Genomic DNA, 69,243 nt, shown 5'->3' on the forward strand with positions numbered 1-69,243 from the left:
AAATGTCAACTGCACAATTTAATTACCAAGATTGTTAATCAATAAAATGCCTTCATATCTTTTAATTAAAATTTTATTTGTGCTTGATGTTGGGAGAATCTGTTTGAATCTTTTTTTTCTTCATTAATGGAAACAGTTGTGGTTAGAAAATAGTTCTGGCAGCTGTTAATGGCCAACCTCCTTGGGGCACTTCACATTTTGTAATTCCATTTTGTCACCTACAGAGGGTGTTAAGAATCCTTGTTAAAAGCAGTGGAAATAGTTAGGAAACATCTCACAGTAACCATTATTGTAGAGCAAATTACCAGGTAGGCAATATAGAAGCTGTCAGGAAAGGTTAGTAAGAAAGAGTGCAGGGAAATGGACCATTCAGCAATTCATCATGGCCTAAGTCACTGGCTCCAAATTGAAAACTGTAAAAAAATGTCATTCATTTTCTAAGAATTAGAAGATGTTAGTTTTGCTTACCACAGTGGCTGTAAGGAAGGAAAAAACACTCAATACATTTTTTGGCCAATCATGGAGACAAAGAGAGCATTTAAAAACCGTCTACTTTTTAAATCACATTATTAATGCCTGAGATGCTGTGCACTCCATTAAAAAAAAAAATTCAAACACTAAAAAATAAGAATAGATTTAGTGTTGCACTGGTCCAGAAATCTTTCTGTACCGTCACATGAGAGTCACTGTGTACCATCTGTTCTTTGCTGCTTATCACATCAGACACACATCCCTTTGTAATGTAAAAGAACATTTTAATGAGAAAGTGGGGCGACTATAAAACAAAATTATATTTTTTTAATATTTCCTTCCATGAGAGAGTGTGATGAGTAGGCCTAAAGAATTTCCTTTGTTCATCGGCAGCTGCACAGTGTTTTGAATTTCATTTATATCACATAGCAAATTAAATTATTGGAAATCCATTTTTGTAGCATAAACTCAGTGAAGCAGGAAAGGGGTTAAAGCTGTTATTTCTTACTGTCTTGGTGCCATAAAAATAATAAGAATTGGTATGAAAATAAACTACTGCAATCAGGGCTGGCTCAATATTGTATGGCTTTTGTATTATGCTCCTTAATAAGTTATGGCTCATGTGTATTTATAAATTGCAAGTAAAGCATACATTTATGGAAAACCTGCCATAAACAACAGCCTCTCTGCCTTATTCTTATACTGCCAGCTTGCTCTGACAGAAAAAAGAAATCAGTCTGGCCTTTTTCAATTATAAAAGCAGCACAAGTTCGATTCAAACTGTATTTTATAAAAGTGTGAATGTTAGTCTATGGAATTCAGGCAGCTATGCTATTTTAGTTGTGTTGGCTGGACTAGAAATCTGTTAGACCAGGTCAAGAGGCTGTACTGTGAACATACTCTCCTGAACTTTGATCACCCCCAGGGCTTCACAGTAGTAGTAGTTGGATGTTATTGTAACAAAAATAATCACATTGTGGGATCTGAACAGAGAAAGATTGGTCTTGAAGAGCTGATTTCAGAAAGTGTGTTATAAAACATGAAGCAACTTTGCTGACCCACACTGTTAAGTCACATAGTCAAGCTTGTCAGTTGCATACTGTAGTTCAGGCCCTTATCTTACTTTTCCATTGTTTCATATTCTGATGGATAAACGTATGACCTCCATAATCCCAAGCATTTGGTGAGACATATATTAATGTATATTAATGTTCATACTAAATACAACCTTTCATTATAGTAAACATGGTCTACAGTATCTACACCATATTTCAGAGATATTATTATTGTCTTTGTTAATTTGGGCACAACCAACTTTGAAATTAAATACATGTCATACTTGATCCTACAAATAAGGAAACACAATTGCTTTGGTAATCCCTGTATTTAAGAAACATTGAAATCTTAATAGAAAGAGAACTGATTTGTAAGATTCCGTATAACCACAATCCAAGTGCGCATTCCTGTATATGGAGCTTTAAAGTATATTCATACTGTATACAGTATATACAGTTTTTATCTGTCTCATTTATATCTAAGCCCTGGAGACAGAGAGAGATCACTTATTTAAAACATATCTGTGGTGCTTTTCTGAATGGCTCAACTGGCACAGGTGCTTGCCCATGTGCAGGTTGAGTCCTGTGATGATGGGTTTGATTGGATTAGTCCCAGAGTAGGAAGGAATTAGTCAGCCAGGGCTCAGCCACACAGAAATCCATGCAGCTTCCTGGGCATGCAGTGCTCTCAGATAGGATGTGCCTCTGCTCTGTTTAGCGCTCCAGTGTAGGGCTGTGCTGTGATGTGTTAAAGGACGAGTGGCTTGAAGGGACATGGGTCAGAGGAGGCTGCCTACACTACCTCACTCTCTCCCATGTGCGCTCATGGTGTTTGTAACTGAGGGCTGTGACTTGAAATCACACAACTGTCTGTTCCAAATGTGCCGGGTATAACAAACTGAATTGGAGATTATATTTCCTGTTTTCCTTTTCCATACAGGCACACTGCCACGACAATTTTCTCTCCAAGAAGGCCCCTTTTTTTCTGTATTTTCAATTGAGGAGGGCCCTAAATACAATAATGAAGACTCTGTTTACCCTTATTTCCATCTCCTCTGGCTGATGGGCTGTGGAAAATCACAGGACATGGTGATAGACTGATAGATGATTTTTCTCCCTTGATGAAAAGATTTATGTCCCAAAAGGATAAAATAAAAAGGAACTTCAATCCTGATTCTAGTATGATTGTTTTTGGGAATGTGTTTATTTTGATACATTTTTGTTTTCTTATGATATTAAAAAACAGATTTTTTTAATATGAAGTATTACATAGTATTACACAGTACACACCTGAATGATGTTCTCCATGGGTCTAATAGAATCCAATACTGGTCAATACTGTGCTGATGACATAGCGGATAGCTATACACATGCTTTCTGGTACTGGTCCAACATTCCCTCAGTTGTTGAACACATTTTTAGATATGTTAGCTGTCTTCTGGGGCTTTAATATCCCAGTCTCTTCACTTAATTGGTGATCACTCACCAATAAACCCATCTATTAAATGTTTTCTATCATATCTTTGCTCAATAACAATAGGTAGAGTAATCTTATTCAATTACAAGCATAGGCCAGCTGTCTGTAGTAATCAATGGCTTAGACTAATAGCCAGATACTCTTGAAAGAGTGATTGTATCTTAACCGGATTGAATGAATGAATGTAATTGCACCTAGCATCTCTTTATCAATTGAGAGATTATAATGATTCCTCATTTCAGGCAACACCTAATCCTGTCCTCAGATATCAGTTACAACAACTTCAAATGGAGGTGAGGTTTCAGTTGATGTTCACATTAAGACAAATGTCTTTGGCGTAAGATACCTACACATTCAGAGACCTTGGAAACAAAACTGAATCCAGGACCACATCAGTGGCCATGCTAGACTCTATCAGCTTCTGCAAACCACTCCGTTTCACAGGATACCCGTTCAGGTAAAGAGGACTTCATCTGGCCAATAAGGGAACCAGAAGCTCAGGATAAGGATCTACAGAAAAAATTCAAAGAGCATTTGAAAATAAAACAGAAAGGTGGAGGAGTGAATCTAAAGAAAGTCTGGAAAGAGGATACACAGGAAATAGAGAAAAACAAAACCAAGTGATCCAGCTCTTATTCCTAAATGCCAGTTATATTAGGAACAAAATGCAAGAGGTACAAGCTACTGCTCTAGCATACAATTATGATTAAAAAATATCATTAAGTAATAATAATAGTTCCTTGCATTTACAGTATATAGTGCCATTCATCTCAAGGGATTCACATATAGGATAGGATCGACTTCACTGAAGTGCAGCGCCCGCTTAGCACAAATCAGAGTAGTCCCTAGAGGAAGAAAATCAGAGCCTCGAAGCACTGGCACAAATGGTTTAGTCAATCCATTAAAAACATAAGGGGGGAAAAAGCACTATATAAACAGATTAAAAAGAGCAGCACACAGTTAGAGAAATGGAGCACAATACTAAATTGCAAAATAAAAATAAATAGCAAACATGGGGAAATAATACAGCAAAGAGTGAAGCACTAGTGTCACGCAGGTATTTACCAAGGAAGAAACTGACAACCTGCCCCCAACCGATTAAAGTCATAGGAAAGGCATAACTGTTACAAGTGTTAGAAACACATAAAATGTATAAATATGCATGCCCTGATAGTCTTCAACCAGTTGTACTTGTAAGGAAACAAGACGCTATATATAAATGATTTAAAAAGCTATTCCAATACTCACAAAGGACAGGGATAATGCCCATTGACAGAAAATTGCTAAAGTAGCACCCATCCGCCAGAAGGGAAACATCCATCCATTTTCTAACAGCTTTATCCAACACAGAGTTGCTTGGGAGCCGGAGCCGATCCCCACAAGCAACCGGCACAAGGCAGGGTGCAGCCTGGACTGGATGCCAGTCAAGCGCAGGGCAGAAAGTGAGGCATAAACAGTCCAAAAATTCACAGACCTCAAGTCTAGCTTCGATTACGCGTAAGACTGCTAAAACAATAACTGGACCTCAATTTAAGGTTTCTCTGAATGATCGTAGGTATCATTTTTAAATTTGTACTTTGAACAAGACACCACAATCGATTAAACTGTTATTCAATTGAAATGGGACATCATTTAATACTTCTGTAAGGTGTTGCCTTACTTCTTTCAGGGAGAGGCTGGGTGAAACAAGATCACTTAGCAACAAACAATCAAAATAAGACCAGGCCTCTTACCATTGGCAACCTTTCTTATGTTTCTGTTTATTTGTATCCGCGTGTCCATTATGAGTAAGCTTATCTTTTTATGAAATCTCCCAGGTAAGTTTTCGCTTATACAGTAAGTACCATATGTGTATTTGTACTGTATTTGTTCATATATTTATGCAAACTTTAACTTCTTAGCCTCTGCTATTGTGGCTATTTGTATAAGTAAAAATTGTGGTGAAGGAGGATGTTACTCACTTCATTGTGTATATTTGAAATCAAACAGCTTACTGAGTCTGATGTATTTAGTGCGGATTGTACAGGAAACTATTTTTTTATATCAATAAAGACCAAAACAATTCTGAGTCCTTTTGTACATATATACATATATTAGTTCTATTTGTTGGGAGCTGATATATGGAGATAAAAAAAATGTTCTAAAATGGTGATTTGTGCTTTTTCCCCTTAGGCTAATAATTTTTCCTTCATGCCTTTTAGATCATTTCATTTCGGCTGCAAAGCCATCTGAGCTTTTTCCCGTTCACTGCTTAACTGCTCTTTGAAAGTTCCAAGCGTTGTTCTGGGCTACAATTCTGAGAATCAAAGCGAATCAACAAAAGCTAAAAATACGAATCTATCACAACTCACAGCATGGAAAGCCCTTCGCTCCTGAAACGGGCTGAAGTGGCTTCCCCCCATCGATACTCTTTGGCTTAATCCATGATGAGCCACAGCCTCTTTTCCTCGGGACCAGCAAAGCTGTGTAAACAAGCTGCCCAGCCTTTTTGTTGAAGTTGATGCCCTGGCTTCATTCAGAGATCCTCTGATTAATCAGCTCCTAACTACTAAACAATTTGATCAATTCCAGAGTTGGGAAAGAGAGCAGGCCATTCAACCCATTTTGCCTGTTTAGTAGTGGTCCTCATAGAGACTTAATGGTGGATTTTTGCTCTATGCATGCTTGTTTGTGATGAGCTTCCTTGAATGGATTCCCATAGATTAACTCATCACAAACAAGCGTGCATAGAGCAATAATCCACCATTAAGTCTCTATGAGGACCAGAATTTTGTCCATCTCAGGGCAAATACAGAAACACACGCCAGGACAGTAATGCTAACTGCTGTGCCACCATGCTGCCCTGGGTGAACAGACATCTCTTTAAATACCAGTTGAACAAAGGCGGTGTGCTCAAAGAGGAACGTAAGCAACACAGATATGCTCAAGAGATGGAGGACTTGGCAAATTCCAAATTCATGAAGACTTGAGCACACTAACCTACAGGAAGCACTGTGAATACCAGACAGGACAGCTTAGTCCACATGGACAGAAACACGAACCAGAGGATGCAAGAGGAAACTGCAGTTAAAATCAAGAACATGAGGCACTTCTTTGCTCAAAGGGTTGTGGAGGTGTGGAACAAGCTGCCCAGACTTTTTGTTGAACTTGATGCCCTGGCTTCGTTCAGAGAGGCAATGGCCTGCGCTCTTTCCCAACTCAGGCATTGATAGGAAAGTACGTTCCACCACAAGACAGTGACATGGACATTCAAGACAAGCAGACAGTTTTGAGCTCAGCAAGCAACAAAAAGAAAACTTTCTTGCATTGACATCCTGTAGCACTTTCCATCCCAAACATTCCATCCCAAACCTCCTGGGAAAAACTAAGGTTGCTGCTGGAAGAGGTGTTAGTGGGACCAGCAGGGGGCGCTCACCCTGCGGTCTGTGAGGGTCCTAATGCCCAAGTATAGTGACGGGGACACTATACTGTAAACAGGCGCCGTCCTTCGGATGAGACGTAAAACCGAGGTCCTGACTCTCCGTGGTCATTAAAAATCCCAGGGCCTTTCTCGAAAAGAGTAGGGGTGTCACCCCGGCGTCCTGGCCACATTTCCCATTGGCCCTTACCAATCATGGCCTCCTAATAATTCCCATCTATGAATTGGCTTCATTACTCTGCTCTCCTTTCCACTGATAGCTGATGTGTGGTGAGCGTTCTGGCGCACTATGGCTGCCGTCACATCATCCAGGTGGATGCTGCATATTGGTGGTGGTGGAGGGGAGTCCCCATTACCTGTAAAGCGCTTTGAGTGGAGTGTCCAGAAAAGCGCTATATAAGTGTAAGCAATTATTATTATTATTATTATTATTATTATTTTCCATACAGTATACAGTAGGAAAACCCCTACTTCATCCACCACTCCAGTGCAGTACCTGCCCGGGAGATGCATTGGCAGCCAATCCCACTATGCAGCAGAGAAGCAAGAAATCATCTTTCCAGATGAAACAAAGGGGATTTTATAAGATCCGAATCGTGTAAGCCCAGACTGGGGTTGCACTAGAAGATAAAACAACATATCTGATCCTTTCATGTCCTGACTCATGTTCACATTGTGGAGATGATAATAGCAACCTTTTCCACTTCATGAGCAAAGATTTCCTTCCTGTCCTAACAAGATTTAAAAGGATTCAATTAAACACCTCACAAGATATACAGTACTGTAACTTACAGGTGTTGAGAAAGGATGGGAGTTTGCTTTATTTCTTTGTGGATGCATATTTATTGTTTTTTTTTTAATTTCCCATTTTTGTAATTTAATTGAAGCTCGTAGGTTAGCTGGTAAAACTGTGCATAAGGGAATATCACATCAAGATTGTGAATTTCAACAGCCATTAGCAAGACTACATTCAATTAGAATGCAAGGAATCCTCACATTGCATATCATATGACTCTCTGGGTATATGTGAAACATGTCTGTTCGGCAACTTTTACATTATCTAAATATGTTTGTTAAATCTATCGGACATGCACTTTAACACAATGCTAATTATTTTTATATTTTTAATTAAAAATATAAACTTTGATAAATGGCTTGCCCAATTCAAAATATATATATATAAATTCTTGTAACAGCCTAGGTATTTTCAAGCTGATATCATTAGACACTATAGGAGAAAGCCTGTCTTTGTGCGGTGGCTATGTTACTCTCTAGCCATCAATTAGATTCAGTTTCAGGGTGCTGCTCTCATATTTCCGTGTCTAATAAATTATGTTACACATCAAAAACCGTGTGGGTACCTATTTAAAAAAACAGGATTGTGTCTGAATGCATCATAAATATGAAATATGAAAGGTAACAAAATGAGACAGTCAATAAAACGTAAGATTTGTTACAGCGCTAAATGCTATGTGGGAAAAGGTGATACTGACAATCAGAATTATGATGAAAGAAATGTACTTTGATTGGTGGTTAATTTTTTTCTCTGATGATACGCGGCTATGATAATCCTGTGGAATAGCAGACATTTTATATTCGGGAAGCTATTAATAACAAACATTTGTGCCGAATTTAACGTTTATTTTTCATATATACTTTTACTATTTTATATTTAGCATTTGCATCTGAACATAACATTTTATTCAAAACAATGAAGGGCCTATTTAGATGTTTCAGCTTACAGCAGCAATAATGTTTTTTATAATGACAATTTCAGGTTATGTTTGTAAAGGACATTTTACAAACTCAATAATTTAATTCCTTTGCATTAAACAGCTTCTTAATAGAATGGTAGTGTTTTTCTGTTGAGCTAAAACCTGTAATGTCAGTAGGGTAACTTTAACACTAGAAATGTTCTTTTAAATTGAGGAGGCACATAATGTACCACATTTCTGTTGTCATTTTTTTGTGTTGAAATATGGATTTTTAATTGATTTTTATTTTTTTCATGGAAGCATTTGAATTACCTATGCTCAGTACACAATCTCTCTACAATTGACCAAAAGCCCTCTTCAGTTTGATGTATCCAGAAACTCTGAAGCCTCAGATTGTGAAGCTGAACTAAGGCCTTTAAAAAGAAATGAAAAAGCCACCAGGAAACGATGAGCTCATTTCTTCACAGATACCTAACCCTAACCCTTCAGGCAGGGCACATACAGTACTACAGAGCCCTGCTGGTGGCCAGTGCCCTATCTTAAAGCAGGTGATGCCCCCTGCTGTGAACAAAAAGGACTCATAAACTGAAACTTAAATGTGAGGTGACCCTAGGTCACAACTTCTGTGACGCCTGATGATATGACAGATTGATGTGCATGTATTGAACTGGCCGCTCTTGGCCTCCCCACTTACAATTATGTCTGCCTTAATGTACACTGAACACCCCAGATAGGAGGGACCACAGACAGAGTAAACACATTTGCAGGAAGCAGGCTAGTGGCAGTCTAATAAACCGACCATGATTGATTTCAGAGAACCTACGCCAGATTGGTTTATTGTGTAGGAGGAGTGATACCAGATTTTGTGCGTTTCTCCTGTAATTGCACTGGCCTTTGCTTTTACAGCAAATGTGTACAGTGGGTGGGATGTTTGGTGTGCTGTTGTCCCGTTCTTTAGTCAGGCTCCAAAATGTCTCTCTCTTTGATCATGTGTGCGTTTCCTTCATTTGGGAAACCCTTACTGAAGTAAAGCAAAATGCATTGCTTATTATCCACCCAGAAAACAACAGCACAAAAACTAGAGGGGAACTGCGCGACAAGCTTTTGTTTCAGAACAATGCTTAATTATGTTCTTTTGCACACATAAACGAAGCATCATTACCAAAGGTTTTCTTTTACACATGACTTGGTTTACCAGTGTAGTATGGAACACCTTAAAGCAAATAATTTGACTTTTGTGAGTGTCTGGCAAAAAGTAAATTGGTCATAGCCCTGATTGAAAAATTTATAGCAAAGCTTCAGATAGATGGATATGCTGTAGCAGTTGTGTTCTCATATCATTTCGATGAAAATTTATGCTTAGGAAGGGGCCCAATAAAAAAGCAACTAATTGAGCATTCCGGAACTTGCTGAGAATGGTGTCTGCTATTGACATACTGCAGTTGCAGGACCTACAACAGACTAACTTTAGTAGCTCTCTGAACTAAGATGTAGGTCAGCAATTAAAGACAGGAAAGGCTTTTCCTATGGGTACTGAGAAGGCTGTATTCATGTTACCTGATCTCTTATTAAGAGTGGGTGCAGGTATAAAACTAACAGAGTACACAACACATGCCTGGGAAAAGTACATCTTTATTCTAAAGTTTTGGTTTAATGATTAACTGTGTTTTCTTAGAACAATCATCTGAAAACAGTACTACAAACAGTTGTGATATATTTAAGATTACTATGAACAAAAGTAGTGACTAAAAATTACTAAAATAATTACTTTAATTTTTTATTCTATGATACCTTTCTTTTGTGAAGCAGAATGTTTTGTGATAAATTACTTTTGTAGTATTATTAATCTGGTGACCTGCATTAATACAAGAAAAAATATTCTAGCATTTCCCTTTAGAAACCGATATAGGAAAAAAAAAGCAGCAGCCTTTAATTCTGGAATTTGTCGGAGTCTGGAAACTCGTTTGGCTATTCTAGAATGTTCCGTCCGCCTCGCCACAATACAATGTATCTTTTTGGATCTATCAATCAGAATGTATTTTGTGTTCCGTGTCATTTCTGTTACACGCTAATGTATTCAGATAGCAGATACTTCTCGCAAAAAAGGTCGAGCACATTCCATTAACAAATGCCGACTCCCTGCTTTTTAAATCAGCTTCACACGCAGGCTATTAAAGAGCCATAAGCGGTTTGATTGTAAATCTGCATGACCTTGAAGACGCCAAAGGAAGCACACATCTGTAAACCAATCATCACACTCCTGTTTCTGTCATCCACACGTATTCACACATGCCTCCTCAGACTGCATTCCCTGACGCTGAGCAGAAGAGAACCGGGGGGGTTGGCCACAGTGTTTAATCTTCACAAGATGAAAAACAGCGTTCTTTTATCACATAATCCATTTCGTCCTAATCATACTGAATTTAGGGCCGCTGAAGGCAGTAAAAACAACAAGCAAATTGGTGCTATTAGACGCAGGTTGGTCTGCTGATCAAGACTTTCCTTGTTAGGGCAACATCGTCATTTCACGACCAGCCTAATGAATGCATCTTATTGATTGCGCTAGTAATTTAGCTGCTGTTACCGCCATTATTATAACTATGCATTGCTGTTTTTCGGATAAAAACAATTTAATAGCTTATTTAGAGGCGACTTGGAGGTCTGCAGCTGCTGTCATAGTTACACATGAGCGTACATTTAAAGCTTAAAGATAGATGTGTGGAAAAAAGCTTCAAACAGGTAAGCACCCAACTGCCATGCTTAGTGTACTGAGAGCAGTGATGGCCATACTGTGATTTTATTCAATTCTGCTATTCACTGGTGTTGTAGGCCAGTCTTCAGTTAAAAGTGCACACTTCAATTCAAGGGATTTTTACTTAAAATTAAAATGAATGCCCTGTTATGATCTCACTTAGTACACTGTGCACAACTCTGATTGGTGTATTACAAAAAGGGGGTTACTGGCCAGTAATCTTTTCAAACAGGAGCAACAGGTTTAATTCCTGGCCATAACGGAATGTCATACACAACAAGGTTAAAGCTGTCTGAAATGAATCTCTTCTGTCCTGGATAAAGAAGACTTATAGGGGACTACAGTCAGGTATTTAAAGTTTTGCAAGTACTGACAGTTTCATACCAGCACAAGCAGAGAAACTGGGACCCAGCACACTAGTGGGAGCTGATCATCATTAGAACAAAGGGCTATATTAATATATTTAAAACGTATATCTTTCTAAAAAACATATCAACCTATTTTCTGTGATCAATTTAAAATAAAGCATTTAGTAACAAGCAATTAAAATGGTAAAACTTACCATGGCTGTTTGAATATAGTTCTTGTGGACTACCTGCATGTCCAGACCCAAAAGGAATGGATTTTTCCTTTGGTAATCGTGCTCAGATAAAACCCTACATTTCCTGTGACTTTATTCACCACAACTGCATAATTAACAATTTTTCATCCAACCCCCTGGGCTATGAAAGGCCACATAAAAATGACTAACCACTTTCATTACTTTTTCTATGAAGAGATTATTATTAATAAGATATGATTATTTTCTATGGAAAGAATGAATAGAGTCAGTAACGTATGCCTTAATAATTGTATAGTAGTTAATTAATGCATTCACCCACATAGCAATTCCCATAAATGTTCAACTTTGTCTGAGAAATTAAAAGCACAAGCTGCCTATTGACCAGAAATTGTTGCTTATTTTTTCGTTAATTGAAAAAAATGGTCATTTCATGCAATATAAACTCAGAAAACTGCATATGTAATTGGTTAAATTATCTTAGGTTTACTGGACTCTGAATTTGCAGAAAACCTACCAAAATGGATGCATATTTAAATTTTAACTTGTCCAATTGTATTGCTGTGATTTGGTATGCCTTTCTAAAGGTAAAATACATCACAAAAGCCAGGGAGACCACACTTATACATTAAGCAGTCACCCAATTACTCTTGCAGATGAAAGAGTGCAATACCTTCTTATGCCTTTACCGTTGAAATTTACATTCTACTCTTGCCCTGTCAAAAAATGTGAATGCTACATCTAGTCCTAGACAACAACAACATCAATAATAATGTTTGTCTGTTGTTAATTCTTCTTCAAAAAGCACCATGTACTATATGCTTTTTTTAATATCTTTTTTTAAGCAGCTGCTTACTGAATTGACGTTATTATGTGTTTTTAAATAGTCAAGAAAATAAAGAAAATGTTCAGTATAATCACCCATAGCTTCTGTGTGTCGGTTATCCTGGATACTCATTTCTCTTGTGGCATTTAAAAAATTGTAATGTATCTGTGACGGGTGAGAAAGAAAAACAATACTGTGTGGCTCAGCTTTTCTTACTTCTTTCTAAATCCCTGGTTGCCCTCTGTGTGAATATCAGTATTATTAGGGATTTGTGGAGGAAAAAAAATCAATGTTTTGCATACTAATCGCCTTTACTGTATACCTTATTGGGATCAAAACACAGCAGAGCTGTACTGCGTGAAGACTTTCAACTGTTTCACAAGGCTGACTCAAGGTATGTTTTTATTGTGCACGACTGCAGATAGGAATGGTTTTTGCTTTTGAATAATGATTTAGGGAGCATGTTTATTTTTATGGTAAATAAGAAAGGGAACTATTTACATACTGTGGTCAGAGCAGTAGTTTTATAGTACATTGTTAGACACAATTCGTGCACAGTGTACATTTCTTTCAATATCACAGAACACTGAAATTCACGGCATGGTTTTATATATGCCATATAGCCTAAAAGATTAGCATGGGCTGATCAGGGGCAGTGCAGAATTCTTCTGCTGTCAGCTCAGATTCTACAGGCTTGTCAAGTGCTTCACTGAGGAGCAGTAAAACCTTTTCCCTTTCCTTAACAACGGCGAAAACAACAAGAACACTCTGAGTGAAGGTGCCCACATTTCTTGCAGCGTTTGACAGGCTATGTTAAAGGCACAAATTGTAATTCATAAAGGTTAAGAAGGTCAGCGCCTTTCATTACAAGTCTGAATGCACCCAGCTAAAATTTGGATGGCATACAAATGCAATGCCTTTGACTGTGACGTCCCGGATTTCAAACAGAGGGAAGGTGTGTAGGACTGGAGTGGTCTGACAGTCTTACAGAGGCTGTACATTTTTGAACATTTCTTGAAAAAGCCATAAACGTTACTCTTATGCTTGTTTCACGTTAGTTCATGTAGATTTGATGCCTGTGAAAGGGAAATATAACAGCACAGCCAAGAGTCAGATTATGTGTTAGATTACGCTGTGGGACAGCCGATTCTCTATCTGTGACCTAAACTGCCAGTCATCTAAACCTTGTTGAAATAGCATAGTATAAATCACCGTGAGCTTTAGATGAACCTTGTGCATCAGGTCAATACACACTACCAAGTTCTCTCAGTGTAATTACAAGTGTGATTTAAAAGAGAAAAACTCTATTTCTGCCAGTTTCCTTTACTCATGTCTTTATTACTGAAGGCAACACTGAAATGAGCATATCGGTTTCCATTTTCCTTAGGTTCCTTTAGGTACAAGATTACCTCTTTTGTGTTAGCCAAGAATTTACCGTTATTATGACACCAATCCATCTAAATAATGACAATTATTGCAATCTGGTGTTTTTTAAAGTTTCAAAATGTAGTAAACAAGCCTTTTTTCTAAGGTATTAAGAATGTGTCCAACTGGCTGCAGGCTTTTCACTAGTTCTAAGAGCTCCCTCTGCTGGTCAGAGATTCCAGGAAAATAACTTTGTTCTAGGGAAACGTTCGGAATTTTTCTCCTATAAATTGCATTTCTTGTATTAAAATGTTTAATACGCAACAGTGATTGGTCATTTATAAGAAATAACCATATATAAATTAAAAACTTTAACAGATCGGAGTTTATTAGAAGATTATTTTTATTACTTTTCTATACAGAAAAATTGAGTTGACAAAAATCGCAATGTTTAAAACACTTGTTAGTTGTAATAATCAGAGTATAAGAAATAACATTCCAACACCATTGTGATTCACATTTTACTCAAACAAAAACACACAAGCCCTAAATATTTTGAAGTATAGTAGTGATCTCTATTTTCTGTCTGTAAGATACCCGATTGAGTTCTTATAACAAATCAAAGATAACAGCCTTGAACTTTTCCAAATGACAAAAGAAGAGCCGTGTGATAAATTGTAGACAGAAACAAGAATACCATGAAGTTTGATTAAGAGAATTAATATTTGAAAAATGGCTAATCTAATTCAAAAACACTTATTACATAAATTATTGATAAATAGTTCTAATTAGAATCAAGCGTTCACAATTCATCACGGAGACTAAAACAGGACTGACAATTGCAATACCCAGGTGAAAAGCACAAAACACACATACCTGCAGTTCTGTTATTAATCATCTCGTACTCTGCGTTCAGAGGTATTCAGAAAGGAGACCAAAGAATTTAATCCAGTGGCTAAACAACCTAAATTCTAACAGGAGAACAGAAATCTGCAGAAACATTTTAATGAAAATTGTCAATTTCTTTCTTAATCATCTATTTTTTTTATCATTTTCTTAATCATTTCATAATTCATTATTTTATTCTCTAGATAACTACATTTATCCAATCAAAATCTTTCATAAATCGTAAACCTGTCAGTTGTTGTATGCCCTGATGAAACATTGGTTATGACTTTGCTGTATTATGTTCTTATGGCCATACTGTCATTGAGACTTGAATGCAGTAAGGCTTCCAGAATTAATATCAATATCAGTCTAGACTGTTACAATATGATATTTTAGAACTACTTACCAATAATTCACCTAAATTAATTTGGTGTATGACGCCGATGTATTTCTGATTGCTCTACTTAACGTACTGAAAGGAAAAAAAAATAGCTACCAAAATAAACTGCTCTGTTAGAATTATCAAGTGGAAAACCTATCTGTGATTATTCGCACCCTATTGCACAACAGCTCCATTATGGGAAAAGAAACGTATTTTCCAAAAGGGTTTTTCACGACGTTCGATTCTGTCACTTCATTGCTTATGGAACTTTGAGGAAGAGGTGTGTATCAGTGGCTTCGCAAAAGGCTGTGTGAGGCTAGCAGAGCTATGACTAAAAACCTTTACAAACCTGTACAAGACAGCACCTGAAGAACCAGTAGGGGATTCTTCAATTACAGGAACGGGCACAAAGGGATGCATTGCTCAATGTGCTCATTACCTTTGCTTCCTGCCCCCACTACTGGCAAGCCATACATCAAGAATAAAAATTCTCAGTGTGAACTGCTACACGGCGTGCCCGAGGTGCACATAAGCAGGTTCCTAGGACATTTCCTTTGGGATCTAAATTAAAATTCTCTCTTCAACAGGTGTAGCCCCAGCTGTATACACACAATACTGGCGACTAGCATTGTGAGGGTAGTGTAATATTGGAACTCTTGTTTTGACACCGTTATGCAACCACATTTTACACTCAATTACATGCAGACTTTTCCAAGTATTTGTTTTCTTGACATCTCTTATGTTAACTGTACACATGGATTGTCGTTTTTAAATGTTTCATTTTTCTATACTACTAGGCCAACACAGCTATATAGTTGTATAATCAGCTTGGATTAACAAGCAACCTTATAATAATAATAATAATAATAATAATAATAATAAAAAACTTTATTTTATTTAGCACCTTTAAAGGTGGCTTCTCAAAGTGCTTTACAGAATGACAACAACAATAAATAAGAAGAATACACAAGATAAAACACAATTACAATATACAGAGGAGACCGTGGATGGTGGTACTACTGTAGGAAAAGCAGAGGGATGAAGAATGGAACCAGTTAAGTAAAGGCTCTTCTAAAGAAGAAGGTTTTGAGTCTGGATTTGAAGGAGTTTAGAGAAGGTGACTCTCTGATATCCTTGGGGAGATAGTTCCAGAGCTTGGGGGCATAACAGGAGAAGGCCCTGTCACCCGTACAATGTCGACGGGCTTGGGGGACAGTAAGGAGGGCAGAATTAGAAGAGCGAAGGTTGCGAGGTGGGGAGTAGGGCGATAATAGTTCAGACAGGTACTGAGGTGCCAAGCCATGCAGAACCTTATAGGTGAGTATGAGGATTTTAAAGACCACATGGAATTCAACAGGAAGCCAGTGCAAGGACTCCAGGATAGGGAGTAATATGATCACTTGCACTAGACCTGGTCAGGATTCTGGCAGCGGACATTTGGACATACTGCAGTTTGTTCAAAGTAGATTTAGATACCCCAGCGAGTAGAGCATTACAGTAGTTAATTCTAGAAAACAAATGTGTTGATCAGCTTTTCAGCCACAGTAAGTGATTGCACAGGGTGTAGTCTAGCGATATTTCTGAGGTGAAGAAAAGATGTTTTGACAATATGCTGCACATGTGGGTCGAATGTTAAGCCAGAATTGAATATCACCCCAAGGTTTTTTAATTTAGACTGAAGCTCAAGTACAGAACCATCTACAGATAGGGTTACAGGATTGGCTTTACGAAGTTGATGGGGGGTGCCAGTAAGCATGACTTCAGTCTTGTCACAGTTAAGATAAAGGAAATTTTGAGTCATCCAAGTTTTTATGTCAGAGATGCAATTAGATAGAATAGAAACCTTCTTTTCTGCGTCATGATTAATTTAATCAGTGGAAACATAGCATAGTGTGATATATCCATCAAATTTCTAACTGGTTCTTCTGATTCAGGCTTGTGGAATGCAATTCATAGAAAGTTTTGTTTCAAAATATTCTACCATTATGCTCTCTTTACAGAACACACTGGGAGGCATGGTGGTACAGTGGTTAGCATTGCTGTCCCATAGCGCTGAGGCCCTCATTCAGTCCCTGGGGTGCTATATGTGTGGAGTTTGTATGTTCTTCCCAGGTTCGCATGGGTTTCCTTCCACAGTATCAAAACATACTGGTAAGTTAAATGAACTTCGGAAAAATTGGCCCTGGTGTGTGAGTTTGTGCCTGTATCGTATGTCCACCAATGTGATGGACTGGTGTCCCATCCAGGGTATAGCCTGCCTTGCCCTAATGACCCTGAACTGGAAGAAGGGGTTAGAAAACGGATGGGTGGATGTATAACACTATACTATGTTTGCACTAATTAAATTCATCTAGAACCAGAAATGAAGGTTATTTGTCAATCCACGTTGATTACGCAACTGTATAGGTGTCTTGTTTTAGTATGCATGCACTTTCTAGGTATTTGTGGCATCCCTCATCATTTGTATTTTATAAGATTCCCACCTTTGTAGTTTTAATCAATGATCTTAATTAAATAGAATTTATTGTTCAATGGACTTAAAATTTAACATCTTTCATGTCAGTTTTTCAGATTATATGTACAGCACTGTATATGGGGGATCTTTAATGACCACTAAGTGTCAGGACCTCAATTTAACATCTCATCTGAAAGACAGCACCCACTACAGTATAGTGTCCCCACCACTATACTAGGACATTAGGACCCACAAAGACCGCAGGGTGGGCACCCCCCAATGGTAACACTAACACCTCTTCCAGCAGCAACGATTGCTTCACAGGAGGTCTCTCATCCAGGTACTGACCAGGCTCAACCCTACTTAGCTTCAGTCGGTAGCCAGTTGAGAGCTGAAGGGTGATATAGCTGTTGGCCAATTAGTAATAATATTAGAGCAAATTAAACTGTTTTTGCATTGAGAGGACAGGGAATGTGAGCAAAGGCCAAGTATATTGATTTCAGTTTTCAACAGTAGTGGAGTCTTTCTATTTCTGAATTTCACTGTTTTTATTTAAGGACTGTATAGGTATGTTACATATATATATACACACCTTAAATTTAAAAAGAAATGTTTAAACATTGATTTATACAGACTCAACTCGTTCCGTGCAGTTTTCCATCCCCAAACAAAATTGCACGTCTTCGATTAATTACTTTTGCTTTTGGATTTACCTCTGTAGTCACTGCAGACGTTTATTTTCACAAACGCAACGTAACCCTTTGGCTGGTTCCAATCAAGTGCAACAGTAACTTGTCAGTTCTTCTGTTTTTCAATAAAGTTGCAGCGAAGTGACCTTGACAGCCGCCATCCGGGAGTTTGCAGGGAAAGAAGCAGACGCATGCGCAGTGGTTTCTAATCGGTTCGACCTCTGTAGCCGGTAAGTGAAGGGGAAGCAAGAAAAAGGCGAAGGAATAGAACATTTACAATCCCATCTCATCCTGTCCTGGGGATCTTCGTAATTAAGTAGTGGTTCTGGGTTTCATGAGTTTTCATTATCTGTGCATGCGTGATCTTTGTTTCGGTGTTGCTGTTGCAGACTTCAGGAGCAGAATTTCCATTGACCTTAACTCTCCCTTGTTCTTCACAGAGACAGACCCGGGTTTATGATCAATTCCGAACTCAGCAACCAATAAATCCAGACAGAATGTACGCTTGTGCTAAATTCGTTTCCACGCCTGCTCTGGTGAGTTTCTGTACCACATCTGATTTTCAAAAACCACATTTTCTGGTCTTTTATTCTTATTTCATTGCGGGCCTAGTCTTGAACTTGAGTTTTTCCCTTTTTTTTTCTAAACGTTTTCTGTTCACGCAGGCCCCTTCAGTTTTTAGAATGAAATGGGGGAAAAAAATAAATACAAATGACTTACTGTTCAATGGTTACAAAAGGGCAGTTATCAATATTAAAGTGAGCCCGTATCCAGATATAAAAGCTGAAAAACATCCGCCCTTTTTAGTCAAAGTCGTGCTATTTTTCTAGTTGCACAGTGTGATTCAAACCTCGATAAGGGGTGAACCAGGTAAATAATGGTGCATTCGGAATTGTTAGTTTGAAAATGACAGCGATTTATTTTTTGAATGACTTAGACTGTGCTCAGGGCTTGGGCCTTACTGCCTTGCTCTGCAGCTGAGATGTGTCCTCTAACTCAGGACACAAGTAAAGGAGGCCGAAACGTAACACAACAAGCATGATTAAAGTACTGGAATTACCTTTGGTACTGAAAAACTGAATATCTACCTGGCATTGAAATTGATTATTGTTCAAGATTTAAACGCCACAGACGTTAAATAATTTCAGAGAGCTCAATATATTGACGCTGTATCTCTTCCTTTCTTCTCAGTGAAGCTCAGAAATTATTTGCAAATTGTTGTTCATCTCCCATAATCCATGTTTTGGGCATGTGGTGGACTTTGCACGGACACATTATTTTATGATCGTGCTAATACTTGCCCTTAACTGTGTGTTTTCTGTAGGTGTGCATTTTGTTTTATCTTAAATAGCTACAGTGAAGTAAGATGATGTAAATGAAGTCAGCTTCCCTTAAGGTGTGGGCTGATGAGGTGTGTTCCCTGGTTGATGTGGGGTTTGTTCTGGGTGCAGGTCCGTGCTGGATCTCGGGCTCTGTACAGACCTCTCTCTGCATCAGTGCTGTCCCGGCCAGAGGTCAGAACAGGAGAGGTGAGTTGAAAGAGTAGTGCTTCAGTCCTTGAAAATGACATTTCAGATTGGTAGAATATTGGGATCAAATTTCATTTATTGGATTTTTTTTTTTTAGTGTGCAGACCTACATTCCTTAGTGGCCGATGTGCTTTAAACATTAAAATTCCTCTGAAAGTCTGTGCTGTGACCTTTAAAAGTGAGAACAGAGGTGATTCTTTACCCGAAGAGTTGTGGGAGGGTGGAACAAGTTACCTGGCTCATACTCTGGCTTCCTTCACAAAACAGCTGGAGGAGATCCTTGGATCAATGAGGAAATTCCCAAACAGACATCATGGGCCCAGTGGCCTCCTGTTACGTTCTTAAAGTACTTTCCCAAATGATTAAAATAAGCTGCATCCAGATAGAAGTGTTTTTCTTCCCCTTCTACTTTTTCTACAAAGAATTAAAACTTTTCCAGGGCAATGCTGCAGCTGTGAGCGGGCCACAGAACTCTGTCTTGGCGCTCAGGGGGTTCCAGACCAGTGCCGTCAGCAGGGACATTGACACAGCGGCCAAGTTCATTGGTGCTGGTGCCGCCACAGTAGGAGTGGCTGGATCTGGTGCCGGAATCGGGACAGTGTTTGGCAGTCTTATCATCGGCTATGCCAGGTGAGAAACATCATAATTTTGGAGCACAGGGCAGAGGTGCTCTTACAAGAGGTAGGCAGCATCAGTGTAGCCTCAGATGGCCATACAGTTTGGATTAATCTGTAGATCTGTAGAGATTTTCATCAGGGACGCAAGTAGGTGTGTTCAGAATTGAGTGTCTCTGAGAGTTTAAAGGGCTGCTTTTTCTAGCTACAATTTTTTTGGAAAAAGTTTCATCCATTGCAAAACAATGATTTTTAGTGATTTCACACTTAAGATTTTTGTGTTAAACTCATTCCAAAGTCCTTCTTTATCCACTGGGGAATAAGAAAGTGTTAATTAGGTAGGTCTGTTCACTGTAAATTCATGTTAAATTGGTATTGAACAATTGTAATCTGTAGCACTTGTTTTTACAGAAGACTAATTGCGGTCTTTCATTTCTTTGCCCCTGCAGGAATCCTTCCCTAAAGCAACAGTTGTTCTCCTATGCTATTCTGGGATTTGCCCTCTCTGAAGCCATGGGTCTGTTCTGTTTGATGGTTGCTTTCTTGATCTTGTTTGCCATGTAAAAAAAATCGGCTTTGGATGTTAATTCTACATTAGATGTAACTACGTGTTTTACAGTGGTTACTAAAACTGTTCTGTGTTGGTGTCATGAAAGTGTACATTTTTCAGGATTTTGTTGGAACACTGTCAAAATACAAAAATAAAAACATTGTAAGATTGTAACCAATGACAGAATTAAAATACACATATTGGCTTTTTAAAGTCTCAAATCACAGTTCCATTTTGTGTTCTGGAATCAAGGTTTGTTTTAAAATCTCGTTATCAAAATATTTGTGCATTTCAGTACATTGAAAGCAAAAGATGTTTCTTATTGAACACTTACTACACTCGATTGAAGGATAAAGTTTAAAAGTACCCTTGGTATCATGTAGACTTTTTTTGCAATAGCATTAAGCAAGAAAAAGTGAGCAGTTTGGGGGGGGGGGTTCATTTGCTGAATTGAAAATGCTGCTTTGTCACTTAAGTGAATAAAAATATCAGTGCAAAATTTGGGATCAGAATGGCAGGTATCATTTTATTGGAATTACAAATTTGGAGCCAGATGACGTTTCCAGCTCTGTTTGAGGTAATTAAACTACTTTTGTCTTTACAAATGTGCGAAAAAGCAGATGCATTTTAAAAGAGGGATCTCTGAATCTCTAAATTCTATGAATTGGCTACATTACTCTGCTCTCCTCCCCACTGATAGCTGATGTGTGGTGAGCGTTCTGGCGCACTATGGCTGCCGTCGCATCATCCAGGTGGATGCTGCACATTGGTGGTGGTGGAGGGGAGTCCCCATTACCTGTAAAGCGCTTTGAGTGGAGTGTCCAGAAAAGCGCTATATAAGTGTAAGCAATTAATTATTATTAAACACATTTTTAGTTTTTTTTCATATTACACACTTTGATTGTATTCATATTTCTCCCTTTTTTGAAGTGACATTTTTAACAGGTAATATTGGAAAACATCATGCAGAAACTGGTACAAGGTTCATGATCTGCAGATGTCCCACTTTCCATACAGATCACATCTATGAGTCTTTATATGAATTAAAGTGGTTTAACTGCAGTAGCATGATGTTAAGGTCTCCCAGCTTCTTTACCTGGTTGAATAGTCATTGGATCAATTAGAAATCAAATGGGTAAGAATTGTGAACAATGGTCTCTTCTCATCTGTAATTTCCATTTTCACATGCCTAGAAGCAAGAATAGGCCTAGTTGTGTTGCACCTCAAAGTGTGGTCACTGCTTTAATGATTTGAAAACGCATAATGCGGGGATTAAGGTTCTGGACTTGAACTATTGGGTTACTGGTTTAAATACCCAGTGGAAGCAATCTTGCGCAAAGCACTTTAGATTGCTCCAGTAAAATTCTAGCTGGATAAATGAGTATGAATGTAAGTTGGATGCTTCTCTGTATAATCGGGATAGTGTTGAGCCGTCACAAATTCACAGCCAAAAATCTCGATACCATTACAAAGTGGATATGATTAAATTATACACTGCTGTTTGAAATTACTCAAAGCTTTTAGGAACATTTGTACAGCATTAATGTGCTGATATGGGAATAGTTTTCATTAAGAACTTACAGTATTATGTGTCGTACGTGTGCAATGAGGGGAAAAACTTGACTGAAATATTAATGGCCTACAAGGAAGACTAAATTTTACATTAGAATTAAAGACAGTATTGTGTATTCATTCGATGTTCTTGAAGCATATGATCTGCATAGCATCCTTCATGTAGACGCATGCTATTTTATGGAAAACATGCATTGTGTGAGGATTAAAATTGGAAAGCATTTTCTTTGAACACTGTTGCAGTATATTATATCAGAGTATTTTTATAGCAACATTGTCTTTGTTATAAGGCAGGTATGGGCAAATCCAATCTTTTGAGGGATTCCTGTAGAATTGAAAGGTGCTTTTCAGTTAGCAACATGTAAAGTCCTTATAAATTTTCTTTTTGGACTGATTTACATGAAGTAATTTAAACCAGAGGTGGAAGAAAAGTTAGATGATCCTATGGCTCTCATTGAATTACCATCCCTTCTCTAGGGTATTTAAGACAAAAATGGACTTCATTCGTGAATTTTGGATGAGTGTCTGACACTAAGGAAACTCTGACGTGCAGTCCAAGCTAAAGAAACTGGCACTCTTGACTGATGTCTTCCAGATTTTGAGTCCGTTAACCCCTGAAAAAAAGTGATCTGTTCCTTTTTTAAAGAATGTCACTTAGATACAGATTGCTAAGCACACACTGAAGAACAATGGGTGATGGTTTGTGTGCTGCTGGCTGGTTAGTCTCCTACCCGTAGCTGAAAGAAGCTGGAAGCTTTGGATTTTGGATGGAATGTTTTTGACAGTACTAGAAGCTGAAAAAACGCGGCACATGTTTGCCTCATTTGAGTAAAATGTTTTTCCCCTGCAAAAAATAAAATTGGGAGTATGTTTTCATCTCGTTAGCAAAGTATGCGTGTCTATATTAAATCATTGAGGATTCACCTGAAAGTAAAGGCCTTTATGTCACGTATTGCGTACACCAACATGTTTAAAATATGTAAATGTAAAAAGTAGTTATATTTCTCATTCATATTTAATACTGAATACATTCACAACGATGAATATACAAAATGTTAAGAACACTGTGGAAATGCATGTCAAGAGACGAAGTAGTGTTTTTTCTATATGTAACTTCAGCTTTTCTTTTCCAAATCCGTGTAAAGAACGAGGTGAAAATTTAAGGTTTGTGTTATTTAACCCGCACAAGGAATAATCAAAGCTAGTCAGCCCTCTGCCCCACCCTCTCGAATCTTTTTTTTATTTTATTTTTATTTATGTTTAACAAAAGAACAAACATTACAATACAAACGAGTACCACCCTCCCGAATCAAAACCCCCTTATTGCACGCGTGTACGACCGCTCAGCCCGTTTTGCGCACGCCACGTCACGTTCGTGACGTTTGCGGAAGTGTCCGCGCTGGAGTAGCGGTCGCGAGATCTGGCGGCAGCCCGTGGGATTTGGCCGTGAGAAAGGTTGAGCCCGTGGGTAAGTGTGTAAACAGGCCGTATAAACCGTGACAGCCGTGGTAAACAACGACTGCCACACCGGTTAAGGTAGCCTGCTGCTGGAAAGCAGTTTAGAGTAGCAGTCGCTACTTATTTTGTCAACGGGCGATGAATGCTTTTATACTGCAGTAACAGTAGTAATAATAATAATATGGCGACGGGGGTATACCCAACCCAAGACAAGAGACTGGGATGGTATTATTATGATGATGGACTGTGTAAACAAGAAACCGCATCTTGACAGTAATGTTCGCCAGGCACCCTAAATATTATTTTAATTCATTAACATAATGTGTATATATGCATTTCGCAGTCTTCGTAATGCAGCCTCCGCATTATTGTTTACCCATCTAAGTCCTCTGTACAAAATACCTAGAACTTCTACTGTTATGGTAGGGCACAGGTAGCATCCTTGACATGCAGGTATTGTAAAAAAAAAGCTGTTTTACAACACAGCAATCCAGAGTTGTTCCCTGTTCGCCGTAAAACACAACTGTCGCTTTACTTAGGGAAGGTTAGCCCTGAGAAATACTACGATTAACTTATATAATAGTACCTCACACGACTCTTAACACTGAATGGGAGTCGATTACTTGACAGAAAGGATGTTAATACCTTGTTTTCGACCGGTGTTAATTTTTAATGCAACTGAAGAGAATGCTCGGCACAGTTACATTTGAAAATAAACGAAAGAGACCAACCAAGCCAGCTGTATAACGCTGTCATGCATATTTATGTTCGTTTTAAAACGAGTTTTATGCTTATTTGTCCAATGAGCTAGAGACCTTTTCTATGATGCAAATGGCTTGTTGGCGTGTCAGTCACTACAGAATGCTGAGCTGTGTGTGTGAGTACTTCAGGAGAAAAGCAGAAAACACTTTCCTAGAAACACCAACGATCTGTTACCTGAAGTATTTGTAATGTGTTCTGTGTTATCTCCCGGGCTTAAAGTTTACAGACGTTTTAAATACGCAGTCATATTTTCATTGTGTTTTTTTTTCTTTCATGCTTATGTGTTGAAATCGAGACTAAACGTTGTTTAAGAAATGGTTTGTCGCCTTTTGCAGTGGTCCATGATGTGATTACGCGTGACAGTAGGTCTTGAAAGTGTGGTATCTTTCTCATCTAGGAGCTAAAAGTATCTACTGAATATGAGTGATGACAAACCCTTTGTATGCACTGCTCCTGGATGTGGTCAGGTATGTATGAGTGGCAGTTCTGAAACTTTTTTTTTAAATAAAAGCTGGAATATTTTATTGGTTGCCCGTTTTACTTAACCTTAAGACAGTAACATTGCAACACCAGGAATGAGAAATTACACAACCCTCCTAAATATTTCAGTTCATTAAAATTGGTGGCTGAATCATTTAGAGATTCATTATCCTAAATACCTTTTTTTAATTTAATGTTGTATTTTTTAGCGTTTTACTAATGAAGACCATTTGGCTGTCCACAAACACAAACATGAGATGACACTAAAGTTTGGTCCAGCGCGTAATGACAGTGTCATCGTTGCTGGTGAGTATCAAACTGCAGATCTCAGGAAGTGGGGAGTATTGACCAATGGAAAGAGAATCTAAAGTGTAGGAAATTGGCAAAAATGTCAATTAAGGTATGGAAAATGTTATCAATAGAATTTGCTTGTATTGACGTAACAGAAGAGATACATGTTTAACTTCAGTGATATATCAATAGAGGTACAATTAATAGTGTAATTATGCGCTGTCTTCCTTTTTGTGTTGCACATATACCTAAAACCAACATTTAAAAGGTGAAGGAGAAAAACTGCAAATTGCTGGGCTTTTATTAGATACCAGAAGATAAAGTGTGACTTTGACATATTTAGTGACTGCAGCAGAGTGATACCGATGAAAGTTATTTTTTTTCACTCACAAATGTAGTGGGGCTGTTTCTGTTTTGTGAGTTATGAAAAATGTGCTCTCAGCCTGTCTTCTGGCCACATTGGAAATACTCATCAGCTGTTGATACAGTGTGATCGGTCAGTCATAGAAGTAGCTGTTTGGAGTATCTTGTCTGTCATGCATTGCTGTTAGACTTTGGAATTTGTCTTGGCAATTGTGTAATCAAATCGTTCGTGTTCATTTCTTTCAGTGTAAAGGAAATCTTAAAACCCCAGCCTGACTCATAACAGCTCCAGACATTGTGGAGATATATGGTTGTTATAAATGTATTCTATTAAAGCCCATTATATATTTTTTAAATATATCTAAATAGTAGGAAAATGACATTGAAAACCTACAGTTGGCTATGCTGTAATGCATTTCATAGTGCATCATTTGGTCTTACATTTAAGTTATCACCATCTTTTGCTGTTTTATATTTTCAATATGGGAGAACATAGGCAGCAAAACCATAACTTTTAAATTGTGAGTTTTGTGAGTATTTGTGCTATTCAACATAAAATAATATAGATTTGCGTTTTGTTATTGTTCCTCTACTGATAAAAAGAGCTCACATGCTCACAGTGTAAATCTTTCTCATTAATAGGTCGCTTTTGTTAAATCAACTGAACGACACTTTGGTTATATATTGTTTCAGACCAAACTCCAACACCAACCCGTTTTTTGAAGAATTGTGAAGAAGTGGGACTGTTTAATGAATTGGCCAGTCCCTTTGAAAATGACTTCAAAAAAGCAACAGAAGAAGACATCAAAAAGGTAATGTTTATTAAGATGCTAAGAATGGTTACAATCGAGAGGAAGTCATTTGGCCCCTCTAGTGCATTTGATATTTAGTAGCTAATTGATTGAATGATCAAATCCAGTCGTTACTTGAAAGAAGCCAGGGTATCGGCTTCAACAACATGTCTGGTCAGCTTGTTCCATACTCCTACAACACTTGGGGTAAAGACGTGCCTCCTGTTCTCTGTTTAGAATGCAGGTCTATTCGGTTTCCACATGTACAAACAAAAATAAAATGTTCTTTATTTTGAACATTATTTTGAAGGACTAGAGCAAAATTAGATGCCATACTCTTCTTAAACAATACTATTATTAATAGAAATTTGCCATCTAGGTATTGTTTATTTGGTTTCTCGTTTACTTTTTAAGATTGTTTTTGTCGGTTCACAATGCCTCCATATTTCAGCTACCCTTAGATTTGTCTCCACTCGCAACTCCCATTGTAAGAAATAAAACTGAAGAGCCATCAGCTGTGGAAACCACTCACCAAGACAGTCCTTTGCCTCACCCAGAATCTACTACAAGTGACGACAAGGTAAATTCTACAGAAAATCTGTAGTAGATTGGAGTAGTTCCAAACCTCTCTATTAAATGTGCTGAGATGGAACCAAAGAAAGGCTCAGATTATTCTGTTTCTTGGGAACAATCAATGCATTTTTTCTGTGTTGAACTTTTTTCAGTAGTGTAATTAATATTAATTGACAATTGCCTTGTTGTGCTGGCACAGATGTAAGTGATGTATTGCTGTAGAAATTAGGTGCACATAAAAAGAGGAAGGTATTAGAGGCTCTTTGCTTTAGTGTTTTTTTTTTTAATCTCTACCCTTTTATATCCAGATATAAAATAAAATAAATTTAAGTGTTTTGATGTACCTTAAAATAGCAGCGTTGTTCTGGCAAAGTTTTCTTGCTTTTGTGAACCGTAACCTTTCTCATATTGAAAGGAACACATTCTTGTTCTGTACGGAACAAGTCTGCTGCCAGCAATGTTTGCATTGATGTTTATGGTTTATTTTACTGTCGGCATGTTAAAATATATTCCACATCAAATCACAAATAAATCTCTATCTCCAAGGAAAACCGGCATAAATTTCCCCTCCAGCCCATCATCCATAAGAATATGTGCACAGAATTTCAACAGGGCTGATGGAAACAGCTATAAACTGCAATGTTCCTGAATACCCTGCTTTTCTGGAGACTCATTATATGTTTGCAGTAATTGTGGCTTAGTGGTTTTGCTATTTGCCCTCTGTTTCTGTTCGCTTCAGTTTGACAGACGTACTTACCAATAACTGCTTCTGTGCCATTTGCCTTCGTAAAGTGAGAGTGCCGTACTAACATTTTGTTGTACCGGTACTAAAGACTAAGTGAACAGAAAAAAGATCTGTAAAATAGTCTTAATTATGTAACATTTGAAAAATAATATTGAAGCAAACTGGGGAGGCAAGTGGGGTGTGTAAATGTAAGAAATTATAGGTAGTTCTTGATTTGCGTGGCAGATACATTCTTGAAACATGATGTGTAATTAAAAAAATGTTATTTTTATTTGGAAAGTTGTTTTGAATGTACGTGTAAATAAGGAGGGGTTGCATTCTGGGGACCACTCTCAGCCAGAGGATTGAACCCCAAAATAAAAGCTAATATATTTATTTTACGCAAAATGTTTGTACAGTTGTATTATAAGTTATGTTTAAGTTAAATGTCTGTTAATGTTTAGCATCTGAACTTTCATGTTATATTCATTCCATTCTTCTGTCCTTTACTCTGTCAGATTTTTAAATCCTGTTTAATATAAAGTCTTGTAAGTAACATTGCAAATATTATTTCCTTGTTGAGAGTTTTAGATTATTCTTTTAGTTCTTTTAGATTTTATATAATGTAGGGTAGCACTGTGGTTAGCCTTGCAGCGCTAGGGCCCTAGGTTCAAATCCAGGGGTGTTTGTATGTTCTTCCCATGTTTGTGTGGCTTTCCTCTGGATGCTCTGGTTTCCTCTCCCAGTCCAAACACATACTGGTAGGGCAGATCGCTTCTGGCAAATTTGGCGCTGTTGTGAGTGTATGTACGTCTGTGTTTGTGTCCCATCCAGGGTGTACCCTGCCTTGTGCCTGTTGCTTGCTGGGATAGGCTCCCACAATCCTGAATTGGATGAAGCAGTTAGAAAATGGATGGATGGATTTTATTATATAAATATATGCTTACTAAACAAACTTTTAAAATAGCTTTATTGTCTTAGTTTGTATTTGTTGGGAGGTGAACAGTGGCAAACAGTCAGAACAGCTGCCTTTATGTCACCCAGGCCATTCATCCTGGAGTAACAACTGGGTACACCCACTGTTTGAGGCTCAGTGTATTGTCTCTAACAGTCTTACAAATTGTCTGTTACTGGCCATGGCTAAGTGTGTTAAAGTGACTAAGAAATGGTATGTATATTTGAGGTGGGTTAGCCCCATAAATTAAGAATGTGTGATTCAAGAACTGTCTATTCCAGTTTCATTCGTCAACATGTGGGTTCTAACATTATTTAACGTATTTTTAATTACATTCCGTGCAATCCGTTTTTCAGGATGTTGCATTGCAGCCGACTTCACATCCAACATCTACTATAGTTCGTCCCGCATCTCTTCAAGTCCCCAATGTACTACTTGCAAGCTCAGATGCGAACGTTGTAATACAGCAAGCCCTCCCATCTCCAACATCTAGCTCTGTAATTACTCAAGTCCCATCCTCTAATAGGCCAATCGTGTAAGTAACGTGAAAATATGACTTATTTAATCTGTATATTTTCTGTATATGCATGAAATTGATTATTTTTCAATGTTTTACTAAGAGTATATTCATTGATGTCTTTGTTATCATAGATTAGCATGATTTGCACCATTACCAGTTGTGTTTGTTACAGTGGCTGTGAAGTAGTGGTTATGAAAAACAGTACTTGGAATACAATGTTATTTTTAGGTGATTGTGCAATATTCACACTCAAAATACATGTTTATGATCTAATGTGTTATTATATGTATACTGAGACTGTAAACCATGGTAACTGTTCTCTTGGGTGCTTAAAAATACCTATGATATTTTATAGGTTATATCTGAGTAATAGACGTGTGTTGGCATCTTCTCTTTTTTTTTCTTTCTCTTTTGCTTTCAGACCCGTTTCTGGCTCCTTCCCCGTGCTTTTACAGCTCCCTAATGGACAAACGATGCCTGTTGCGATTCCTGCCTCCATTACGAATCCAAGTGTACATATTCCCACAGCAATCCCAGTAAGTTTCGGAATTCTATACTTCTTTCTCCTTAAAGATTAAGTGTTCAATGAATCAAAATTCATGTGCCTTATTACGTCAGACAATCTGCTACTGGCCTTTATCCCCTGTGACCACATCCCTCTTAGATTGCTCCATATAGCACCTTTAGCAACCTACCAATGCTCTAGCAACCCGCTGACATCACAGTCTGTCAGTGTAGACAGCTTCCTTTCCCATTAAACATTTCAGGCAATATCCAATCAGTGCACAGGAATGTGTCACATGATCCAGTTAGCTCTAGTGAGTAAACATTTAAACATTGAGACTACAAAAACTGCAGGTGGCGTCAGGACAGAAAAGTACTTCTGATCATCAACTTTATCTGCAGTTAAGTTCAAACGTTTTAGATTTTGCAATGACTTGTGACAGAAATAATCACTGGGTTAATTACTTTTCGAAATAGAAGACTCTGGTCCAGCTATCATATATTTGTGTGCACCTAACTTACCTATCAATAACAGAACTTGATAACATAAAAAAATTCACAAAACATAACTGTTGTGGGACTTTGCCCACAAAGTAGACAAAGTCAGTAAAGCGGTAGCTAGTCCAGACAACAGGCATGGCTTATTCTTAAAAATGGGACAAAACAGAAGTAAAAGTACACATGAGCTGTAAAATATTTAATTTACAGTATATTTAATATACATATAAATATTTGTACAATATATCATATAAAAGTAAAATATTTAATAGAAAATATTGTTAAAAACACATGTACCAAACAGTGATTGCATGCAATGTGCATTTTTGACATTGTTTGAATACATGAGTGTAAGCAACATGACACACAACTTTATGGATTTACACAGATCTATGAGAGTGGAGTAATGTACACTAAAATGAGACAAATAAGTAAGAGATCTGAGTAAAATGCAAAAAATAATGAAACCGTAACCAACATATTTTGTGTATTATATACCTTTAAATAAATCTAAAAGACATTCAAATCAGTGGTGTCCTGTAGGGGTGGGACAATTGGTATATGGGTTGGCAAATTGCTCTTGATGGGTGGTGGTGTGTTTTATATGCTTTTGTAATTTTTTAAAATAAATAAATTTGGAAAATATAATAAAATGCAAACAATATGTAAAAAAAAAAAAGCCCTGTAAAATGCACCAATAATAAATCAGGGTAAAAATAAATTCTGTATATTTTATGCTGTGATCCCTGAGGTTTCTGGACCGTGGTGAATAAGGAGCCGAGGTCCTTCTCCAGACTCTGTTTCACAGCGAAGCCTTGGGTCTTGAGGAAGGCTCTTTGGGAGCTGAGCGAGGCTTTAATGAGACGATGAAGTAAATAATGCAGGGTGATTGGAAAAGGAGCTGTCCAAATTATTACTAAGCAGGAAAAAGGCTGACTTAATGCAGCGGAGAGGCTGGTGGGAATGAAGTTGTCCAAATTTAGGCGAATGCTCTAAGCTTAAGTGGAGATAGTGAATGGAAAAAACGGAAAAAAGACTGAAGAAAAAACGAGCTGAGAAAAAACACAGTGAGGGCCTGCTGATTCGTGCTTGTGAATCAAAAGTGATTCAGTACTGCGAAGCTAGCATCAAAAGCTTAGCTCAGTGTTGGAGCACTGAAGAAGTGGGGACAAACCATTAAATAGCCTACCCAATTGCTTGATTGAGTTTGGGAGGATCCTCCTATTTGAAAAATTGTCAGGCTTTGAGAAATGCATCCCAAGTGAGTTTGCTCGGGGTTAGAAGGAGTCTGAGAGCCCATGTAAATGTACTGCTTGCCCTGTTCAACATCAGGACGCAAGCCATTCCAAGCCCAGGCATAACAGCATAAGTTTAAAATTCAGGAATATCAGTGACATATATGGTTAGGTCAATTACTTATTGTAATTGTCAATGGCTGTTATTGGTGTTTTTCATGCTTTAGTGAATTTTATACAGTATATTTGCACCACATGGTTACAAACCCATTTATAAACATCTGGAGCTCCATATTTCTTGTCTAAAATAGCCTACAATGGCAAATATTCAGGACCACAGTGACTGAACAGGTCCTGCAAAGATCTCCCCAAGTGTAAAAATCATTCAGGGAGTCACAAAGAACCCAAGAACAGTATCAAAGAGTCTGCTGACTTTTCTCACCGCAGCTAATGTCAGTGTTCATGCTTCAAGTGTCAGGAAAAGACTGAATGGAAGTGGTTTTCCTGGGAGGATAACCAGGAGGAAACCAGGACGATTTTCATAAAGATCTAATTAATTTTCCTGTCTAAAATATACAAGAATACAGGTCAACCTAGGCCAACAAACTTATTCTCAACACTGTAGTGAAAGTTAGATGTGTCTTAAAAAGCGAGAAAATACAATTGTAGAATGTGAGTATGTGAAACACTTAATGAAAAGACCTGTCTTTGAGATTTTTTTAGATCTGAGATGCTTTAGTTTTCAACCTGTTAAATGTCATGCATACTGAAAATCAAGAGTAAAAAACCAAAGGCAACCCGCTCATCAAAACAACGCCATCATGTTCTATCACTGTAATTGTTCTTACAGTGCTTTTACTACTCAGAAAAACACTAGGTTGCAACAAATCAGGCATCAACAGTTGAGCTTTGAGGAAATATCGATCATCGTTTGGAGGCCAGATGGACATACTAGGGCCCAGTGTTCATCAACGCAACAGAACAAGATAGTGTGAGCAACACCTCAGGATTACTTGCCAGCAGTGGAGCCAAATCCTATTTAGCAGTGAGTTATACTTTTGTGTAGACAACCCTGACAAATGACTGCGAGTGTGGCACAGATGTACAGAATGATACACTAATCGTTGTCTGCAACATACCCAATAATGAGAAGTGTGATGGTGTGGACAGGACTCTCTTAATTCCTACCCATTCTTGCAGTCTGTCTACACAGCACTACATTGATTCAAGTTTTGGGTCCTCACTTACAGCAAGTTTAACCTGATTCTGACTGGACCATGCATGTACTCAAGCTCCTCATGTAACAGCAGCTTCCTTATGTGATGGTTAAGCTGATAGAGCTGGATGCCCTACTCTTCCGGCTTGAACCACATTCAACATTTTTGGGATGAATTGGCATGACATGGCATTTAGGGCTCAGACACCAGGCAATATGTATACAGTATGTTTGTCCATTAACTAGAAGAATGAGACACAATCCTACAAGACAGCATCTGCAGTGTGATGCAGAGTTGTACAGTATGTCATACATGTATGGCTTATATTGCTTTCAACAGTGACCACACTTGCTCCAAGCCTGTGTCTTTCACAGTAGACCACCTGTTGAGTAGTTATTAATCAGAATAAGGAATTTACCTCTGTCATGTATTTTCAACAGAATGCACCTTTTACAAAGATTTTCCTGATATCTTTGTGAATTTGTTGCATATTTAGGTGTTGCCAGTCAACAAAGCTGTGATCTAAAAACATTGCCTAAACTTGTACATTTCTATATTGGAACAAAGTCAAGATCAAGGCAACATTTCCTTTAAAGTACTAAAAATAACAGTTTAGTGTATGTGGTATTAAAGCATGTATACTTTGCAGTTAATTTAATGCGCTTCTGTGTTTTTTGTTGCACTGCTTTGCTAATTTTTATATATCTCATTCAATATCAATATTATTGCTTTCCCTTATTTTCTGAAGATTCCAGATTTGTGTTTGCAGCTGTATTTGAATAAAAAACTAATCTAAATTTCTTCCTTTTATCAATTTATTATTAACCATTATTTATGCAGGAATGTAGTATGTGTTTAAATCATTGTGGGCTTTTCACTGTGGACAGATAACTTATAGTTCACTTAGCTTATATCAGTACATTATTTATTAAATATGCTATTCTTTAAGCAGTGCTCAAGCCAGCATCTCTTTGTTGAACACCAAAACCTGCACTCAACTAATGCTTAAGGTGTTGAAGCATTTCAGCAATTTAGCTGATTGGTGCAGCGAGTACCATCATGGTCACCAGTTGTGAAGACTTCCTCAGTGCACATAGAACTGCTAATGCTGGGAACAAGTTAACAAATCATGTCGTTGAATCTGTTTCTTTCTGATTCATCATTACCCAGTTACATGGTATGGTCTCATTCTTTCATTCTAGAGTTAGAACTCTTATTCTAAGCTGTTATTCTGACCTTACGATTCTATGCATTTAAAGTTTCAGGGAAATCCACGTAAAGCACCTGGATTCAGTATGTCACCACAGACGTGACATTATTGAGCAAAACAATGCTAGCCAGCAACATTGTACTTCACAGAATATAGCGCATTTGAGTTTTTTAAATATGCATGATTTTAGAAATCATTGCTTGTATTGCAAACTGGTTAAGGTGTAGGAAGCGATGGTGATCCAGTGTCTGCTTGTTTGACTGCTGGAGTGGAACAATGAACAGCAGATGATTAGCTGCTGATAGTGGCACAGTGGGGAAAAGGCTTCTATTCTTCCTGCCTGTAGGGATTTCACTTCAAAGGCTGGCGAAGAAGATGTTTAGCAACATCAGCTTGCAAGGCACTCCCATTTACAGGCTTTACATGTATTTCATTTCACATTTGATAGTACAAATATTAAAAGTGGCACTGTTCATACTACAGCATGATTCCTTTTCCATCGGCAGAACTCCCATCAATATGCTATGCATGTAAGCTGTTCCATTGTTTATCAATGTACAAGGTGAAGTAGTTCAGTTCGGAACTCGAAATCTGAAAAGCAGGTGTAAATCTTTCTTGATAAAATTCAGATTATTGGCTTCTTACATTGTGTTCTGTGTATGTAATGGCTCAACGTGTCGTTGCCGAGAAAGTGACTTTCCACATGGCTCGGTTCATGTATAAATTGGTAATCTGCTGTTTGTTGCTGTCTTTCCCTGCACCCTGACTGTCAGCTTGTCAGACCTGTCACCATAGTGCCTAGTGTTCCTGGAATCCCTGGACCCTCCTCCCCTCAGCCTGTGCAGTCAGAAGCTAAAATGGTAATCTGCAGTTTCTTCTTTAAACTTCCGATCTGTAGGTCATATCTTTTTTTTTGCAAGATGCAAGTCCTATATCTAGAATATTGTTAAAACAAAAGATTTAGTTTGAATTTTTATCTGTAAGAAATGCTTTCAAAATACTTTTCTTTCTAGCCGGATGAGAAAACGTATCTCTAATAGCAGTGATACAAATCTATAACTGTATTTCATGCTCTTTTATAAGCATTTAATAAATTCAATGTATTGATTTTTTTTTCATGTAGTTCTTGCAAAATTTAAGCAGATTTTTATTTGATTTTTATGGCAAAAATTAAATAATTCTACGGATAGAACTACAACTTAAAGTTGTTGTTTGTAAAAAAAAAGTTTATCTCATGAAGATTTTATGTTTCTCCTTAAAATCCATTTGTGAAAAGGTTTCGACTAACCTTGTGCAGCGTTGAAGGACAATTTATATATAAGATAAGATCACTTTATTAACCATATACAATTTCTTGTATTAGGAATTTTATTACAGCAAAACAGTATTGTCGTTTGTAGTACAAGGAAATATTTTTACCATCTTCGAGATGCAATTGTTTAGAAGTGATTGAATGTTTTAAACTTTGTGTTTATGGGTCGGAGTGTAATGCAATGCTTTACCAAACCAGTAGGGGGAACTATGCTAAATGCCATGTCCTGGTAACTGGTATTATCATCATCATCATTATGATAATATTGATAGCAGGTTGAGAACAAATTCACATTCATATATGTTTCTTGTAAAAAGCAGAATGCTTCTATTAACATGTCCTGGCTAGTGCTTTTTTTTAAACCAAAAATTTACGTACTTTATGTACTAAACTTGACATAATGTCATATTGTTATTGAGATATGTTACTTGATATCATTTTATTTTCAGAAAATTCTTTTGGAATTTTGAGGCAAGAGTTTTTCTTTTATGTTGCTCGGTTCTGAGTCTTCAGCATATTGGAAAAAAGGTAAAAAAAAGCATTATGGAGTGATAAGAATGCACTGGTTCACTCCAAAACACATCTTTAAATCAGGTTTTACTACAAAATATATCAAATCTTTTTGTTTTGTAAGATATATTAAAATAAGAACACTAAGCCTCTGTAGAATTGGTACAAACTGAAGAATGTGGTCTATTTCTATTAATTTTGTCTCGATTATGCAGATAATTTTATTTTAAATTCAACAGCTCATAGTTCAAGATCAAGTATTTAAAACTTCTATTAAATGTTTGTACAGTATGAAGCTTGGGTCCTTGGTATGCATGTTTCTTTCATGAGAGGAAACTGCTGTTTTTAAGAAAAACTGCTTTCTTCTTGGCTAATGGTGACAGATTAGAACATACAACCAGAGCATCAGTTTGTCTTGATAAAAAAAAATACTATCTTATTCAGTCTTATTTCAAGGTTACAAGACGTTGGTCTTCATTTATAAAAACTGGAAAATCCAAAAGAAGCATGAATATGTATGCCCTACATATTGGTTAGGGCTATCTTGCCTGGAGGAGGGGACTGTGCACCCAGACTTGGAACAGCTCACTGTTGCTCCTGTAGTATCTCTCGCATAGTCTGTAATTAAAATTAATGATTGCACAGACTGTCTGCAAATTATTTTATCTTTGATCAGGAGACAGCAAACTGGGTTAGTTAAGTAGCTTTTGCATGAAAACAAATTATTTTAGAGGGCAAATATTCCAAAGTGAAGCATGCCAGCCTGTGCAAACAGATGTTGGGATTTTTTTTCCCTTATTTTGCAAGAGGACTTTCTCCCATTCTGTATTTAAAATTGAAGGGCAGGAAAATAAAATACTGTAAATGAGATCTGTCGAGGGGAGATGAAGCATGTATTACAGAGTTCGTAAGTGTTCACAGCATGACATTCTTGTGAAATTAACAGGTAAACTACAGAAAGAAGGTGGGGGGCTGGGAGGATGTGGCTGCGGGGGGAGGGGGACTGGTGACTGGTACAAACTTTGGTTCACCAGCAGCATAAGAATGACAAACTGAGAAATAGCACAGCACACAGTGGGCAGTCAACGGAGTTTGCTGTAGGGGGCTTTCGTGGAGGGCTGACAGAGGGCAGCTTGGCAAATGTTCAGAAACGTACATTAAGTCAGCTAAGCCCGGCATGGAACCTTTTGTTCAGCAGAATTCATCTGACCTACCTCCCTGCGTACCAAGCTCATCAGCAAACACCTAATGAGCCCGCTCCAAGGAAACAGGCCCTCTCCCAACCTCCTTCATTTCCACACATTCTCTGGGGGTGGAGAGATGCTGCTTTACAAGGACTGATGATGCTGCAAAGACCACAATAATGATAATTAACTTGCTGAATTTAGAAGATTATGCTGTTAATTAGTTGCAAAATAAAGATAAGTAATATAGCAGCAGATGGTAGAATAACACCCATGAGAAGGAGGGTTATTACACTGATGAGTTTTTTGTGGCAGATATGAAATATGGATCTAACTCTATTTTTTTTTTCCACGGATTGTTCCAAGAGAATAATATCTTGTTTGAGCAAGAGGAAATTCTGGATAGGTATTACTGGGCGAGCAAATTTGTCTGACGGATTAGTCTGCAGCACGTCAAGGTAGCAGCTGAAATAACATGCTGTTTTTTGTATAATAATTTACAGATTCAAAGAGTTGTTTTGTTTCTCGATTGCTTTTGATTTTAGTATGTTTAAGGAGAAACATAAATTGGAATGATGTTGTCAGTGGTGGCCAAATTACCGAGAAGATTAATTCATTTGTTCATATTTTGAAAAATGAAATGGTGTGTTTCAAAAATGGGCTCAAAATAATGGATGATTCCAATTTGTGGGTGAACTATAAACTTGATCAGAGTTACATACTAGCTGAATTTTAGTTTAAGCATTTATTTTGACATGCAATACACACACACATATATATATATACTTTGTCTAATTAATATCTTAAAGCTTGGTTGTGTATGTGAGGGAAATGTAAGGTAGTGTGTTTGTGTATGAATCTATATGCATATGTGATCATTTTTGTTTAAATGACAAAACATACTGTACTTAATGTGCTTCTTATCATAGCCTGTCTCAAATTAATGGCATGTTTTTTGTATTACTAGTAGCTAAGCTGTTCCCTTGGCACATGCCCTGGCAGTACACACAGACACTCAGAAATATCAGAATCTTGAATGCACTGCATGTGGGATTATTTAAAACATCTAACATGATGCCTGAGAGGAAATAAATTCCCTTGACAAGTTGCTGAATACCACAGGATTCTCCGGAGACTAGAAAATAAACCATCTCCACTTGTGCTCCCAGGAATACATTTATGTTTTATTTGCATTTTGTTCAGTATAGGACGCTCAGAACATATGCCGAAAAAGGTGAAAATACACATTGCTTAAGGCTTTAAGTTACATAATTTAAAGTCTTGTATTCTTTGAGAAACCGGTGTTTTCCTGTGTTGCTGTAAAAGTACACGTGTCTTCACTTGCTTTGTTTTGCTTCTTCTCTCAAATCAGAGGCTAAAAGCTGCACTGACACAGCAGCACCCTCAGGTAACTAATGGAGAGGCCAGCGATGGGCAGAGCAGTAGTTCAGCCAGGGCACAGTCAGAGGAAGCATGCCCCCAGTCTCTGCAGCAGCCTGCAACATCCACAACAGAGACTCCAGTGAGTACTGCCAGGGGCCCTGGCTGCTCTGTGTCCAGCATAGTGTTAGCTGGCTGTAGCAACACAGTACTTAATCATCTCAAATTCAGGGTTCGTGTGCATTAAGACTATTAAAGTGTGTTTTGTTCATCATTTGGCCGTTTTCCCTGATTGGATCAAATTAGATTCATTGTAAAGGCGCTATCTTTTATCCATTAATTTGATTTTGATGATTTAATACTAGGTAACCTGCTTTGCCTTTTAAACACAAAATGGCCTATTCCTGCATGACTTTAAAAAAAAAAAATCAGCATTTGTCCCTGTGTTACCAGATACCGCTCTTGAATTGTCATCCTCTCCATTGGGTGATGGGTTAGCTGGTAGCTAGCTGTCTTCTATTTCTATTTTTTTTGTGTGTGTGCCAGGCCTCTCCAGCACAGCCTGCCCAGCACATCCCCAGCACTGGCGGCAGGCGCAGAAGAGCCATAAGCGAAGACCCCGACGAAAAGAGGCGCAAGTTTTTGGAGCGCAACAGGGCGGCTGCGTCCCGGTGCAGGCAGAAGAGAAAGGTCTGGGTCCAGTCTTTAGAAAAGAAGGCCGAAGATCTGAGTTCAATGAATGGACAGCTACAGGTATGATTGGGCGTCTCTTTCTAAATAAGTCTGGATAATGAAGATAGTCGTGACTCATGGCGCAACATGTCGGTAGCTGAATGCGAGTCGTGGCTTTCTCCGTTGTCGCATCGGTGATAAAATCATTAATGGCGATTAAGAACCGTTGCAGCTTGACAGTGAAAGCAGTTGCACTGCGGGTGTGGAAGCCCATACATTGATACCTCACTGTCAATAAAGATGTATGTCAGCTGCTGATGAGCATATCTCTTTTTTTTTCCCCCTGTCTTGGCAATTTAAAGGCTGGCCTTGAAAATCTCCAAGGAAAATGTGTCTTTTTGAACCTTCATTTTGCAGAAAGCAATTAGGATCTAATGCTGACAAGTTCGAAACAGTTCATGTAACTGTTTTCTCTGCTGATGTCTTAGAACCAAGGAAAGCTAAATTTGTGTTCCAGACAATTTAATGAGATGTTGTTTATTTTGTGTGCTATGTTCTGTGTCTATTAAACCTGAAACAGATGTGTGTGTGTTGGGGGGGGGGGGGTCATTATTTTTTTAAGTTAAAAATCGACTGCTGTTTTGTATTGATCTTGGAATTATGTGTCTGTTAAGGGTTAAGCTAATGGAATTGGATGAGGGTAGAGGAACAGTATGCCTCAGGGTACCAAGAGCTGAGCTGTTAAGTGTGAAGAACAGAATAACTTGCACAGAAAATTGAATGTCAGAGAATTAAACTCTTCTTTATATGAAACCATTAATCAGTTGTGAAATTCTGCAATAATTCCTATGCTGACGTGCAGGCACAGCTGATCACCATAGTTGGCAGTAATGATCCATGATTACTTTAACATTATCCTTAACTATAGTTTTAATGGGGTCATGTGCCTGCCTTAGGACAGTGAATGGCCTTCTGGGCTTCCAGCATATTATTTAAACTTAAAAGCTTAAAATATTTTAAGTTATTCCTATTAGTGTTTTATAATACTTTCTTTGGAGCAGAACCCAGTGAACAAGATCATTGTCATAATGAGGTTTTGACTGCTGTCAGAAGCTGCTGTATTTTTCATTATCATTTCAAATGAGTTTACTAACATCATTAATTTTATAAGAGATCATTTACTTTTCTTTTAAATGATGTTAAATATTATAGATGAGCTCATTGGGCATGTTCATTATGTATTTGTCTGAGGCCTTTTAAAACTATAGTCTTGTTATGAATATGTGTACAGTACATACTGTACATTCCATGGAAGGCAGTTAATTTTAACCAGGCTATTTTAAAAACAAGCCTTATTGCACTACTAACTGTGAACTGCTAGAGCATGAAATATGCAAAAAAGCTAACACTGGAAAAAAATGCTCAAATAAAGTACTTGTAGCTGTGTAATGGGGAATGGCAGGGAGTACTGTACTGAGATATGCTGGACTTCAACAGCTGTGTTTAAATCTGTTTTAGAAACAGTTCAGACTTGCCAAGAGAAGCAAGGCTAAACAGATGGATTAAAATAAATTGGCTGCTTTTGGACTAATAGATTAAGCTGCTGTAGTCCTTTAAAACAGAGCAGAAAGTGTTTAAATCTGCCAAGGTATGTTACGCTGGTACTTGGCTGCTTTAAATCCTGTTAAAGTCACCTTCACAATAATATACTCCTCTTTACTGCATGCAAAATTCCCTACTCCCTCTGGGATTATAATGACAGTCAAGTGTAAATCTTAGCAGAGTCTTCAGAGTTGTACTGACATTCTGAGGAGCCTGCCTCGGACAAATATGTAGTTTCAGGGCCATTAAAAAACCATGATTATACTTAAGGAACAATGTAATTGAAAAAGTGCACCATACTTTGTTTAATTTAGCATTTTATAATATGTATATAGGTCCATTATGAACATGGTTAATCCTACATCGTTCATATATACTATATGATTGAAGAGCAGCCTTTGAACACTGGACGTGTTCAGATTTATTCACATACAAGATTGAGGCAAAGTTTAGATATTTGTAACTTCAGAGTCAGTGTTCAGAAACATTGTCCAGGAAATGGATATAGCTCTGGTATAGGTTTCAAAGGAAATTCACGTTATTACCTATCATTTTTCATAAATTGTTAATTCTACAAGTCTTGGGATATTCAACACCACTAGTGCTAGTGATTTATTTCAAAGAGAATGCTTTTCTTCATGCTTCATTCCTTATATTGCTACAACTAGACTATTTATTCAGTCATAACTACACCTTAGAACTTCTTCATCTGAGTGATTTAGAAAATGTATTCTAATTGTTACAGGGTTCCATAACCACCTGTATTTTTATTGTGTAGAATAGACTTGCAAAACGTTCTGCATGTTTTCTTTATGAGAAAACGTTTATAAAACACTTTCCAGTAAATATTTTGTTTTTCTCTTTCACTATCCATGTTACTCTGAAATTGAAATGCATCATTTATTTTGTCTTAAGGAGAAACTAGTTTATTTATGATGCTTAGCATGCAAGTAAGGAGCAGTATGTAGCCTGAGGCACAGATCTTCGAGCCAGTCCATCTTGTTTTGTAGTTAACCCTTTCAGTGATTCTCAAACTGGTACGCGCACCACTTGTGGTACGCAGAGCGCCCCCGGGTGGTATGCCAGATGACCCTGAAAATTTGTTGTGTGCACTGAAAAACTGGGAATTAAAAATTGAATGATTAAAAATTATGTAAATTTTTCATCTGTAATTTACTTAATTGGTTTCAGAAAGCTTGAGACAGGTTTTCATATTTTCTATTTTAATAAAATTAGATTATGTCAAATTCGCAGCCTATGTATTTAGCTGCATTGATACAGTGCGCGCTAATAATTGAGTGTTCATACTCCTCTCAAGCTTTCAGAGACACAGCTTGGCGCCACATTCGCCAACAGAACAAGTGATCGAAAATTAATATCTCACAAAAATCAAGTATTATGTCATGGCTGAAAGAAATAGATGCCAATTGTACCGACGCCAGCTCTGATAGATCATGCACACCTACTGAGAACAAAAAGGATTATACATCGGCCACTAGGGTTACCATATTTCAACATCAAAAAAGAGGACACCTTGAGTAACTTTCCTATTGCCTTATCTGGGAAGGGGGTCAGGATGGTGAGGGTTTTCAAAATATCCCACGTTTTATGTTTATTGGTTAAGTAACTGTGATGATGTTTAACTGTGTGAAATGCATAAGTCCCCTCTGCTGCAATAACAGTATCCTCTGTTTTGCTGCCAGATTTTGCAAAACAATCTGTTAATTTGATTGACGAACTCTGTCCCCGAATTCCCTTTTTGTGTTTGTCTGAGTCAACATGAGCTTGCAAGTCAAGTATACCTTTATTTGCCATGGAGACAAAAGTACCAGGCTTACACACCAAACATTCAGCTTCCCAGTTTTCTCTGCCACTTCGAAAACACAGAAATAATTTTTTTAGTTCTGCTGTGAATTTACACTTTCACTTTGGCATTGTGTTTTAGGGTAGGAAAACGAGAAACAAAATAGGGAACCATTCGAGGGAATGCTTCTGCACTGTACAGACTGAGTACAGACACTGATATTTATGCCCCAATTGTCGCCGTCTCATGACATAATCATACATGTACAGGATGAAAACTGAACGACAACGTAGGTCGCGAAGCGAACTAGAGAAGTTATGAAGATTCTCTCTCTTTCTAACTATCTTTATAACTTTTGTTAATTAATTTCTTTATGGTGAAATGGGGTCAAAATCCTGGACATTTCTGGATATTTGAGAATTCCCGCCGGTCAGAGATATAAGGATCAAAATAGAGGATATGGCCGAGAAAATCCGGATATAGGGTAACATGATCGGCCATCGACACTAGCTCTTCTGCTGAACCTGACACAGACAGCACTGCTAGTGTTAGCAAGCGTAAGAAAATGGCTACAAGGCGGTACGAACCAAATTAAGTGCTATTTTAATTATATGTGAGTGTGTGCGTGCACACGCTCATGTTGGTCATTGAGATTTTCTTTGGTTCCTATGAGAAAATAACTTGTAGGTAGTACTTGGATGCTTTGGTTTGATCAGGGGTGGTACTAGGCCCCAAACTTTTGAGAACCACTGCCTTAATTAATCGATTTCTAAAGGCCTGGAACAATTTAAGCAATTTAGAGATCACATGGAATGAAAATCAGAATTTCCTTCAGCCCTCAAAGACCAGTGTTTCCTTCATTGAAACATTGGTTTCTTAAGTGATCAGTGTTCTTAATTTTTTCGTAATATGTGCTGTCGGCTGAGCTACTGTATAAGAGTAACTGGACGGGGGCTCTCCACAACCACAGCTGGAATTCCCTGGCCTCGACCTACAATGTGAACCTGTGGCAAATGTCCATATTTTTTTTAAATGCCTAGTGAGCAGCCATCAGCTTTTTTTCATATGCCAGAGCTGGGTGACACTTTAGAAAGCCAGTACCAGGTTTAATTTGTAATGACAGTCCCAACTTCAGGTAATGGAATAGTTCTGTCAATCAACACAATCATGGTTGGTTAAATGTAAAGGTGAGCAGCTCTTTTCAGGTACTTTGGGACCAGGAGATTGATCGGAGATAGTAAGTGTCTTCCATGGAGTATCAGTTTTGGATTTATCGGGGGGGAGACAGGAGAGAAGTGGTTGTTAGTCAGATGCCTACAGTTGTCTTCTGACTATTATCTCTAGTGCTAAATAGACAAATAGCCACAGTCATTCTTAAACAAATTTGAAATCTCAGTTTTGGGAGCCTATAGGTTGGAATTACATAATCCCAGCACTTTTGGTCTGTATGTCTTCAATAAAGATGTACAGCTTTTGCCACTGGTCAGAATGATTGGTGCAGTAAGATCACTGATGTCTTACTACTCTACCTACTCTGTTTGGACAAACCGTTACAAACCAAATAGAAAGTCTACATTCTAAATAGGCTCTACATAGCCTCTCAAACTATAATTTCTCTTTTAATGATGAGGTGTCACAACAGGTGTCGCAAGCTTCACAACGCAAGACGTGAGCCCAGTTCTCCAAGGCAACACAGCAGACAAAAATCAATTTTTCCTCTGATAAATAGCGCAAATTTCTGACTTTCTTTTTTTAAGGTAGTTTGGAACTACCTTAACCACAGCAATTTTTTATGCTACACAATATGATTCATCAGCTTCTAGTCTTTTTAATAATTATCATGCAAGGTCTTAAACCAATATGCATAGAGCAGCTGAAAAACTTGACAGGTTACTAGTAAATGGTTGAAGTGTGAAGCTGGTGACCAGTGTTACTGATGTAGTGCACCAAACAAGCAAGCTACTTATGTTAGTTGGATGGTGCATTTTGATTCATGTTTAGTGTAGTTTTAATATCAGATATTTTAATAATCATTTGAATAATGCATGATGAAATACTATGTTTCAGCAGTTTAATTAGACTCTAGGCCTACATTTTATCATATGCGGTACTGCTCTTTTGTTATGAAAAAAGCATTTTGTTGCATTTGCATTTTGTTTTGTTTACTGCTATATACAGTATGTAAGATTGGTCTTACTTTGTTCATACAATATAATGCTGTATATATTGCATATATAATGCAATATAAAGCTAAGCAGGTGTGAGCCTGGTCAGTACCTGGATGGGAGACCTCCTGGGAAAATCTTAGGTTGCTGGTGGAAGAGGTGTTAGTGGGGCCAGCAGGGGGCACTCACCCTGCGATCCACGTGGGTCCTAATGCCCCAGTATAGTGACGAGGGCACTATACTGTAAACAGGCACCATCCTTTGGATGAAACGTAAAACTGAGGTCTGGACACTCTGTGGTCATTAAAAATCCCAGGGCGTTTCTCGTAAAGAGTAGGGGTGTAACCCTGGTGTCCTGGCCAAATTCCCCATTGGCCCTTACCAATCATGGCCTCCTAATAATCCCCATCTATGAATTGGCTTCATTACTCTGCTCTCCTCCCCACTGATAGCTGATGTGTGGTGAGCGTTCTGGCGCGCTATGGCTGCCGTCGCATCATCCAGGTGGGGGCTACGCATTGGTGGTGGTGGAGGGGAGTCCCCATTACCTGTAAAGCGCTTTGAGGGGAGTGTCCAGAAAAGCACTATATAAGTGTAAGCAATTATTAATTATTATTATTATTAATATTCTTGATGAGTTTATATTGTGGTTTGTACTGCCGCTTTGCCGGTATGTTATGTATTTTTTTAAATTATGATATAAAAGGTTACTGTTAGCACTTGTATAACCTTTAATATGCCACCACACTTAGTGATATACAGTTTATAAAAAAACATGACTCTGGGCACTGCAGCAAAACATAAGTTGACTTTTATGGTGTACGCTATATACAGCATACTGTATGTTTTTAGAAACAAGAAAAAATATTTTGAAAACAAGGAGAGAATAGGCCTGAATATCACTGGAAAAAATAAAACATTTAATTATTGTAAGTACCTATAGTACAGTGCCTTCAGAATGTATTCACCCCCCATTGATTATTTCTCGTTCTGCTGTATTAAAAAGTCAAATTAAAGCATATTTTAAATGGGATTTTTTTCCACTCCTGTAGAAGTAATTCTCTATAATGGTAAAATGAAATAAAGTATTTAGATGTCTTCAGAATTATATTAAAAAATAAAACTCTGAAAATTACTTAATTGATAAGTATTCCTCCTCTTTGTTTTAACAACCAAAATTGGGTGAGGTATTCAGTTATCTTGAGAGATCACACTAAATACATTAACAAGGTACACCTGTGTTCATTTCGAATCCACCTGTGTTCAATTGCTTGATTGCACAATATCACTGACTCACTTTGTGAGGTCTCACAGCTAAAACAGCAGATCAGATCAGTCCTGCTGTCATGAAGACCAAGGAGCTGCCCGTGGAACTTTCAAGATGAAGTTGTTAGGAGGACAAAAGCTGGAGAAGGTTATAAAAAGACTGGCAAAGCTTTGAAACTTCCTAGGAGCTCCGTGAAGTCCATCATAACAAAATGGAAAAAACATGGCACAACCCAAACACTACTAAGATCAGGCCGTTCTACCAAATTGAGCAACCGGACAAGAAGGGCAGTTGTCAGAGAAGTGACCAAGAGGCCAGCCACAACACTGACAGAGTTGCAGAACTCTTTGGCTGAAATGGGAGAAACTATCCAGACATCAACAATCTCTTCAGCACTTTACAGATTTGGCCTCTTTGGGAGAGTGGCTAGAAAGAAAACCAGTGCTGAGAAAGGCCAACATTAAGTCACGCCTGGAGTTTGCTAGAAGCCATGTGATAAAACCTGAAACCTTTTGGAAGAACATTTTGTGGTTTGATGAGCTGAGCTTTTTGGCCTGAAAGCAAAGCGCTATGTTTGGCACAAACATACCAATGTTTGAGGGTATTTTTTGGACAATACAGCCCAAGACCCAGGTAACACCATCCCTACCGTCAAGCATGGTGGTGGCAGCATCATGCTCTGGGGTTGCTTTTCAGCAGGAGGATCTTGAAAGCTTGTTGCAATCAAGGGCAAAATGGATGGAGCCAAATACAGGCATATCCTTGAAGAGAACCTGTTTCAGTCAGCCAGAGATCTGCGTTTAGGGCAAAGATTCATTTTCCAGCAGGACAATGATCCAAAGCACACGGCAAAAACTATCAAGGAATGGCTTGAAAAAAAGAAGGTTAGTATTCTGGAGTGGCCCAGCCAGAGCCCAGATTTGAATCCAATTGAAAACCTGTGCTATGACCTGAACATTGCTGTCCACCGACGTTCTCCATCTAATTTGTTGGAGCAAATTTGCATTGAAGAATGGGCAAACATTCCACAATCTAAATGTGCAACGCTCATACAGATATACCCAAGAAGACGCACGGCTGTAATTGCTGCTAAAGGACTATGTACAAAGTATTGAGTCGGGGGGGGGGTGAATACTTTTGTAAATGAGAAATGTAAGTCTTTCATTCTGGAGAAACGAATGTTCTTGACAAAAAAAATATTTTGATTCATAAATTATGTTGAATTTATTGTGTTATTGAAGGGTGAAAAAATTATTTCAATGTGTTGAAATTTGGAGGTGTAACAGGAACAATATGCGAAAAAATTCAAGGGGGTGAATATTTTCCGAAGGCACTGTATATAGGTACTTTCAATATTTTGCCTAGAGCATCCTATTTGGGACTGCACAAGTTTTGTGTAGTTCAGTATTAGAGGAATTTGAGAATGTGATGAATACTTAAACGTATTGTATCATGTTGCACCATAGAGGAAGCTATAAAAGTTAACAACAACCTCTCTGTTTCGTGATGCCTGCAAGTAGTGTTCGTTAAAGTTTCAGCTTCTTTTTCCCTGCAGAATGAAGTCACCCTGCTGAGAAATGAAGTGGCTCAGCTGAAACAGCTTCTTCTGGCTCATAAAGATTGCCCTGTAACCGCCATGCAGAAGAAATCTGGCTATCACAGTGAGTAATGTTCCATTATCCATAGCCTTAGGCTGTTTAAATGAAATACTGCCAGAATGATCCGAGTTAACTGTGAGAGGAACGTGCATCACTGCTTAACATTGCATTAAAAAAACTGAGCTTATTAAAGTAATATTCAGATTGTCTTTTAATACTGCAAAAGTACGGCTGTGATATTCTGTTTAATAGTGGAAGATTCTGTATTTCATAAAGGTAAGCAATACCCATTTACTAACATGTAACATTTAGAAAATGAGATGGGATCTTACATTTTCCTTGCAAATGCAATTCTGGATCTGATAGCACAGGTGTCACAACAGTGAGCCACATGATACAAGTCTTGACCATTACCATATCACCCTGTTAGTTCTATAGACAATTCAGTCAGGTTTCAAATAAGCTATTCAGCATTTCCAGCAGTTCATAATACCGGAGTTTACTGTTTAGAGTTTTATATTATATATAAACTTTTGAGAGAGATTTTTTTCAGTGGATACCCCAATGTTGAGTACAGAGAGTCTGAAACATTCCAACTATAAGGTTATGTATTCATGTAAAAATAAAAGACTGCTAAGACATCCCTGTGCTCTCTTTAATATTTCCATTTGCAGACATTTTTTGATTGTCATTTAATGTAACCAACAGTGCACAGAAAATGTGGAAATGATGATTTCAGTTAGATTTCTTGGGGGTAAAACAGTAGGACAAAATACATGATCTTTAATTAGGAGGGGTAAGTGGAGGTTGATTACAGATTGTTTTATTTTTTTATTGTTACTCGGAGTTTCATTGTGTTGACTTTTTGTAAGGTGTACTTTTCAGTTAGGTTTACAATTCTCAACACAGCTGCTCCTGTTCGATAAATGACATTTTTCCTTGCCATAAACAAATGTATAATGAACAACAGAGCTCCAAATGCATAAGACGGCATTTATAATATATAGCGCACATCTTTGGCGTTATGATTTAATGATGTTTTGGGAAATTTGTAAATCTGTAGATTGTTTCTACCATATGTACCCACTTCATTTCAATTTGCTACTGTCAGTAGAGCCACAGAAAAAAAAGAGTTTTGCCGTGCATTGTAGCAGTTCCTCAGGTGCTTGCGATAAAACTTAATGGCTGCCAGATTTAAATAGTCATTGTAAGCACTTTTATAAGAACAAGCAATATTTTTTAATTTTCAAGATTCCAGAGATCCAGCATGCTTCCATCCTTAGTGCATTTAGAATATTGATTTTGTCAGCTTTGTGCTCATAACTCAAGAGCCCTTTGATCTGCAATCAGTTTAACAACATGGGGAACCACATTTCAGCGCTGAGTTACAACTTTCTGGAATATGCTGCTGACTTATATTGACAATGATTGCTTCCAAAATTAGTCAATTATAGCCCCTAGCCTGACAAGACTATGGTTCTCTTCTGAAAAGCGGCTGTGCATCACTGCGCTTATTATGCATGCCTATTGTTAACCATAGAACTGACATGACTCATAAAAATAATGGGACTGATAGCTTATGGAGTTGGAATATGCTGTCAGTTACAGACCCTATTTGATGTGGACTCAGTTGTTTGAGGTGCTTTTAGGAATGAAGAGAACTATTATTCATGTTTGTTTTTCTGTGTTGTTATTTTGGAGACCTCCATGAAAGTTAGTCTGAAATTGTGCACTGAAACTCTTGTTTAGCTGTGCACTAACAAGTGAGCTATTATTCCTATTCTTGTTTAGGATTTTCTTTCATTTTTCTAATCCATATATTCAAGAAGAAAGATAGGGTGGGCTTGGGCATCTTCTTAGAGAAAAGACATTTTGTGGCTGTGTCTAAGAGTAATGTCCAATTATGATTCCTTAACAAAGCTATTAAATCACTATTCAGAAAATATTATATATTAAATGTTTGCATTTTCCTGTCTATTTTTCCTTTGTGACAACATTAATATAACTAGAGTTTGACCATTGGGGTAACAGCTACAGTAGGTGTTAGTAGGCTCAGGTAGCTACAGTTCTGTTACAAAAGTAGGCTCAACTACAGTCACCTATGCCACTATAGATTAATTTATCAACATTCTATGTATACTATATTTAATTTAATTGTCATCTCTAAATTCAGTGGAGTTTTTTACCTATGCCTTTATTGGACTTTACACCAATTCAGATTTGATCACTTAGGTTTGAGAAAGCTACAGTACAAAAATATTTCCAGATCACCATGTTGAATCACCCTTTCACCAGCTACCATAAGAATAAGTGACAAGCATATTTAAGATAATGAACAGGCACAATTAAAAGTGAAAGAAAAAATGTGGCCAAGTGTGAGTTAAGCACTAAGAGTCAGTATGCAAATGGATTTGATGGCTTACATGATGGTGAAGTTTGTGCTGTGGTAATTTCTTCAGGAGTTCAAAATCATATCAGGAAGTCAAAAGGTTTGTGAGAATCGCCATTCGAGAATTCATTCTTCAAGTAGAGGTTTTTGGCAACGTCAGTTAACTTATTTGGGTTTAAAATCTAAAAGAGAGAAAACACTTTTGCACTTAGGTACCTGTCCATGTCATTGTCAGATTGGTCACATCTGTGCCCCTTTGAGTGATAAAAGACACTGTAATTATTTATGTTTTGTATACAGAAATATAGGTAATAACTACTTTTACATTTTGTGTATAGCATAAAAAAAGATTAGTTATGTCTTACACTTGATGTATCCTAATCATGTTTGTTTTATACTACAGAATCAAATATGCTTTTAAGTTACACTTTCATCTTCATGGAAAGGATTATATTGGTACATTTTGAATTGCAGTCTCCAGTGTTTCAGCTGTCAAAACTGAAATGAAAGACAGAAGAATCATACCACCGTAGTTTAATTTTTCAATTTAATGGTTTTGAGAATGAGTTATGCAGCCAATTCTGTGACAGTAACTCTTTCAGCACCATATAAGAACAATATCAAGTGCTAAACCAGGGAATCCAGGAGTGCTGTTCACCAATACACATCACAGACCACCTCTGAAATAGCCCATAGCCTTAAACTAGCTGACTAAATGTGTAATGGTCTACAACAAATAAGCAAAGCACTCTTGAAAAATCGCTAGGAAGCATAAACAAGCTGTGCTCTTGAGTTAGTGTTATACAAATGATGGGAATTTCACAAATTCGTGAGGTTTTTACCTGTATTTCTTCACTCAGCACCTTACGAAGATTTAAGATTGTGTTGCCTTTGTCCCGTGTCATAGTCAGAAACTGCAAAATAGTTTTCGTAGTGTAGGTGGCAGGACCTGCAAAATGGAGTTGAAAGGTTCTCGTAATGAGAACCTTATCTTTTAGCCAAGGTGATTTGTTTCTCCATTACCATCAGAAATGTAAATTCACCATCAGGAAAAAATACCCTCAGCTTTTTGCTTTTTACTGAAACATGTATATTTAATTTACATTGATAAGCAAGATGATTGTGTCAGACTCTGAATTATCAATCACACAAACATTGAGCAAAATAACATTAAGCAGTCTCCATTGTCAAGCCTGTACAGTTGCCATCAGATTTTTGAATTATTTTCAGTGTGTATAAATGGTGAAAAGGAGGTGTTTTGACTCTCGTGCCTTCCAACACAGTAATGCAGTGACATGCCAGTAAACCTTTATGAATCAGAAAGGCACATAACGAGACAGTAATATGCTTTTACCGCCACAGTAAAACAGACAGTAGATCTTCTGAATAATCCCCAATGTCTGGAGATGCAGTGATGACTCATTTGTTTAATTCAAGGAAAAATAAAAGATTGCAACATTAGGGATAAATTATAATGACTTCTGTGGATTAGGACTTGGCAAATGATAAAATTGTAAATAATTTGACTTAACGTTAAAAAAATGGGCAGGGACATATTTTATAATTTTGTTTTCAGATTTCTGACTGAAGTTTTACTTTCCATGTCTGTCATTTAAACCTGAGTGTCGAATCATACAGCACACTGCTTTGGTGATTTTTTTCTTGGTTTCACATCCTGTACTCCTAGATCTGAATAAATAATATTAAGATGTAGACATCCCAGTAAAAATATTGAAAATAAAATGGGAGAACTTCTGTGTTTATGAATACTTCCAGATGAGTATGATTCAACAATGCTTCCTCAGACTAACAGTATGCTCCCTATACTGTGCATTAACGTATTTTTGAGTAGGTGATGAGTATAGCCTTTACAGGCTACCATTATGAAGGAGTTCTGGTACACTGAATGGGATCTGACAGAGGAGTGTTTCTGTTATGTGCCATCAGTACTTCAGACACTTCAGTGACCATGATCTCTTTTTTTTTCTGCGGAATATAAGGGAAAAGAATATAATCTAACAGTTTAATACACAGAACATGCATTTTTTATGCTTATATTAACAGATAAACAAGTATTTCAGTGAGTCAAAGTATTATTGCACAGGTTAATGGCTGTGCATTGCACTTGAGATTTCAAATATTTAGACACTTTTTATCCTTAATGGTTTTCCTCTTCTGCTTTCATTTATGAGGATGTACAAGCAGAAAGATTTTATTGTGTTCAGTGAATTAATTGTCAAAATGATATACAAGTACATAGTATTGAATAGGAGGCGCAGAGTTGGAAACTTGCTTTAACTGCTACAGTTATATCCTAATATTCGATAGTCACATGCTATTTAATGCAACTTAATTTAATCTCATTAATCATGGCAGCATTGTCATGTCTAGGGGAGAAAGAATAATCTCTATTTTCAGAACAGGCTGTCACTTTAAAATATTTTAGGTTTGTTTGTTTACACACACCAAACAGTTAATATTTTGCTTACAACTGTGAGATTAGAGTGATATATTTAAGTACGGAAATATCCATTTTTAATTTCAGCATTCATCACCAGATCATTTCAGCTAAATACATTACTGTTGGAAATTGTAATTCGGTAGTTTACAGAGGCCTCCAGTACCTGTTTGACTTACACTGAGAATGAAATATGAGCGTTTCATGCATCCCATTAGAGCGATGTTGCTGTGTTGTCCTTGTAATAACTGTGCTTTAAAAAATGCTAATCTGGTCACAAATCTAAGATGAGGTAAATCCGTGTAACTAATATTGCTCTTAAAATGAAAATTCTCTTACATTCTCAACCCCTAATCATCTCTCAATGCCATGCATGTAACAGTAGGGCTGCAAGCTGCAGCCAGGAGGTTGGGACTCAGGGGGCTTCAAGCTTTCTCCAGCCTTGCCTGTTAACATACTTAATCATGCAGCAGAGGCGGAACTGTGGCAGGTGGGATGAAATTATCCAACATCCCTTACAAATAAGCAGGACTAGACTTTTTTTCCATTGGCAGACTGTGCTCCCATCTGCTGGAAAAAAAAAATGTAAAAGGTGCAACACAGCCCTGGGACTTGACTGACTCAGAGTGCTCATTATAATATGCCACATCCCCCCTGTCCCTTGCTGTAATCTCACACTAACAGGTGTAATTAAATGTAGTTTGTATGAAAAAGAGATTTATATATCATTTCCTTATGAGAAAATAAAGGACGAAATAATTTATGACAATTTAAATTACATCGGTACCAAATCATTTTATTAAACTCCCATCAATAAGAATGCTTTGGGAGCATTACAGACATAAGGCCATTTAAATGAAATTTTATAGTAACCTACATAAAAATACCTGCAACTCACATTTTCAAATACCAAACCTAACAATTAATTACCAAGTGCCATTTAAAGTGACTTTTTATCATTAGCAGTATTAATTATCTTAGTGGTCTGCATTCCTTTATGAGGCAGTACATTATAGAGATTTTTTTTTAATCAGGATCCAATTAATTCAATGCAACTGCTTAACAGCTGGTGGCATTTAGACTCCAAGTATTGCATATTCTCCTGTGTGAGCATCATTAAAATCAGGTGCTGTAATCATCTGTCGCTGCAGTAGTTGGCAAGGTAGCCAGAAACAAATGAAAACAATTTAAGATATACTGTAACACTATTACATGACAAAGAATGTATTAAAGCCTTATTATGTTTGTTTTAAATGACATTGTATCTTTAAGTATACAAAGAATGGAATTGTCATGAGAGAAAGCTCCAAGTTTTGTAATTGGTTCACGTAAGTGTGAAATTACAAAAATGGTTTCAACAGCATAGTTAGCAGATCAGATTTTGGACCTTGATGTTTGTTCTTTTTGGGATTTGTCTGTTTACTATAGCCTTAAAGCTGTAATAAAAAAATATCTTTCAAACTTAGTCTTACTACATAAACAGGATAAAGTATCCGAATTACATAAAACTTAGCTGTCATCCCACTCTGTATATTTTGAAATGCATTAGATTTTTACATTGATTTTCTCAGTCTTTTAAAAATTTTTTAAAATTGCCCAAAATTGTCAATATTTTTATCTATATTTTTAATATATACATTTTATACATAATATTCTGTTTGTGTTTTATTATTCATTTCTGTTTGTAAGTATTCATCATAACTGTATTATGGACTTCAATAATGAAGTAAGGAACACAACTTTTTCCATTAAGATATAAAATAATTGGGGCATTATACCTTAAGCTATTGGTAATAGCAATGCTCAGCTATAATAGCAGTTGTTCAAGAAGGTATTTGAACAGTAAGTACTAATGTAAATAATAAGCAGTATTGTGAAAACTATTGCGAATATTGTGAAAACAGGAAGCCTGAATCAACTCTGGAAAGGAGTCTCATATAGAGTTTGAAGTTCATGACGCAGCTTTCTACGTTAGTCCTTTTAGACAAGTCCCTTGTGGCACCTCACCTGAGCCTTCTTCATTTTAGCTGGTGGGATACCTGAAAGATCAGCTGTTGCCGACTAAACTCCATACTACTGAGGATGTGAATTCAATTGAATACGTTTAGTTTCTCCTGTCACTGCTCAGTCTATTGCAGATTTTGTCCATTTCAAGAAAATCATTGAACTTAGCAGGGTATTTTGAAATACGGTGTGACTATCCAGTATTTGAGGATAATTACAGGAGTTTTTGTTAGGAGAAACTGCTGGTAGTGGTGACTCTTCCCTGCCGGTTCTCTGGAACTTGATTCAAATTCAATAAGTAGCATCATAATACGTAAATATATTAGAGCCATGTGAACTGAGGTTTAATAAAATCACCCTGTAGATGCCACCATTTACGTGTTGAGTAAGGACTACTGTGTCAAATGGTGTTCCCAACATGTTGTCATTTGTGTTGTCTAGACACCGATAAGGATGATAGTTCTGAAGACATCTCGGTGCCCAGCAGCCCTCAGGCCGAAGCCATCCAGCACAGTTCTGTCAGCACTTCCAACGGAGTCAGCTCCTCTTCAGTGGCCTCCACAGCCCTGACCCCGCTGGCCGAGCAGAGTACAGACCCAATGAAAGCGCAGGTAGTGGTGGCTCTTCCTTCCCAGGCACAGTCCTCGGGGACTTGATGGGCTGGACGTGCGGTCAATGCTTTATTTCCAGCTACAAAAAGGGAAGAAGGAACATTCACTTTTCTCCGTTTTGGAGAATGCTGTATTTCTTTTTTTTTTAAGTTCGGTTATTGTTGTTGTTGTTTTTTTTATTCTTAATACCAAAAGTACCTAGCGTGGAGCAAGTGGTCATGCTCAAGGGCACTTTCCAGTCATTTTGAAAATTGGACTGATTGTCTTTTTCTCTTACATCTATTTGAATTGATCAAATTGATTGAATATGCCAGGCACCTTTGTCTATTTCTTTTACTCGGGAAGGAGTTTTAATTTAATAACATGATACATCATTGATGAGACATTCCTACCAAAGTATGTGTCATACAGCTTCTGTTGATTGTTCTTGACATCTTTAAAGCACTATCTGAGAGAAAAAGACACAATTTAAGCAGTCACTTTGTTTATTTATTTGCCTTTTCTAATTTTGCACATGAGGGAGAAGAAGGATTTGTTTTTAAATTGTATTTGATTGTTCACCTGTAAGTATTGGCAGCTTTTAGTGGTAAATTTTAAGACTTGTCTTGTTACACAATATCAGTGATTGAGTTGAGAAAAAGTATTTTGTATGTGTGAGTGGTATGGTGCTTATACCAGTAGCACTCTGTGGTTTGAATGTTAACAGTTGCCTCCACTTGTAAAATAGTCTTAATGAGAATCATTGCTTAGAATAATGTATGTTCAAGAACGATGTTTTGACTAACATTCCATGTGTAGTTTCACTGTTACAGATAAGGTGATTGTAGAATTACAGTAATTTTTTTCTCATTATCCAGACATCTGCTAGGTAATGAATTTTACTAAATGTGCCATTAATATTTCATATTAAATTATTCACAGGTTTCAATTTGTATTGTAGGGATTAGAAAACATTTACAAATCTGTGCCCCAGTCATGATCATTTGGATGGGATTATATAACGTATCATGTTAATGCTTTTTTATGTGTAACATTGCTTGAGCTTATAGAAAAGTGACAGTCTAAGCAAATGCTGTTCAGAAATTACACTACTGTAGCAAATTAAAATGACTTGTTTTCATTTCTTGTATTTCAAAGAAAATTTGAGATTCTATGAAATGTAAATGGCCTAAATGATGATACACTGTATGTGAACTTTCAGCAATGAGAGAAAATTGTACATTGTTTTTTTATGAAATAATGCTGTATTTGAGAGCCCATTATAAATGTTTTCTTTTATAAAAATGTAGCCTTTGTGCGAGTCTTTAAAGTAGGGATTTTCAAATTCTTCTGAGCCCAGATACTGCTGAAGAGATCAGGAGACCATATTTTTTATTTAACATAAATGTCAAACTCACATCTTGCCTGGCAAATTGTTAAAATTTATTTTAAATAATACTTACACTACTAATAGTAAAACAACAAATATTGGGTTACAGATCACAGCATCATTCATCTGCCTTTTATCTTACAATGTATTAGCTTACTACTGTGTAGTTTTATAAAGACATGCTGCATTTCTTCATTTCAAAGACCTTCAAATGAAAATAACATCCTTGTTTAAACAGGTAATTTGTACTGTCACTGTTTTGTGCTATTTGCATGTATAAATTCTCTGAGAGAATTAAACCAATATAAAAGTCTCAGTTAAATAAGTATCATCTAACATGTCGTGCCACCTTGAGTTCTAGCAAGATGATAATAGATTCATGACTGGTTCTGTAAGTACTTCCTTTAACTTTTTTTCTGGTTCAACTGCATTAAAAGGCGTGATACTATTGTGTTGGCAGTAAAGTGTAACTTGTGAAAGTTCTGTATAAAATCATAAATTAAAGTTGTAATAAATCTTTTAATATCTCTTTAAAGTCTATAAAGGCTGTATTCCATTTTTTGTAGGTTTTGTGTACTGTCACCCAGGAATCTGTCATACCAATCTTTGGATGTCAGCTTGAAGACAGTGCTTCAGTTTTGTGTAGATTTGCCTGTTAATTGCCTTGGTTTTTAAATGAAAAGCCCTGGGATTCTGCAGTCTCCCTGAAGCACATCATTTCTTTGGGTTGGCTTAGTAAAACCAAACTATAAGCGCTTCTGAAACCAAAATCTTTCTCTCAATACAGTTTAGTGTATACTTCACATCAAGCAAAAATCTAGATAGAATGAATTTAGCTTCCCACTCTCTGGAATGTATACATCTTAAAATTGTATTTTTACCTTCTGAGGAACTTGTTTCCCTTTTATTTTATTTAATATCTAATGTTCAGTATTCAGGAGGACAGTGTGAAATGACTTATAATGTCTCATTATTTTTCATAAGAAGACAAATTATTAAGAAATATTAATTAATACCTTAATAATGTCATTGATATTAATAGTTGATCTTTTTTAATTATATAAATAATGGCTAAAGAAAGGATACACCAGGGGAGTGATTATTTTTAGTGATTTTTGTAGGTGATGTTATATCTGCAGATGTATAGCTGTCAGCTTCTTTTGGGGGTATCCTACCATCTTGTGGACAATCGTAGAATTACAATGATGTCATTTTTTGTTCTGGCTGTTGGGGAGTCCACCATGTTATGTATTGTTCAGGAGATTCCAAACCCTATACTGTAGATCAACCTTAAATTCTCAGTTGATACAAAGTGGGAACACTAATGAGTTTTGATCAGTTTGGTAAGTAAATTAGTTTAATAAAATCTAGAATAATCAAATGTTCTTCAGACCTGCAATGGCTTGCAAACGTACTCACCCCTTCCAATGACATATATTCAGTGAATTGCAAATTATGTATGTAGTTTGTAAAGGGAGTATGTTTAATCAAAAACTGAGTGCTCAAACTTAGCACTTTTATGGGTGAAATAAGTTAAATGACAGTAAAACTGCAAAGAAAAGTAAAAAACAAATGTTGATTGCATAAGTATTCACCCACCCCAAAGGGATAGTACTTGTTGAAAGCCCCTTTGGCACAAATTATGGCTGCCAAAGTCTTTGTGGATTATGTTTTGACCAGTTTTGCACACCAGGATTGTGCAATTTCTGTCCATTCTTTGTTGCAGAATTGCTTCGTACTTGATTCGCGTTGTTCTTAAATTACTCCAGTGTAACTTTGGCTGTGTACCTTTTCGATTTTTAGCATTCTGAAGCAAGTTTCCTTGTAAGATTTGCCTCTGTCTTGCTCCATCTGTTTCCCCCCTCAGTCTTGACAAGCTTCCCATTCCCTGCTGATGTGAAGCAGCCCCATAGCATAATGCTGCCACCACCATGGTTGACAGTAATGATGGTGATGTGCTGTGGTGAGTTTGTGGCAGACATGATGCTTTGCATCTTTAGACCAAAGGGTTCCAGTGTTGTCTCACCTGATCACAAAACCTTTTGAAACAACACAAGGTTCCAGTGTTGTCTCACCTGATCACAAAACCTTTTGAAACATGATTTCCGTGTCACTTTAATGTTTTGGTGCAAACGTCTCATGTGATTTGAGAGGTTTTATTTTAGTATTGGTTTCCTTCCTGACAATCTGCCACAGAGTGAAGTTATTGGGGTGTTGTTAGCTCATTGCCATTTCTCCCATCTCAGCTTATGAATTAATTATCTCTTTCCAAGTCGCTTTTGGCAATCCTCACCAATTTCCTCCTTGCTCAGCTGCTTTGTTAGGAGCGATAGCATGATCTAGGGTAGTACAACACACCTTCCACTTCTCAATGATCAATTTTACTGTGCTCAGCAGTATATTCACTGTGCCTGAAACTGTTTTGTACACCTGACCTGTGCATTTCTATCATTTTATTATCCCTGACATGTTTTAGAAGCTTCATCTTTCACATCACGTATTTAATACAGGCGTATTTGTTCTGAAATCATGTGAACCACAATTATTGTACAGAGAGGCCATTCAGCTAACTTTGTTACATGTCGTAGTAGTTTTGTGAACCTGAACAAATTTAGGTTTGTCATGGCAGAAGGGGTGAATATTTATGCAATCAACATATTTTAGTTTTGGATTTTTCTTTGCTGACATTTGTTTCACCTATAAACATGTTCAGTTTAATCTTTCAAGTTGTGATGTAAATATTCACTTTTATAATATGTCTGCAGCATTTGGAATTCAATACAATGGAACAAAATTCAGCAAAATTGGATGAGGCTGAATACTTTTGCAAGGCACTGTACAAGATATTGATTCATTTCAGTTGTCAATTCAAATGATCTCCAAAACTATTTGGCTGAACAAATCGCCTGCTGATGTGGTTAAAATGACATTTTCAGGTGGGAACCTGATGAGTTATGCCAGACCTACTGTATAACACCTCCTCGATTATGACTATCCAAAACTTGTTCAACCCCGTTATAGACTACGAAATGTTGATACCAAAACACAAAACATTGCTCTAGGTTACTTCAAACAATTCACACTTTATCTATAATAAATTATACAGAATATAAAAAGCACTTTTCACAATTCCATGCTACATTTTAACATTTTCTGTAAATTACCACATTAATTTAGAAAACAATATTTAAAAAAACTTTATAAACTACATGGCGAGTTAGTAGACAAACGTATAAAACATAATCTAGACACTATTTTAAACATTTTCTATTTTCCTGTTGAAGACCGGCACGTCTAAGACATAGTAATGTATTTGCATAAAGTTTGTATCTATAAGGACAGTTAAATTCATCCTTACACTTAAACTCAAGATATTATACATTAGTTCACACAACGTGCATATGTATGATACAGTATCTGGACACTAGACTAGCAAGTGCTGCTTCGACTGAATTAAGGCGTGAAAGTTTCTTTCTAATGAAAACAAATGCAAAAATCGCATCGTTATACGCACGACTACAGCATACACATTTCCAATTCAAAGCTGTGGTTTTTTAACTGAAGCTTACGTTACAGTTCAAATTATGTTCAGGCTTCTTACACATCACTATGATGCTTTATCTGTGTTTTTTAATCCACCTGGGGCAAATCTATAGCACCTATTTCGTTTGGCTGGTAAGTCCCGGTGTGGGAGCTGTTAGAATTGTATCCAGAGTTATAATCAGAAGGGAGACCTACACAAACTGCGCAACAGACTCTTCTGTTGCGGGAATATACCATTCCTAATGAGTCTGGAGGAGACTTCCTCTTCCTCGTTTTCAAACCAACTGCGCATATAATGATGACTAAGGTGATTGTTATCGCCACCGCGTTTGCTCCGCTGATGTACAGAATGACGAGCTGCGGATCGGGAGTTGAATTGTTTTCACCCTTTGTGACAATTCCAATGCAGAGATCTCTTGGTGCTACTTCACAAACTTTCTCATTAACAACGCTTTCCACGCAGACAAAGTAAGAAGTTGACGCCCTTAGATCCCGAAGATTACAAACGTTGCCTTTGTTGATGTTTATGAAGCGACTGAATCTGATGTCGCCATCGAATTGGTCGTACACATTATCCTAAAATACACATGTTCTTTACCAGCGCGGGCCGGATTCCACGATATTTCTGCTGAATTAGAGGTGACCACCCTGGCAGAAATATTCAAAATAGCATTTTGATTGTAATCGCAGGGTGTGGTGTTCTTCAGATGTGATGGTTTGTTAAAAGCGGTGGTTGTGACAAGTGTCGGTGTTGTCGTATTCTGCGACATACTCCGATTACCATAAGAGGATGTTGCTTGTGTTGTTAGACTTTGAGGCTTACCTGACTCGGCACTTGTTATATGGTGCTTAGTTGTATTTTTAATTACAGTTGTGAATGAATCAAGCATGGTAAAGACCCGGGTTGCTGTTGCCCTTGTCTGAGTTTCTTTCTCTTCCTCGGTGTCGTGCTGCGTTGCCAATCTGTCACCGGTCATAAATGTACCTGGTTCATCAGAGAGCATCGTATCAGGGCAAGCTGGGTCTGCGCTTTGGATAAATTCACCGCTTACAAAATCCAGGTACATGACTTTAAGGTTTTCTGGTTTCGAACACTTCACAAACGTAGTCAGTATCCTGTCCGAAGAAGATTTTAGCCAGTTTTTTAGATCAATTATTCCGCAGTTGCAGTGCCATGGGTTATCATTCAAATCTAAAATGGATAACTGCGGGTTGGTCTTAAAAACCCCGGGATTCAGATACGTCAGGTTGTTGTTGTGTAGTTTCAAAACCGTTAGAAATCGTAAACCATCGAATGCGCTTTCTTCCACCGTCCCGATTAGATTGCCGCTTAAATCTATTTCCTCTATATGAAGACTGCGACTCAAAAATTGTTTTCCTATCGCTGAAATTCTGTTTCCATCAACATCCAAGACCTTCAGTTTGGATAATCCATTAAATCGATTTCGGTAATAACATTGTTACTCAAAGAGAGCGTTTTAAGTTCTGAAAGTGTCAAAAAAGTACCATTCCATATTCGCGTGATAGCATTATCATCCAATTGTATATCCGAAAGTGATCTTAAATGCTTAAAAACGCCTCCAGATGAGATTGTTACGTTGTTCCTTGACAGATACAACTCACTTTTACTAGTCCATTAAATGCATCTCTTTGCACAGAGGACAACTGATTTTTGTTTAAATCCAAATAAAGCAGAAACTTTGACTTTCCAAAAATGAAATACGATTGTGTCCCAGATAAAGTTCCTTCAATTTTTTTAGAGATTCAAAGGAACGAGGCTGGATACTGCTGATGACATTGTATTGAAGATCCAGTCTGTTCAGCTGCGTGTAAAATAAGAAATCGCCGGTGCCAACAGACCGGATGAAGTTGCCCCCTAAACTCAAGTATTGCGCCGGTGAATGTGTTCCGAGAATCTGGGGTACGTAGGTCAATCCACTGTTAGAAAAAAATATGTCCATATCGTGGCAATTACAAGCTTGAGGGCACAACGACGCTTGAATTTTGTAAGGAAAAAGTGAAATAAGATAAATTATGAACTTTGCCATTTTGAATATCTTCTTTTAAGGGTCTGCTAATGACAATCGAAATTATTTTTTCGGCTTCTTCGCAACGTTATATAGTTGTCAGAATAAAGGGGGATTTACACTATAAACCTCCACTTAGAAAATGTGAGAATTTGGGCTTTCGAGATCTCCTTTACTGTATATTGTTTGATCAGTAATGATGCACACAAGAAAGCCCCGGAGATTGAACTTCATTTGGCATTTCCCGTTTAGCGTGATGTTTCTGCCTCTGTCTTAGCTCTTTTAACTCATCCAAAATTTCCAGTTCCATAAACAAATATCCCCCATTTTCTTAAATGTGACTGTTAAAGATAACCATCTTTCAAGAGGTGGTCCACTCCACTGTTAATTAGTGAGACCGCATATTTTTTTGTGTTTGCTGAAAAATGTCGTTTGCAGAAGTCTTTTGAGAGCGGACTAAAATCATTCGACTGAATGTATGTTTTTATTAAATTGTGTCTTCTACGTACAGTATATTTACTGGTTCGTATTTTCCTGTCCCCGATTAAAATTTTATTCATAGTCTTAGAGTCAATTTCACATTCAAATTAAATGAAGATCTTTCTTCTTTCATTCAGTCTGCTTTGATTAATTTGTGTGTTTGTAGAGCAAGAATTATAGTCACAGACGCCGTATTTTCTCAATTGCTAAGCTATTAGATTCTAGACAACATTATTTCCTGACGTAATGTAAGCGTTTTAATTTTATTTCTAAAAGGTACAATGGCGGCATTGGCCAATATTTAATATAATATAGTAATAGTAATAATAATGGGACTGTTATTTGCGCTATAATTGTATTAGTTTTCTTTAATATTTAGTCAGTCTTCAATGAAAATTTGATTTTGTCTTTAGTTGTATCGAACATGCATTGTACTGCAATGCAGAGAATACATGCGTAATTCACTTTAAAATAAATTATTGAAATCTCGACCAATTCAGTAAATTCACACTTAAATAGAATCTCTTCACGGCGAACGATAATGAAATCATACTGTATATGTCCAGTTTTGCAATATTCTTAATATTCTTATCAAGGGATAGATAATAGCTAATTATTATTTTTAAAATATAATAAATAACTATAGTTTAATTAATTTTTAAATAAGATTCATATCAATCTGTATAGTTATTACAATAAACTCTGTTAATTGTTCGAATTAGATACATGCATTAATCAAACGTTTTCCAAGCGCTGAGTTGGCTTTCCTTAAATATTTATATTTATAAAACGAAATAAAACAGGTGTGTCTTCAATGTCTGTTATTTTTATTCGTCTTATTGTTAATTCATACTGTATATACGCTCCCAGACAGAAAGTGTAGTGTGACGTTCACATAGTGTATATACTGAAAGGTACAGCGCATGATATTTAATTTACATGACATGACATCAGCTATTTTTCTTGAACTTTTCTCAAGAATCTAATAAGAAGAACAAATTCTAGTAAGAAGACAAATGTATCACTGAATAATTTCATTTAGGATGAAAAGTTACTTCTGTAAATACATTCTCAACACCCATGAGTACTCAAATTTTCTATAGCTTATTTCTTTTAATACATATACAGGGATTTCATTTTCTTTCTACTGTACATTAATGTTTGCTAATTCTACAATTCATTTGCAAATGTATATTTTTTCTACTCATCTGAAAGGTTAGCATAAGTTGTGTATATATAGCAAGTAATTTCTTATGCTAAAATGGTACGATGTCTTATCTAAGATTAACTTTTGCTCTTTGATTACAGAACGTTTGTGGTCCATAGTCTGTATTTTAGATAAAAAATGTAATGAGATCTTCATTAAAAGTCTTACTAAAACAAGAAGCTAACCTGATTCATCATATAACACAAACGCATATTTAGATTATTTTATTAACAAAATGATCCAACGGTAAATATCCTTGTGTAAATAAGTACATGGACTGAGCTCTTAGATTCAGTAACTGGTAGCACCTCCTTGAGCAACTGGGCGTTTTCAATTACAGTTTCAGTCTCTCACGTTGGCTTTTATTCATGTTGTCCCATTCTTTCTTAGAGAAATGCTTCATGTTGGTGAAATATTAATGTTTCCTTGCATGAACTGCTCAGATCTGGTCCTGTCCAAATATTTTTTAATGGAGTTTAAGTCCAGACCTTGATTTGGCAAATCTAAAATTTCTTCTTCAATCATTCTATTGTAGATCCACTTGTATGTTTAAGAATCGTCGTCTTACTGCATGACAACACTTACAGCTCAGCTTCAGCTGACAAGTGGATGACCTGACATTTTCCTCTAGAAGTTGCCGATACAGCGCCAAAGTCATGGGTTCATCGATGACGTCAAGCTATCCAAGTTCTGGGGCAGGAGAGCAGCCCAAAACCACGATACTTCCACAACCACACAGTGTGACAGGGTGTAGTGGGAGGCGCAGCGGCGAGCACCGGTAAAAAAAGTCAACGCCCCGGGTGAGGGAACGGATGCACCGGTGTGAGGTTAGCGGCGACCACAAATAAAAAGAGAGTGGAAAAAATACAACGAAAAAGCAAAAAGAAACGTATGCCGCTGTGCCTCGTGATTTCCAGCTTGGACTGACCCTATTTAGCAGGGTCCAGTCTGGTGAGCAGGGTGCGTAAGGCAAAAACAAAACAAGAACTTTGTAATGTGTGTGAGAAAGGTGTGTGCCTGCCCCGGCGAAAACACGTGATGGGACAGGCAAAAAGAAAAAGAACACCTTACGCGGGTGCAATCCCCCCCGTCGGCGGGTGTCCAGTGTGGCTTAATGGGACCCGCCCAGCTGGGGCTCATCATCTAGCAGCCGGGACAGCTGGGACTACAAAGGTGAGGCTCCGCGCTTCTACCAGGGCTCTGCCTCCACACTGGGCACGACCCCGCGTAATGCCACACAGGCTTGAGAGTTGGGATGAGGTTTTTCTGTTGGAAGGAAGTGTTTGGTTTCTGAACACAAAAAAAAGTTCTTATTGCGGCCAGAATGTTCAACTTTTGACTCGCCTGTCCAGAGAACCTTCTTCCAGGAGTACAAGGTGAGTCCCCTGCTGATGAGAAGCAGAACTACTGTATAGCATCACTCTGCCACCACCGTGCTTGGCAGCAGGGATGGTGATGACCGCTTGAGGCGCTATACTGGGTTTGCTTCATATGTATGAAACCAAAAACTGTCCAATTTTCTCTTGCCTGTCCACAAAATCACACATTTGCAGTATCATTTAGCTCTGTTGCAAACCCTAAGAAACAACCTGTTCAGTTCTGTATAAACACCCTTTGTGGAGTGACAGTATATTTTGGACCCATGGAGATTTTCTCCCATTTCAGCCTCTAAACTCTGTATTTCTTTCAATGTTTATTTTGGCTTCATGATTTACTTTTTAAGTTCTAGGCAGTGTCTGGGACACTTTTACTTCTTAATGATCAACTTCACCATGCTCAAAAAGATATTGAAGCACTTAGAAATAGTCATTCCCTTCTCCTGATCTGTGCCTTTCTATAGCTTTTTTCAGCTTACTTGACGTTGACGTTTACTACCTGACCAGGGATAGTCAGAGTTGGGTGTATTTATTTTGAAATCATGCAAACCACTTTTATTGCACATAAGCAAAGGTCACTCAACTAATTGTGGTAAGGAAATTGTGTTAGGCCTTAAGGCTTGTTAAGGTCATTTTGAGCACCTAAATTAATTTGAGATGACCAAGCAAGCGGTTTTGATACTAATGCAATAATGAATTTTCCATTTTCCTAGTAATTTCTGGTTTTTGCTCTGAATGTGTGGACTAGGTTGTATGTAGAACAAATATTAATTGCTTCTTTCAAGTGTCATGACTGCAAGCTTTAAAGCAACAAAACTGAAAACTGTAAAGGAGCAATCATATACAGTACAGTGGTGTGAAAAAGTGTTTGCCCCCTTCCTGATTTCTTATTTTTTTGCATGTTTGTCACACTGAAATATTTCAGATCATCAAACAAATTGAAATATTAGACAAAGATAACACAAGTAAACACAAAATGCAGTTTTTAAATGAAGGTTTTTATTATTAAGGGAAAAAAAATCCAAACCTACATGGCCCTGTGTGAAAAAGTGATTGCCCCCTAAACCTAATAACTGGTTGGGCCACCCTTAGCAGCAGCAACTGCAATCAAGCGTTTGCGATAACTGGCAATGAGTCTTTTACAGCGCTGTGGAGGAAATTTGGCCCACTCATCTTTGCAGAATTGTTGTAATTCAGCCACATTGGAGGGTTTTCGAGCCTTAACCGCTTTTTTAAGGTCATGCCACAACATCTCAATCAGATTCAGGTCAGGACTTTGACTAGGCTACTCCAAAGTCTTCATTTTGTTTTTTTTAAGCCATTCAGAGGTGGACTTGCTGGTGTGTTTTGGATCATTGTCCTGCTGCAGAACCCAAGTGCGCTTCAGCTTGAGGTCACGAACAGATGGCCGGACATTCTCCTTCAGGATTTTTTGGTAGACAGCAGAATTCATGGTTCCATTTACCACAGCAAGTCTTCCAGGTCCTGAAGCAGCAAAACAGCCCCAGACCATCACACTACCACCACCATATTTTACTGTTGGTATGATGTTCCTTTTCTGAAATGCTGTGTTACTTTTACGCCAGATGTAATGGGACACACACCTTCCAAAAAGTTCAACTTTTGTCTCATCAGTCCACAGAGTATTTTCCCAAAAGTCTTGGGATCATCAAGATGTTTTCTGGCAAAACTGAGACGAGCCTTTATGTTCTTTTTGCTCAGCAGTAGTTTTCATCTTGGAACTCTGCCATGCAGGCCATTTTTGCCCAGTCTCTTTCTTATGGTGGAGTCATGAACACTGACCTTAACTGAGGCAAGTGAAGCCTGCAGTTCTTTGGATGTTGTTGTGGGGTTTTTTCTGACCTCTTGGATGAGTCGTCGCTGCGCTCCTGGGGTAATTTTGGTCGGCCGGCCATTCCTGGGAAGGTTCACCACTGTTCCATGTTTTCGCCATTTGTGGTTCGCTGGAGTCCCAAAGCTTTAGAAATGGCTTTATAACCTTTTCCAGACTGATAAATCTCAATTACTCTGTTTCTCATTCGTTCCTGAATTTCTTTGGATCGCAGCATGATGTCTAGCTTTTGAGGATCTTTTGGTCTACTTCACTTTGTCAGGCAGGTCCTATTTAAGTGATTTCTTGATTGAGAACAGGTGTGGCAGTAATCAGGCCTGGGTGTGGCTAGAGAAATTGAACTCAGCTTTCCAAAGATGTGATAAACCACAGTTGATTTATGTTTTAACAGGGGGGGCAATCACTTTTTCACACAGGGCCATGTAGGTTTGGATTTTTTTTTCCCCTTAATAATAAAAACCTTCATTTAAAAACTGCATTTTGTGTTTACTTGTGTTATCTTTGTCTAATATTTCAATTTGTTTGATGAACTGAAACATTTCAGTGTGACAAACATGCAAAAAAATAAGAAATCAGGAAGGGGGTAAACACTTTTTCACACCACTGTATATACAATGGCTTAATAAAATGACAAACACCAGGTGCTGGAATTCTTACTATTTAAGTGCAAGATTTGGACCGCTGGGGTTGAATTTCCAAAACAAAGTCACCCTTGAATGGTGCTTGGAGACACTGTGCTGTAGGAGATGCCATGTATTAAAGATCCAATTGCACTTCCTAAATAGTACAGGATGTTAGCCCCAGTGTCCTGCCTAAATTCTACTCTAGTGTTGTAGAGCTCAGCCTTCCTAAAACTTAATTCAAGTGGTGAAGCAGTTTCTCTGTAGTTTTGAACTGCTGCGTAGTGGAGCTGTTGGCACACCCAGCTGGGTAAGCACTTCACTAGCAGATGAAGTGGATTCCCCTCCAGCATGTAAAGTTCTTGGAAAGAAATGCAAGGACCTACTGTTAAAATAGCATAAAGATGGTGTGAATACTAGCAGTAATAAAAACAGACAGATGGAACCCATGTTTAGAGTGAATAATATCAAAAATCATACTGCCAGTCTGAGACTTAAGAATATTAATGCAAAATGGTGGAAGAGTAACTGAATAATGTAACTGAAAGTTGAACGATCGCTGCTGCTGTATAAACCATGAGTCTTGAGCAGGTACGATTTCTACAAGGAGGTAGTTATAAGTACATGGCTTAGAGTTACAACACCCACACAATAACCCTCACTGCACATCACAGTATTTATACCATCATTATTCTGAGCCGTCTATGTGAAAGAGGAAAATACCTTGTTTAAGTTCTGAGCAACTACAGTTTGTCCTGATCCCATAAACATCTAGGCCCAATGTCAACAGGCAAACCAATAAACCTACAGAAACAAATTTTCAGTGGGTTAACATGTTCCTCTCTCACTAGTCAATATTTAATCAAGGATATCTTTTAGCATTGAGCATTAAATAAGTCATGCTGGAAATTACTGTGTGGTGTAGTAATGCCATTACAGTTTTCACTACTAGTTTTGAAGAAGCCACCCATCCATTTTCACTAACCATGACAGTTCACAACAAGACGGAGCCCATCCTGACAAGCACTGGCAATAAGGTGGAACTACACTTTGGCATTTTAGTTCATCACAGGGTCTGTACACATGCACATCGATGGGGCAATTTAGAAACGCCATTTAACCTGGGTAGCATGTGTTTCTACTGTGAGAGAAAACTTGAGCCCCTTGAGAAATATGTAATCATCAGGAGAAGGAGAAGTGCTGCTCACTTTTGCAAGACAAAAAAGTTGAATACATTAATGACTTTGGTATTGTTTCTTTACTGGGAGAAGCTGGAAGGATAAATGTAGTGATAGATGGGAAAAGTGATCGCTGTTGGGACAACAGCATATTCTACTTTGTTTTCAAGTAGGATGAGTTGATTATGGGTTATGAGGAAAGAGATTATGATATCATATGACATTCTTCCAATGGAATACTGGTACAACCAAGTGCAAAATCTCCAACATGATCACAAAGGACAAACACACTTGGTGCTCCGTGACATCCACCCAACACCATCAAAATCCTCCAGGAGAAACCTCTGCACGACTGAAGGTCATCAGTCCGAAAAAGACAATATGTTTGGCAGATGCTGCCAAATCTTATGCTTACCATTGTAATGTGTAGAGCACCCTCCATATTTGTTCATATTACCATATTGTTCATATTGCCAATGAAATAGGAACAATAAACGTTAAATAACACGAAAATCTTGCCTAAATTGCCATTTCTTGCTTAAAAATCTAATTCCTAAAATTAAACAACAATCAGATTAGTACTCAAAAAAGCAATGCCATATTTGTCCGAGAAACACAAAGGTTACATTTATTCACACATCATCTCCTGCTTCAAAGCATTGTGTTTTATTCTATAAATCCTCCTCTGTCAGGTATATACGCTTCTTAGACACCTGTTGTAGTATAGTTTGAGATTT

The 69,243-nt window shown here is 37.5% G+C and overlaps 2 protein-coding genes across 7 annotated transcripts; both read left to right on the forward strand.

Moving 5' to 3' along the window:
- Positions 1–18,190: 18,190 nt before the first annotated feature.
- atp5mc3a (ATP synthase membrane subunit c locus 3a) lies at positions 18,191–20,970 on the forward strand. Of its 2 annotated transcripts, none has more exons than XM_088931436.1 (5): positions 18,191–18,282; positions 18,493–18,588; positions 19,504–19,581; positions 20,021–20,211; positions 20,645–20,970. In XM_088931436.1, the coding sequence occupies exons 2-5, from the start codon at positions 18,550–18,552 to the stop codon at positions 20,757–20,759; spliced, it is 423 nt and encodes a 140-aa protein (XP_088787562.1). In that variant the 5' UTR covers positions 18,191–18,282; positions 18,493–18,549; the 3' UTR covers positions 20,760–20,970. The 2 variants fall into 2 exon arrangements, with proteins under 2 accessions (XP_088787562.1, XP_088787563.1); XM_088931437.1 differs by lacking the exon at positions 18,191–18,282 and adding an exon at positions 18,286–18,368.
- A 2,769-nt stretch (positions 20,971–23,739) lies between these two features.
- atf2 (activating transcription factor 2) lies at positions 23,740–56,760 on the forward strand. Of its 5 annotated transcripts, none has more exons than XM_088931438.1 (12): positions 23,740–23,785; positions 24,935–25,004; positions 25,227–25,323; positions 26,365–26,483; positions 26,914–27,042; positions 29,071–29,249; positions 29,656–29,770; positions 34,672–34,758; positions 38,277–38,426; positions 38,831–39,037; positions 47,350–47,455; positions 54,685–56,760. In XM_088931438.1, the coding sequence occupies exons 2-12, from the start codon at positions 24,957–24,959 to the stop codon at positions 54,897–54,899; spliced, it is 1,452 nt and encodes a 483-aa protein (XP_088787564.1). In that variant the 5' UTR covers positions 23,740–23,785; positions 24,935–24,956; the 3' UTR covers positions 54,900–56,760. The 5 variants fall into 5 exon arrangements, with proteins under 5 accessions (XP_088787564.1, XP_088787569.1, XP_088787568.1 ...); XM_088931439.1 differs by having other exon boundaries at positions 23,776–23,853; XM_088931443.1 differs by lacking the exon at positions 38,277–38,426.
- Positions 56,761–69,243: the final 12,483 nt, after the last annotated feature.

Source organism: Atractosteus spatula, chromosome 13 (genome assembly GCF_055471065.1).
Source record: "Atractosteus spatula isolate fAtrSpa1 chromosome 13, fAtrSpa1.hap1, whole genome shotgun sequence".
NCBI lineage: Eukaryota > Metazoa > Chordata > Actinopteri > Semionotiformes > Lepisosteidae > Atractosteus > Atractosteus spatula.

What these genes read in the sequence shown, in the direction of transcription:
- atp5mc3a (XM_088931436.1), top strand. Translation starts at nt 18,550, where the DNA reads ATGTACGCTTGTGCTAAATTCGTTTCCACGCCTGCTCTG. An exon ending in TCGTTTCCACGCCTGCTCTG is followed by an intron (nt 18,589 to 19,503) that starts GTGAGTTTCTGT and finishes TTCTGGGTGCAG; the next exon opens with GTCCGTGCTGGATCTCGGGC. An exon ending in CAGAGGTCAGAACAGGAGAG is followed by an intron (nt 19,582 to 20,020) that starts GTGAGTTGAAAG and finishes AAACTTTTCCAG; the next exon opens with GGCAATGCTGCAGCTGTGAG.
- atf2 (XM_088931438.1), top strand. Translation starts at nt 24,957, where the DNA reads ATGAGTGATGACAAACCCTTTGTATGCACTGCTCCTGGATGTGGTCAG. An exon ending in CAGAAGAAGACATCAAAAAG is followed by an intron (nt 26,484 to 26,913) that starts GTAATGTTTATT and finishes TCCATATTTCAG; the next exon opens with CTACCCTTAGATTTGTCTCC. An exon ending in TCCTCTAATAGGCCAATCGT is followed by an intron (nt 29,250 to 29,655) that starts GTAAGTAACGTG and finishes TTTTGCTTTCAG; the next exon opens with ACCCGTTTCTGGCTCCTTCC.